Source organism: Papilio xuthus, unplaced genomic scaffold, assembly GCF_000836235.2.
Source record: "Papilio xuthus unplaced genomic scaffold, Pxut_1.1 DF825928.1, whole genome shotgun sequence".
NCBI lineage: Eukaryota > Metazoa > Arthropoda > Insecta > Lepidoptera > Papilionidae > Papilio > Papilio xuthus.
In genome coordinates, this window is record NW_013532721.1 from 5,226,935 (window position 1) to 5,281,138 (window position 54,204).

A 54,204-nucleotide genomic window follows, 5' to 3' on the forward strand; every position below is an offset into this window, starting at 1 on the left:
GAAGGATAGTAGGATGGTGCCATACAGTAAAAGAGGCACTGCTTATGTATGTTCTAGTGTCTAGATCTAGGACCTAGACTTAATTTAGACTACGCACTAACATTCGATGTGGTTATTATTATTGTGAAATGTAATATAATATGATTAGAAAGGTGAAGTAACCTCATATGTTTATGTAAGGCGGTCCAATAATTATTCAAATCCACTTTACATGTTTCTACTGTGGGTTCCCACTGCTAAAATACAGACATAAAAACATGTCATATATTTTATCTTTGAAAATTATGGATAACATTTTTGTACAAAAATCGGCAGTATTAATTCTGGGATGTAAAAAAATTTTTTTTGTTCACATGTTGGCATTTTTCGGAGTAATTAATTTACTTTTTACGGTTATATTTTTTTTAAAAATTAAGTAAATCGGTTTTTATTTATTATGTTGGTATCTGTTTGTTGAAAAATGTTGCCGCCTTACATAATAAATTTTTGAAATTAAAATATTGAATATTTGATAGTGTAACTTACGAAATGTGGAACCAAAAATATTATGATATTTTAGTAAGTCCTAGGGTGAAAGTCCCAGTTAATTCCCAAGTGAGATGTTTTGAATATTTATACCAAAATTGTTACTATATTTAAAATGTATCGATTAAATATTACTAATAATATTTATGACGAAGAGTTTAACAATTTAATTTAATTTTAATTATAAATGTAGTTTAAAAACGTCTATAAACAAATAGTTGTCAATAGTGTGGCAAATGTTGCCATCATGCTGAAATACGTTATTGCTTTTAATGTATCCGAACAAAAGGCAAAAAATTGTTTCATTTACCATTTTAAAAATAATTTGTTATAAATCTAATTTATAATTAAATGTAAATTGGAATTAAATATTTTTATTTACGGGTTTTACTTTTAAATAAGATTTAATGGATAAATTGTATTATTTTATTACATTTGTTAATATACAGTAATGCTTTTTTAAGTTAAACATGCTAGTAGTTTCTAATGTTTATAAAGAACGATGTGTTAGATTAAATAAAAACTGTGTCATGTAATTCCTTTTGATTTACCTTTTGTCTTTCAGTCTCTATAACCTAAAAGTGCTAAGTCTTATAAGAGACAATGAATTGATTCTACTAAAGCAAAAACTACAATATTAAAAATAACTGCATTCATGAAGAAAAAAGTAACTAATGTAAGTTTGTAATGACGGTTAAAAATTATAGTTTTTAATTGTCAAAAACATTTTGCTATTAAATTTAAAAAAATCATCAAAGTTTACGCGATGACTCATTTAATGTAATTTATTTTAAAAAACAAAATTTTATGTCGACTTGATCTTGAATCGAACCTACAACTGGCATTGAAACAGCAAAAGTCTTTACGCCTAATAATTCAAAAGATAGCGTCACAACAACATTTTTTTTAAATATTCCAGTGTAATGAAACAAATATTTATTTATTGTAATTAGGAAAATCAATAATTTCAAAATAAACCAAAAAAATTAGCGGCATCTAGCTTTGGAATTAGATGATTTTAACAAATAGCATTCGTCGACGCCAGCAGATGGCGTTCATAGCCGTTATAAGCCTCAAATACCTTGAAGACATCACAAATGTGTATAAAATATATGTAGGTATTCTCGCTACATATTAAAGTTAAAATAACCGCGCTCACTTTTAAGTAGAGTAACGAACCGAAACATTTAAGTATTACGTTACGGTACGTGAACAGATACTAGGTAGACTCGTGTAAAGAGCTAAAGTGCCGACCCTACTTTTCGCGTCGACGTGTGTCGATAACCCTGCGGTAGAGGCGGCGCGGCCTACCAGCACGCTTGCGCCTCACTCGCATCGTTCGCATCGGTAGTCTTATAGACGCGGACTTAGCCTGGCCGCATTCCGATGCCTTGAATACATCGACACTTTCATATTTTTACATTCGATCATACTTATTTAAAAACTAAATAAATGACATATCAATTTTTTATTAATGTTTGAGTTCATGATAATAACATTTTGATGGTAATATAGATAAGTAAAATGTTAATTGTAAATATCAGCAGTGGTCGCCTTTGTAGTGCACATTCCGTTACATAGATGGCAGCTCTGAAAATATTTGACATTCCTCGCATTCCGATCGTAGTGGGCTCGGCTCAAATGTCAAACGCGACTATTTCGTCAACAGAGTCGTGGCGCGATAGTTGGATTTTATAAAATAATAACAAATACTAAAACAGTGTACTTGTCAAACAATGGATTCTAGACGGTAGGAGTCAGTATATTATTTTGCGTCGGACGTTTTATTAGCCAGTGGTTGGAACACAACGACTGATTATATACATACCGCGATACGTTTCTTATTGATTTTCGTGTTCTTCGCCGGTTTTTGTAACTTTATGAAGTTTTTGTACTACGTTTAAGGTCTGAAGGAAATAGTTTTTACGTAAATAAGTTTTAATTGTGTTGTATGTTGTCACTCCACGGTGAAACATAAGGACATCGACTGTTTATTGTGATACGCCGTGAGAATCAAGCTTGGTGAGTACTTATCAACATTATACCTACTTGTTTTTATATTTTAAAATTCTCGTAACATTTTTTGAAATAGTAATTAAGTTAAATGCGCGTAACTACTATATTTTTAGTCTTAATGTTTACATTTCCTACGATTTTTATTATTTGTTTGGACCAAACAGAATATTTACAATGTCGAAAAAATATACCCGTCAGGATTTGCCGTCGCCTCTAATCTATTATAATAAATATCACCAACAAGTACGTTACTATAGCGTAACGTAAGTTCAAGTACCTACCGGTTCGATTTGCGAACGGAACGCGCAAAAAATTTGGCCGGTCGTGAAGCGAGGCATTCGGCGAGGCAGGGCGAGGAATCTCGCGAACATAATAGTGTGGAATGCAGCCGATACGCGGCCGCTCGGAGCGCACACACGCGCATCTGGCCTGGCCCCGGCCTCACTACACTGCGGTGATAACACGATAGCACTACGCCGCACGATTAGCCAATGTCACCGGGCACAATATCTCTCCACATTGATTGATTTTGTTCAAACTTTACTCCTAAAATATAACTTGACCACAGTAGCCTAAACACTAATGTAACGCAGGTAATTTGCTTAAGAATACCCTACCCTACTCGATAACCAAAACTGATTTCGCAATATGATCATTAAGCCATGAGTTTATTTAATACAAAATTTATTAAATTTACAAATTCAACTACCAACAATATATGACGTTCAGATCAATGATTAAATTGACATTTTTTATTTGTTTGGTAAATTAATTTAGCACGTGTTCGCATATACAGATAAACAAACAAAAATACCACAGATCTTGCTCACCTTATGATAATAATAATATTTCAAAAGGACACTTAGTACCAAGCACGTGGTAATTTAGCATTTAAAAATATTTAATTTGCGTTTAATTTCACATTTAGACTGTGTTTAACTATGTAATAGTGTTGTTACCCTTACCGTGGGTTTTTGACTACAAAATCTCCGTTTAAAACATTATCTCTGTCTTGTCAAAGATATTGACATGGATCACGATATGTTTTATACAGAGATATTAGTTATAAAAAACCACGTTTAATATTTATTTGTTTGTTAGGCACTAACAAAGAGAACCTTCAATATATGTGTTAAACGCAAGTTGAGACGACGTTATACGCGCTACGTATGGCCATCGGTATTGCAACTATTTCCTCTACATTTTTGTCCTCAATTCAAACAAGAAATATTATAATATCGTTGTACAGAGAAATAATTTCGCATATTACCTCTAATACCTTTAAATACGTCTTCTTGATACTTGTATCTTTCACACAGATCACGTGGGTTTGGTTTAATGATGAGTTTACGCTAGAATTATGAAAAACAATTACACGCAATCTAATTGGTCAAAGATATTTAAACAAAATTAATCAACATTCAGTTGTTTTGTTTTCAAAAAAAAATGTTTACCAAAACATTAATAGTAAATTGCCAATTACAAATTTGTACATACACAGTTATTTAACTAATAAGACGAAAATAATTAGGCAGTTTTAGAATTGTAACAAACAAAGGAATATTTCTCCTTTTACATTATTAGTAGAAATTACTAAAATAACTCTTAACACATTGAATTTGTATAAAATATTTTTTCAATACCGTTATCGTATTTTCAAAGTGCTGCGCTTATTTATAAAGATGTTTGTCGGTATTCGGGCGACCCTACAAAAGGAACATCTGCTTCGGTTTTTTCCGACCCCTCTAGCCACGTGCGCTAACGCAACGCAGGGGCGGCTAGCGTAACCCCAATGAGGGTCTTCTAACTATTACACTACAATCATTCAAATGTAAACCTTATTGTTAAACTACGAAGGCTTACTTTTAAATGTATAGTCGTTTAACCAAAATAGAATATTATTTTTAAAAGGAATGTCAAGGTTTCAGTAACACGTGATGCCGCATACGGGTTGGGAATTTTTCAGGTGAAAGAAATGATTATTTACCTTAAAACCATATAATCGGAGCGCTTATAGGGTTAGCCTTCTAGAATAAGTACTAAATCGTGTTAACATTTTGAATATAACATTTGAGTTACTTCGCTCCGCACTACAATGATCGGTTTACTGATACTATGTGTATAATATATATATATATGTGTATAATATTTTAATATTGCTAAAAATTTATAATTTTTACACATAACTTGTTATTCTTTTTGCTGAATTATATGTAAGTATAATAATATTGCGGTGGTAACAAAATATCAAAAGATAAGCCTGCACAAGTATCATCATCAGAATACGTCCACACTGAGCGGCCAGGAGCCTTCTCTAAGGTGACTATGCTATGGTCAACTCTGCGTGGATGGAAATTGAGAAAAATAATTGACTTAAATTAATCTAGACAAAGATATATCAATTATTTTGCAATATTACATTATAAATTGCATTGCAATTGCAAGTAATTATATGTTAACAGCAGTCTTTGATTTGAACGCGTGCCTAATTAATATGCCACATTCCACGCGCTTTCTAACGCAACTGACGTAATGTTTTCATACATCGATATGAAATATTATGTCATAGGTTATGACATGACTCTTATGACCTAAAGTCATATTAAAACAAGATATTTATGTTAAAAAAGTATATTTTTGTACTAAATATGTAGTTTACGATACATACAAACCCCAATATAAGTAATAGTGTGATAAGTAAATCGCAAGTTATTTTCAATATTTTCCAAAGCAAACGCAATCTTATTGAGTGTGATAAAGAAATTTAAAAATGATTGCACCATAAATATAAAATTTTCTTGTGACCATTAAAAAGAAATATATAATAATTTTATACGAAACAATATAAACTACGTAACACACCCGTCAAATAATAAAGTCGGGCGTAGGTATCAGCAAAGCCGGAATGATTCGTCGACCTCCGTTCCACAGACATACCGTACGGCTAGAGCGAGAAAAATTCTATTGTGGTTAATGTACCGAATTCCACGTTATTTAACATTGTAGTCATCCTATCGCTCATTCGTTTGTCTCGACCCTTTATAACTTCGCATTACATCTTTGTAACACTCGAGAAGGTTACTTATAGGTTCCGATACAGCTAAATTTTTTGAATATTTTTAGGCAATTTTTAACTAATTAATTTATAGAGACCAGAAGTTTTTTTGGTATCCTATCGATTTGTACAGAAGAGTACAGTCTATTTTATTAAAAACTAGCTGTCGCCTGCGACTTTGTACCCGCTTAAGAAAAAAAATAACTGAATTAGTTGCCTATGTGTTCCACCAGGCTATGTTCTACATCTATGCCAAATTTCAGCAAGATCCGTGCACCCTTTCTGGAGATACCTTCAAACAAACATCCATCCATCCATTCGCATTTAAAATTTTAGTAAGATTAATTGTTACACGTGCCAAGCCAGGTCAGGTCGCTAGTGTAATGTAGAAGCGTCATACAGCTTTGCATTCCTGGAATTGCCCGGCGATTACTCTACGAGTTTAGATTCATCGCCGAGATTTATATGTATTGAATTATGTCAATCACTCGAGGAATGTGCTTAATCGTGGCTTATTTAGATGTCATTTGTTAATCATATTATTGTCGAGCTTCGGTTATGTTGAAACAACGATTATTCCGTTCGCATTGAGTAGAAAATGCGATACGCCCTTGTTAATTACGACTTAATGTGTTTGTCTCCACATAACTCAGTGGATTATACAAATTTTATTATGATCATATTAAGTGTGCATACTTTCGTGATGTTGATGTTAACATTTTTTTTTAATTTGAAACTTTGTTATTGTTATTTTAAAACTAATTTCTTTTTTATTTTAATAGCTGTCCCTCGCTACACCGTTTAATTAAAAAAATTAGTAGCCTTAAGTGTTCTTCCAGACTATGTTTTATAATTCAAATTTAATCGTGATCCGTTCAGTCGATCTGGAGATACCTTTAAACAAACATTCATTCAAACATTGCCATTTATAGTAAGATATTGTCTACACTTTGATTAATACTACAGTTTTAACGCCGATTTTATATCTTACAAGTATGTACAGTAGAAACTAAAAGCCTAAATAACGTGGACAAAATTAAGAGTCCCAATCGAGAATGTAAAGTTTCAGATGATGATTCTAGCGAGTTACAGCGTATGATATGATAGGCGTAATATACTAATATATTGTATACTGTATTTCCATTTGTATATATTGGCCTCAATATCAGCCACAAATATACCTTAATAACATATACTTGGCGATATTTATTTTTAGTTATAATTCATAGCAATGGATTTATTTGACAAGTTTTTAGCGTTAGTGTCTTGTCAAAAATACATTTATGAGCAAAGATTATCGTCATTATACAAATTTTGGCAACAAACTTTAGCTCTGCTTAATTAAAATCGTATCGTTATTTTGATTACATTGGCTTATTTACTATAAGTTTTGCACTGCATTTATTGTAAGGGAACGTATCCATACTACGTGACCCGTTTAACGGGGGGGGGTCTCTAAAATACTACGGTCAGTCACAGGAGCGGGGGGGGCTCGAGTTTGTGTCACGTAGCCATTAGTTGTTCTTTTTCTTAGTACATAAATCACTAGTAATTTAAGTTTGCATGCAGTCTTAAAATATAGGTCAAGTAGTATGGGTATGTTCCCTAAGTTAAATGACAGTTGTCAAAATTTGCTTATTTTTTTGTAACAATGGGTTTCTGAGACCAAAATCGCCGTTAAAACATGATAAAGATAATGACATCGACGATGATATGTTTTATAGATATATTTTGGTATCTGAAAGCAACGGTCAATCCCGATTATGTTATCAACTTTAACCAATACAGCTTAGGACATTTTACATAGTTTTAGGATAAATTGAAACATTACTGCTATGTATTCATATTCAAATGTGTAGGGTAGTTTGACACCAGTTGCCTTGACACAATTCCGTTAATAAGAAATGTGCCAATTCGTAGTGTTAAATATATTTAGATCTGGAATAATAAAATCAAAACTGTCGTAACGCAGACCTGGTATTTAATTTGTGATATAATGTGCTGACTACGTAATATATTTGTAATTATTATAAGTTCTCATTACCACTGGTGGAGTAGACACAGATGAATTGGATATCTATAGAGTCAACATTCTGTTAGAACGGGCCGCGTACATTTTACAAAACTGACATTGTAATGTTTTTGACGTTATTAGAATGTAATATTATGATCGTTCTATGTTCACATAGGCTACAATATGTTGTGCTTTTTTTTCACGGGTCATCTGAATAGGTGTGATTTTGATATGTTAATATTTAAAAATCTTACTAATATTATAAATGCGAATATTTAGATGAATGTTTGTGAAAAGGTATCTCCGTTACTGCCTTAAGGATCTTGATGAAATTTGACACAAATGTAGAGCGTAGTCTGGAAGATCACATAGGCTTTTAAAGTTTGTTTCAAATTCCTTGCGGAGTCACGGGCGACAGCTAGTATTTGCATATTATTAACAAATTATGAAAACACAGTACATGTAATAGGGTTCGTAATTAGTAAAGAATATAAGATGTGTGTTTATTTACTGCTCGTGTTTGAAATTAAAATATTACAAGAGTGTAGGAGTGGATTAGAGCGAGCAGAGCTAAATAATTCAAGAAGTTATTTCTCGTCACACATTCTTTGAATTGTACATTTATTTTGTTTACATTTGAATGATATTACATAAAGTTTAATACATTTAATGACTTTCTTTCTTTGAATCGTGAAGTTTAAATGGCTCTTTTGTTTGAAGGTTTTATTGTAGTTAAATAAGAAAGTTTTATAACACATAAACATCCCGAGTTTGAAGGTCAATGCTTGCGTTAAAGAAATATTCAGAACGATTCTATGTTCTTTAAATCGTAGCTTGAACTTTATTTTTCGTTTTTTTTTAATATATTCAGTTTAAAATAAACCGATTTACAGATGGCAGCAGATTAACCATAGATTATCATGAGGGTAATTGAATAATTTTTGTGCTCCATTTCAAAGTAATTAAATTAATTTATGAATCTCACTGATTATTCCTTTCGGCATGTCTGTGTCGTGTCTAGTCGTTTATTATACATATGATTTCCGTGAGTGTGGCATTCGAGGCGTACGATCGCGCCAACGCAACGGCGACATTAAATACACGCGCCAAATATTTTTATGCGACCAGACATGGATTCCTTAGCCGAATTACACGTAAACAGAACTATACTTAGACCCAGTCTTATAGCAGACGTGATTTCATTGTTTTATTCTTAAAGAGTAACTGAGTTTGCATTGCTAAAATACTTGTATAGAAACATATTATAAAGAAATAAAGAACAGAAACAACAATATGACAAAACTCAAAGAGAAAACTTACGTTCGGATGAAAGTATGTCAAATGTGGATGAAGGAATTACAAAAGCGGTCCAATTAACGATGTTTTACGTAGGATTCTGATTCTAAATTCCATTGTCTATTACAGGGTTACCATGGAGAAGATAGAATCCGCGCTGGACGTGCTGTCGCGCGCAGCCACGATGGTGCAGCCTTGCCCTGCCTACCCCGCCAGTGATTCCGACAGCTTTGGTATGTAATGTACTATTAAAAACTGAGAATCCAAATCTCATCTAGATCCAATCCGTCAATATAGACTTAGTGGTAACATCCATCCAAACTTGCTCACTTTAACCTTAATGTTATCCGATATGAAGAGGCCTTGGAATTGTATTATCATATTCTCTTCATAATAAAGAAGCTTATAATTCGCTCTAATTCTTTGCCGTCAGCACAGCATATAGGTAACTAATATATAAGACGTGTTTCTATAATTGAATAATGAAAACTACCCTTGCCAATATCTGGCGCAATTTCATAAGTCGAATGAAAAACGGTCGATGCAAAGAAAGCGTCTTGCGGGGAATCAGTTTACGAGTATAATGCACAGGAAAGAATTCACATTATATAATGTAAATATAATTAGAAGATAGGGGCCCTAATGAATAATGAAAAGGTCTCGCGTGCGGATCCTACGGCATGCGTGAACTAAAATTTCTCGCGCCCCGCATGTAGTGATAACGAATTATAAATTTGCTTCATTTAACATCCCATATTAAAATCGATATGGCAATAAAATTGTAAAGACATACTTTGACTATATTATCGCTGAATACTAATAGTAGGCAATATAAGACACAAAAAATGTGACAAACTAAGCCAATGATATTGTCAAAAGAACTATAAGGTATGTAGTTAATTATACCATATATCATGATGTTTGAGAATTACAGACAGTTGGGAACGATAAAAAAGAACGCGGAATGTGCTACCACGTAACCCAATAAGATTAATAGCGGTCTTAACGCCTACCTACCAAGCTTTGTTGTTTTTTATATGTACGAGATATGATACAAGTTTGTCTCTACAATAATGTTTATTTATGAAGAGCTTTATTGTCTTATCGGTTTATTTGATTACTAGCTGTCGCCCGCGACTCTGTCTGCGGGGAATTAAAAAATGAGTAGCCTGTGTGTTGTTCCAGACTATGTTAAATATCTAAGCCAAATTTCAGCGAGATCCGTTCAGCTGAACATTCGCATTTATAATATTAATAAGATTATACGTAAAATAAAGGTGAAGTATAGTAGGTATAAGAAGTTTGGAAAATTTTAATGATAGTTAACACCTGCAGTATTGACTAAAAAGTTGCAGGTGCGTTCCAGAGAAGGGCATATAAAAATTTAACAAATAAAACACTTATCAGTTCTTTGAACTCGTATTTCGTTTGAGTAGACAGTGACAATGATTTATCTGTATTTACCTATTTATGATATGTTTTTAAGTCTGATTTCTTTACATATTTAACATATTATATCTTAACTTAATTTGGCCCAGATTTGTCTTGTTTTTGATAAGTTTATACATAAATAAATAACTTCAAAATTTAGAAAAACTAAACTAAGTTGTCTCACGATAATGCAAATCATGTCTTATTCGTCCCATTTTCCTATAATAGACCATTATTCTTCTGTTTACTTCTGTCCCATTAAGGTGAAATAAACCATCTTACGCATTGCATTTTCAAAAGCCAAGATTCATGTCAATAGGTATTGTTATGATTACGTCATAGTGCAAAAAGAATACGAGCATAGACGGTATTGATAATGGTAACGAATCGTCTAGGAATCCAGTTGTATAGGGAACACGGCTAATAGCGGGATGACGGCCTTGTGCGCCACGCCGTCGCGCATTCCACACCACAGCTGACATTGTTTAATGACCATCCGCATTTATACGAAACTAGGCCTATATCATTATATGTTTTATACCGTATACGTCGTAGATATGTTGCCGATTATGATCTAAATATGATTGTATAGATTTTTCATAAATGAAACAAAGGAGTGATATTCTTAATCTAAAATGTAGATGTTGTTTGGTATCTTGTATGTTGGACATCTCTGAATTTCTCCCTAACTACGTATTGCAGAACTAAGATGAAGTTAGGGGAGAGATTATTAGTACTTCGCTAGTGTTATCGATCTATTCATGCTGCAGCAGCTGTTCCGTGTTCCACTGGTAGTTCCTTTTGTTCAAACACCGCTAACAATAGTACTTGCATAATGAACTTAGGGTCCGTAACGTACAAAATTCGTGGTCAGTAAATTTTCAACAATGCGAAACAAATACAAGTCGCAGCGGCTTTAGCGGAGCGGTCGCAAGCTTCTGCCGAGTTAAATAACAATGGATGCCATTGTTGAATCGGACTGGTTTCGCGATAAGGCTTGACGATTGCAGCGCCCCCCCTCGCCCGCACCGGCCAACTCCTCGCTGGCGTTCGGTCATCGCGACGATTGTTATACACTTCGGTGTCTTTTTTCTGTCGTTTCAACTAACCAGTTTCGATAAATCGCGTTCTGGTCCCGGCCCACGTTAGGGTTTCGGATCGCATCGCAACGATCACATTAATAAGGCCGTTTCCCTTCTGCCGACTGACAATGGAGTTAAATCTCGTCGAGAAAGCAGAGCTTTCCGACAGCAGAAACGAAAGCATAGACGAGAAACGCGTCCCGCTCGCATTTCGCCGACCCACTATCTGTTATCCGGCCGCTTCATATACTTTGCGATTTTCCAACACTACGTTCGATAATTGAACTTAAACTTCCGCATACCATTACAATGATGCGATGAGGTACATACAAAAATACACAAAGTGTGTAAGGAAAAAATAATTTACAAGCGACGATACTTCGCTGGTGCATGACGATCGAAATCAAATCTAAACATAATTAAATGTATCGATTTGTATAATTATAGAAAGGCATGCATACATTATGGACATAATCAAAATACGATCACGCGACGTTTGTTGGTGATGTAGTCTTGCCGATTGGTTGTTTACAAACAATGGTCCGATCGCAAATAATTATGCAACACGATGACAAAACGCGCGCCGCATCGCAACTTACTTTCGATGGTCGGCGTGCGTGCACGTGCGCGTGCCCGAGCAACGCCTGCTGTCAAACGCCGAGCAGAGAAAGCGCTCAGGAATTTGGCCCGCCCGGCCCTGGCGCTGCAAACGTTACCGATGAGTACTGCGGCAAACGCCCGCGCATTACTCAATGGAAGCGTGCAATTTTCACTCTGTCATTAGTCAAAAGTTTTATTTTTAATAACTTCCTTAACAAATATTTCACCAGTCAGTTACATTTTTCCTGACTGTTACAGAAAAAAAAATTGAAACAATTTATTACTACTCAATAAACATCAATCCTCGCATGCTCAGTACATAGCTTTGTATAAATGTAACGCCTTAACGTAGCGTCGGATGTTGCGCCTCGAAATGGAATTTTATTGTGAATTGTGCACGGATGAAATTGGCGTGCGAGTCTATATCCGGAACGCTGAGGCGGCGTGTTACGGTTTCGAAAAGAATGCCGAATGTAGGTTGTGCTGCCGACTACAGTTACGAACGCTCCGAGGAATGCAATCATCGATCGCTATTGTTGTCAAAACATTGTTTTAACTACACCAATTCTATATTAAACTAGCTGTCTCACGCGACTCCGTCCGTGCGGGACTAGAAAATACATAGCCAATTCTCAGACCTACTGAATATGCATATAAAATCTCATAAAAATCAAGCCGTTTCGGAGGAGTATGGAAACTAACATTGTGACACGAATATAACATATTCAAACTGCCACAATCCGACCCCTACACTATAATTTTTAATTTTGGCTGTTTTAATCATCACGTAAAATGTTGTAAAGTTTTCTTTTAGTATTTTTAATATAAATGAGATTTATCAACGTTTACATATTTGTGTTGCGAATTATGACATGTAACCGTTGCATTGCAAAAGAAACCCCCGCGTCAATTTAGTCATTGAGAGCAGAATTTCTAATGGCAATGAATTCCATTTGGTTGGCACTAAAGCGAGTGTGCAAGTATTCGAGGTATTCGGGCCGTCTCAATCATGACTAGCGATCGTTTAATGTTTAAATGTATATGAAATCAGAATGTCGATATGTAGATAAAGAATTCTTCGCAATTACTCACTACACTTTAGTAGAATTGCATCAGTACTTATCGTTCTGGGAACATAAATACACCTACTATATTCTTATTATTTCTCCATCCTTTAGAATTTAATATGACAGATAATAATACTTAGTTTTTAAACGTATAAATGTCCGTTTGTTTACTTAAAGATGGCCTAACAAGATTATCTACAACGATGTTACCAAGCCTACTATACAAATGTGTAAGAGCCCGCACACTAGACTTTTAGTCGCCCCATAGTTAGATCTTGCGCTTAATCAGTATCGGTGTAATGTGGGGCGTTACATTATGATACCGATTAACCGCACGATCAAACTATCGGGCGAATAAAATTCTCTAGTGTGTGGGGAACTCTTATTTTAATCTGTTTGAAATATATTCAATATGTAAAAAGGGTCTGATGTTACTTTGTACACTTTCATTGTAACGCCACTTAACCAGTATCCTAAACTTTAATTGAGTCAGATAATATAGCCCATTATTTAACCAAGGTGTAGTAAAAATCTGAAGTTAGCTGACAAGAATAAACATCCTGTAAATTATTTAGTAATTTGATAATATTATTTTATTAGTGTATCTTTTTGTTTTCAAGGAATAAAGGTTCCTTAACAGTATTGCCTAAAACAAATGATTTCTTGCGAACAAAAAACTTGAGAGAAGGGATCACAAGTAAGCGACCTTCATGGTATAGCCTCACCAATTTATCTGTCCTTTAAATCTAACGGTCATAGCAACTGACGCCTCTCTCACGCCACTCCACGCCACGCCATTTGGGTTATTATGTAAATATTGTAATTTTAGCTACTGTATGCGCTTGCAACGAAAATTGTGATCATTTGAATGCAACTTTACATTTTTAAAAACTTGACGAAATGGCATTTTAGAAAATAATTACAAATTAGTTGCTACAATTTTGACAGATGCTTTAGTATTAATAATCCTGATGTACCTCCATCAACTAATTAATAGAATAGAAATAACGATAAAATTAAAAATATAAATTTATTTACGCTTAGCTTGTTTGCAATTTTAAATATCATAGGAAAGGAATGTTAACTACCTGTAGGTTTCAAATATTGAGCTGACCTCTGCGTGACGCTATAGCGTAGGAATCGGACGTTCGTGCTCTTTGTTAAATCATCACCAAGCGCCGACTCGCGCTTGAGCAATAACCAAATTCCTTATGCATCGAATTGCGCGTTGCCAATTTAATGCCATTTCAATTAAGACTTAAAATACCTTAATAATTTTCAACATTCTTTTTGCCAACCGCATTCTTTACTGGAATGAAAGATTACATAAAATATTTCACAAATATAGTAAACAATGTTATTTATACATACAAGTTTCTTTGAACCAAGGTAAAGGTATATTAGAAAAAAAAGCGAAATTCAATTCGGTTTTCGAGGTAAACCGCCCAAACATTCCGCTATCGTGACCTTAACGTTCCTAATTCAAGTCATTTGATCTTAATTATATATTTAAATACATATTTTGTTCCTTATCATTTAATTTCTTAACGTAAGTTAATTTGTTATTGTGTTTGGGAAATTAGATGGGTCGCAGAAATTGTATGTTTCAGGAGAAAATATTGTATGGTAGTATCACAAAATAATTATAAAATTGCATATAATTCGTTATTCTATCTCTCTATTCATCATCATCATCATCAGTTCACTCTACGTTCCACCGAGGGGCACGGAGCCTACCCTAAGTTAAGAGTGATTAGGCCATAGTCAAACACGCTATCCCAGTGCGGGTTGGTTGACTTCACACATATCTTTGAATTTCTTCTCAGATATGTGCAGGTTGCATCACGATGTTTTCCTTCACCGTAAGAACGTCGGATGTACACATGTAAATCGTAAATCGAAAAACACATCGGTACATGTCGGGATTCGAACCCAGGACCTGCAGATTGCAAGTCAAGTGGTTGACTCCTGAGCCACCGACGCTCTCTCTATTACAATCAATCAATACATCACACTACTAATTAAATATGCCGTAAATTGCTTTTAAGAATACCATTGCTTTTCATTAGTCGTTAGCGCCCGCATACGTTGTGCGAGAGATTTCCAGTTCACGCGGTCGCGTGTAAGAACCGTTTCCATTCGTTGTTAGGGCTATGGCCTTATGCGTTGGGCGATAGTATTAGGACGCCAACTGCATCTTCGCAAGACGCTTACTTTACGTAGACCGATCGCTTTTTAATAGTCGTAGTAGCCTCCATGCTTAAACAACTGAGTTATCGAATAAAGAAATTAATACCAAAGAGCTTTAAGCTTAAATGCAGCCAAAGATAATCTAAATGGGATCGCTTATTTAATTATAATCGAAACGGTTTAGCGAAGAGTTAGTAATTCGTTTATCTTATCAGGAGAAAGTCAATGTACCGAGAATGAATGTTGCAATTCCTTATTCATTTCGTTCAGATGAAGTATTCACTTTGTTTGAGATAATATTTACGATAAGGGCTATTGGAATATAGGAATACGATTTGATATTCATATTCAAATAGTTGCTTTTAACAGTAATTTTGTCTGCTATGTTAATTTGACTATTGTATAGATTTGTTACAAGTTTGTCGCGAGATTTTTTGCTGTTATTGACTTACTCCCTTCCCTATAACAATTCTGTCAACTCATTTAAGTTCAGACAATTTTGTAAATAATTTTTTTATTTTAAAATCAATATCAGTTTTAATAACAAATATAATTAATAAGTCGTCCTTCCTGCGTTCTGTAGCTAAAATATCTTTGGCATAACTCGAGTGACGTTGTGATATGAGATATCTTCAAAAGTTAGGGTTACTTGTCGCATACAACGGTGTCAGGGTTGCCGCGTACGACCGCGATGCTACATGGTGCTTTGTGATGCAACCATAAAGGTTGCTAATGCATTTTTGTGACCTACTATCATATAGGGAATATTTTCCTTTAAGCAAAGTATATGCTAAAATCTATGATTATTATTTTTTTACTTCGTAAAATCAAATTTTAGACATAGACCTTTTTTTTACAAAAAGTATTAAAAGTTTAGTATATTATAGACTTAAAAAACAATAACAAAAGATTTAAACTATCTAATATTATAAATACGAATGATTAGATAGATGGTTGGATAGATGTTTGTTTGAAGGTATCTCCAGAACGATTCAACGGATCACGATAAAATTTGGCATGGAAGTATAACAAAGTCTGGTAGAACACATAGACTACTAATTATTTTTTTAATCCCGCGCACAGGGTCGCGGGCGACAGCTAATGAACAAAACAAAAACAGAAAATTAAGTTTGTTTTGTAAGATAAATTCTCACGAAAGATAAAAAAAACAAACGTGCAATCATAATAATGACGTACGTTGTCGAAGCATCTGTCAGACGAAGACAAAGACATTTTGACACCTGTGTAAGTGTCAAAGACCTACAGAACCGAATCAGCAAATCTGATACGAGGCAAATGTCTTTTTACTTGCAAATTATTTTTGTTTATATCGTTTTATAAACACGTATTTAGTTTTCTTGTATTTTTAAAAATACTATATAGTTTGAAATTAAACTATTAGTAATTTTATTATTTTATGAATAGTTTTATTCTTAACAATTCGAAATTTAATTTAGCTCCCATATTTACACTTATTGTATTATTTTTCTGGTTTATAGATGTTTTAATTACCAAATATTAAACTATTTAATATAAGAATATGAAGCAAACGATCACCAGGACCACTCCTAAGTAAGACTATTCAGTACTGTATTATAAGAAGAAAAATCTTCATAGAAATACAGGCAATAAGGGGGGAGCTGTAATGTAATTTATGTTAATGTAATCCACTGTCTAGACCACTTTATCCTAGTACGTCTGGCAGGAGGCGGCACAATGCTTACGAGTACTAAGACATCGCCTATTGTATGAGCTTGTTATTTTTTACTATTGTGAATAAGCAAACTGGATTCATTATTCACTATGTCATTCGAATGTTTTGGACTACACAATGAAATGAAATAGAAATAAAAAGCAATGAACAACATTTTTTAGGTTATAAAGTTAAACGAAATAGGGCAAAGAATAGGTGAGAGGAGTGTCACACAACTTCTTGGCTTTACGGTTTTTGTTGTAACTGAAAATGTATGAATATTTGTGATAATCCTCATATTGTTGTCACCGACAAAATGTTATTAAAAATATTTCAGGACCGGCGTAAAGTACAATAAAATATCCTAGTAACCTTACTTCTTACTAATATTATAAATGCGAATGTTTAGATGGATGGATGTTTGTTTGAAGGTATCTCCAGAACGGCTGCATGGATCTCGCTGAAATTTACCATAGTTGTAGAACATAGCCTGAAAGAAGGTATAGGCGACTAATTGCGTTACTTTTTAGATTCCGCGCAGACGGGGTCGTGGGTGACAGCTAGTTTTGACATAATTAACGATAACGATACAATAGCGATTGGTGCAAATATTCGTACTAGACCCACAGATTGAAAGCAATACAGAATTAAATCATACGGTAGGGATCTCACGTTAATTTATGTATGACTTTGTATGATTGAGGTTATCTTGTACATGCCAGTGTCATACAAGACTTGAATAAATATGATTTTATATAGAGGTCACGCCAATAGACGGACATGATCGATAGAGATAATTGTAACTGTGGGTTTTCACTGTCGAATACACGTGTATACATTTTTTCATCTTCCTTTTGAAAATCGCAGATAGCTCTTGTGTTTTTTGCTCTTTATATATCTAAGAGGATATTGTAAATTTTATTTTACAGTTCATAGAATTATGTACAATTTATTTTACTAAATGATAATTGTGGGAGCTAATTTTATTTAAGAGTCTCACGAAAAACAAGTAAACAGTTTTATATTTTGAGAACCAACCAGTGTGATGAGAAAGTAATGTAAAATTAAATTTCATATTTTGTGACATTCCGTCCCGAATTGAAAGAGTGGTATTTTTTTAAGCAAGTTAATTGAAAATCAAGTCTTCTCTTTTTAAATTTATTGAAAAAAACAATCAGCCAGCAACAAAAACAATCATTAACAGAAACCAAGAACGGACCTTTATGACCCATTACTATAAAGGCCACGTTTAGTAGTTCAAGATCGGTAAAATGATCATATGATGAAGAATAACCTTTTACGTTGGAATAAGTTGCAACTTTTTAACTATACAGTATGAGTTAAAATTGCACAACAGAAGGCCACAAGTTCATAATCTCAAAATCATTATGGAGCATCATGTATACTGTTAAAGCTTAAGCCTTGTTCACACAAGGGCACCAAGGCAGAGTCGAAGACAATTCAGTACTGCCATTCTTTGTAAACACATAAACAGTCTTCTGTTACAGCCTCGGCCAGTGTATTAAATCCACTGCTCTGCGTCATCCTACTACCCTCGTGATTAAAGGCATTCCTTTTTAAGTTCATGGCGCGGTTGAGTGCAACGATACGCGTCCGTCATGCTCTGTCAAATGGTGTAAAAACTATAATGTAATTAGATAAATTGAAATTACCCATTTACTTGGTACTGTCTATCTTAATAAACGTAGTTCTATTCACAATTTACATAAAAAAATTGCTGTCTCTACCTAACTCACCAAATACCTGTGAGATTAAAAAACGTAGTCTTCTGTTAACAAGCACTCATTTTAAGAATTCGTTCATTGTAAGATAGTTAAATCTACATTATTCTTTGTTAATTTTTTCCTAAAAAGAGAATAAGGTAGGTATGTAGGTAGCTAGAAAACGATCATTGTTTTTTAATATAAAGCTTGTAGCATAGTAGTAATCACTATGTCAATAAGCCCTAATTTAAAATGACTATTTTTAAAAAGGTAACAGTTTTTTATAGTCGTAAATATGGTATTTAACATCGTAGTTTCACATTGATTACTTGCAATCCGATCTCCCTTTATCCCTTTTGATTATTGGTATAGTCTAGGAGGCGCAGCTGGCTCACATGTGGGCTTTCAAACGACGTACTCGATGTTTTGTTGTATTTGTAAATTACGAGGGGAAATCGTTACCGTTTATTTACTTTGGCTAATGTAATGTTTTAAAAATGTATATTGTTCTACCTTCATCTGCTTGAAATTTGATTTTTTTTGTTATTAAACTTTTTGAAGTAAAAAGTTCTTTACTGGTTGGAAACACAAAAAAAAATTAAAATTCCATTCCATTGTCGATTAGCTCCATCTGTTGCACGTTATAGGAAACAGTTCATCCAGAAATCACTGGCATGTAGATGGCGCCATGCATGGGTTATTGTGCGCTTAGAATTCAAAGATGACGTTATTGTAATTTATTTTTTCAATCATAATTTGAAGTAAGTCTAGTACAACATAACTAACACCATGTCACATTTTAAGAAATACAATCCGGGATATTCCCGACATCGACATTTTCGTAGTTTTTAATAAATATATTCTATCGCCCCCTATATAATCTGTTACTATGGAGACTCCAAAGCAGGGGTAGCCAACCTTTACGTAACAACTTTTTTTAACAACTAGTTTTAAAAATAAAATGTCATCAGTGACGTGCTCAAATATTGTGCCGTTAATGTCAAGCGTGCTACTGGTTAGCAGGTATAGACCTGCTCTAAAGTATAGATACTGTCGTGTTATGGTATATTTTCTATTGCTATTCGACATGTCAGTAAAGAACCATATAATTAAAAAAAATGTTTTAGACCAAATATTAATTTTGACTGTAACCAGACGTTAGCTTGTGTCGTGTTGCTGGTGTTGCGGGCAGGTGTTCGCGGAATGCGGAATGCTCACACTGCTCGCCGCTCGACGTTCGCTTCCCGCACTTTCGCTGCAAACATCCGTCGGTCCGCATCGCTGTTATGTAAACTGGATGCCCTCTATTCGAATCCACGTTTAGACCGAGTTATAAACTAGTTAAATATTCGGTAACATTTTGTTTTACATCTTACTAATATTAAAAATGCGAATGTTTGGATGTATGAATGTTTGTTTGAAGTTATCTCCGGAACGGCTCTACGGATCTCGCTGAAATTTGGCATAGATGTAGGATTTAGTCTGAAAGAATACATAGGTTACTTATTAAGTTTTTTTTAATTCCGCGCGGACGGTGTCACGGGCGACAGCTAGTTTTAGATAAAGCTTTCAATCGATTGTCATTTGATTTATAACAAAACGAGACAACATACATAAAATATTTTAGCCATTTATAGATGGTCGGAAGCTTTTAGAATTATAGGTCTGTGAGTAAGTCATTGTCAAATGCACCGACGATATTGCCAAGGTTTAAGAGATGCCTGGACGATATTTTGTACCGATTTTTGCGTGTTGTAACTTTTCTTTTGACTTTTAAGACTCTTGCGTTATGTTAAAATCTTGTAAAGTTTCATCTGACCTGATCCCTTAACCCTTCAAAAAGTCAAAGATTAAAAAGCAAATAAAATTAATAATACATTCCGAAAACTATTTGCGAACATCACTTTTGTTTTCAAAACGTAATCGATTTTGTAGCCTAATTTAAACGAATAAAAAATAACGAATAACTTCTGATGAAATGAAGTTCGTGTCGTTAATTCGATTCAAAAGGTTGCGTGTGCTCAGTTCGATACATTAATGTTATCTGGAGCTTCAGCCGTGAGCCCGCGGCCACGGACAGCTACTGCTACTGCCCGCACGCGAATGCCGATAATATAATGAATACAATTAATCGAAATTGTAATATAATCGATTTTAAATTTCGATTATACTACTGGCCAGCTATAATCTCGATCGCTGAAGGGCTTAATACAAAATTATTTGATCATTTCCGCACGGATGTTCACACCCGGGATAACGTTCGGATTTAAATAAATTATTTTTACGGAAACACGATTTTGAATATGGAATAATTTAATTCTGAGCACTTACAATTCATCGCAGTGTATATGATTAAATGAGCAAATTAAGAAAAAAACAATAAAACAGATAATTTTGTGTTAAGTTTTCTCCAATCCTTAAGTTGATAAGCCCCTGGTACTTCAATCGGCAATAACTTAATCTTTTCTCTAAAGTCGTGTTATCGTACTGATCCAATCAGCCACTTACACGTTAGGTAAATCAATTGTAAATTGATTCTTAATATTAATTCCAATTTTTTTCTATTACAAATAAGAAAGTTTGTAGGACTGCAGGGTTGTTACGTTGATATGCGTGCGGGTAAATATCTCTCAGAGCGACTGTGCGTTTGCTCCCCCGCGGCTACCCTACCGAATTACACACATCCTTTCTCACAACTTTACAATACCAGATGGAAAATACAATAGTACTTACGAACGAATCCAATAATCGATATTCTAGTACAAAAGCAATTGAAAACTTGGTCTATTTTCTATGTTCAAGCAATCGATCCATTAATGTACTCTCTTTCATAGAGTCTTTAAAATCTAGGTTTTATATTTATCGTTAATTGATAATGAGCTGAGCTTTTTTGCCAAACAGAATAATAGAAATTTATTTATATATACAAATAATACAAACAGAGGAACATACAGATGACAGGCGAAGACAGCATTCACTGGACAAGATTTATCGTAGAGGACAAGAAATGTAAATATGTTTTATATTTAGTAAAGCTGTTTCGAAATGGAAACTCATGGTTATTTCAGCAATATTTAATTGAAATGCAAATCTCAAAGCTGTAATACTTCTTTCATTTAATATTTAATCCAGACATAATTAAACTAGAGGCGCCAACGCTTGGATCTACCTGTCGGCGAGCCTTTGCCTTCCTTCTATTATACAACTTAAAAAAAACACTTAATGTCTATACGTAGCGGAGCGCGGTAACTTCTCACAGTTCCACTGCCCCTCCCTACCTTCCCTCCCCTCCCGCACCCCGCCTCGTAACTCCCAACCCAAATAAAACACAACCTTTCAAGGATACAACCACCGTAATTTAAAACACTAATCATTAACGAAATTCGCAAAAGAAATTAAACTTTAACACAAACCAATACGATACATTTTGCAGTACCGTCGTTCAAAACATGCAATTTAAATTGCTACAAAGTAATTAGAACTCTAATGTGTATAGAATAAAGATAAATTTGTATAAATGAAAGAGGAGGTTGCATTGGTGAAGAAAGGGAGAAGAGCGAAGAGGGTTCATTAATCCCCGCGCCCTGCGCTCACGCACTTTCATGAATGGACCGAACAGGTTGTTGTATCCCATATACAGGAGGTTAGATAAAACTTTAAAATTTTATTTATTTCATACAATAAGTATTTGAAGAATTTAATATGGACTCAAACCTCTGGTAAAGAGATCAAAGAAAGGGCAATTTGTCTTCCAAAATATTGTACAAGTCCTGACTGCTGAATAGAGGACGACGTCAAATAATTTAGGCTATTTAAGGTGTTCTTTAGTGTAGTACTTTACTATTTAAGGTGATAGTTGTTTTTTGAAAATAAACATTTAAGTTCGATGATCTTTGAACAATGATAATATTGAATGAATAATGTTAGGTGTGAATGGTCGACATAAAATTTAAATCATTGTGCCATCAGTCGCTTCATGCCGAGCCGGGGTCGCAGATCGCGCTCTTGTTACAATTCATCGGCACATTTAAAGTATTTGTCGCAAGGATTTGCATTTAAGTGCGAGTTCTAACAGTTCAAGCTTCCATTTAAATATATTTTACTATAGAGTACTTCTTATTTGTCTAATTCATAAAAATAGTTATAATTAAAGATTGTTTTAAAAATTTAGGTTTAAAAATTAAAATCCAAAGTATGTTTCACTGATAGCTTCTTTTTATAAGCGTTTATTTTTTCTTATACAACATATACAACATTTTGTTTTCAGAGTTTAGTTCAGTGTCACAGCTTGGTTTAGTTTGTATAGATCCTGTATCACCCTGTATAGTGCAGCGGCGAAGGAAGCGCCGCAACGTCCGGCCGCGTGGATGTAGCGTGATGCTCTTTTTCCTTTTCGGTTTATTTTTTGTTCATCTCATTTATTTATTCCAATGTAATCTCTTCCAGTTCGTTTTTTTATTCAGTCGGCCTTCAGTGTTACCTGTGTCAGGACGCCAATAGGTAGTCCATTGTCGTTTGCTAAAATAATATCACTAACTTTCTTTAAAAAGTTAACTTGAAATTTCGCGCGTTTTTAAAGTGCTCTTTTGAAAATGGAATGATTTAAATTATCGGTGATCAGTGTGCGACTTTGATGTTGTTTTGGTATGATGGAACTACCAGATTACTTGTTGTTCCTGACTCGCACTTCCCTGAGTTGTGCCCAAAGCTGGGCAATGGATTCCCCACAGTCGCCCAAGTTTAATGTGCCTATATGGCAGCCTTGGATACCGTCGCCTCAAAAAGGTATCAGTAGTGTTCATATTATTTTTTATATTGCAAAAGAAAATGTTTAAGCAAGCTTCCATTCGAATTCGCCAAAATAGCGAAGTGACCGTTGCCCATAGACATCTGCATCTGCAAACGCGCTTCCTACCTTTAATTGATAGAGAGGACACATAGAAAGTGGATATTTCCCCTTTCTATGCGTCACCTCCTCTGCCAAATAAAACCCCTTCGCATCCTATTCTTATAAGAAAATGGTGTGGAGGGGAAGAGGACTCAAATTTGGACTTCTCGCCTGTCTTCTGTGTGATTGTAGTATTTAACCGGTAGCTGGTCATTTGTGCAAAATATGTTATTGCCAGCTCTACTCGTACCACTGATAAACACTGTTATAGTTAAGCCATAAATTAACGCTTTACATTTCTATTATCTGACAAGTTTCACTAGTTTTAAAAATATGATGTTGTTTTTATTTTGCAATTATTATGGAAGTTAAAGTTTTTAGTATGACGGGAAAGGTAAACAATAAATAGTACTTGACGCGTACCGATGTTTGTAAAAATAAATAGTTGGTTTAACAGCTATTCGTAACTAAAAGCGAACTAATTCGTTAACAGCGAAACATCGTAATAGATTTGTGATTTAAGCTAAAAATTATATGAAAAGGTCTTTAACAAAATATACGTCTGGCATATTCAAGAAACTTTTTGCTCATTGGCATAAAGCGTTTTCATTTTTTCTTTACTATTTCTACTATAAAGCCCCCCAGTAATACTGTCCAGAATGGTAATAATGGTAGTATTGTGGTCAAGGTCTAGTTAGTGATAGCATTGTTGTCAAAAGTGGCAGATTTAATAATTAATTGTCATATTCCAGAGACTCCAAGCACAGCGTCCAGCGGGGAGTCGGAGGGCGACCGCACGCTGTCGCCGGAGACGCCGCGCGCGCAGTCAAAGGAGCTCACAGGCAAATGGAGGAGGGAACGTCGATCGACCCGCTTGCCTGATTATAGACCGAAGTAAGTTTACTTTTTAATTGTTTTGTCTGTTTGAAAATTTATGTTAAATAGTAAAAAAAAAAGAATAAATACTTAAACTCGTTACCCGATGAAAAAAAGGGGTGCGTTACTTTTAACATGATCTAATGTGATTCGATTTTTCTATTATTTTATTATTTCTATAACTCATAAACATAATTTTTTATTATCTAAGTTTATTTTATTTTAAATACAGGCATTTAAGTATTTTAATTTATCGATAACATATAATTTTCCAGGGAGAATTGCAAGATGGCGTTGCGTTCTCAGTCGTTTAACGAGCGACGCGCCGCGCCAGCCGTGGCCCGCGCGCAGCCGCACAGCGACGGCGAGCTGTCTGATGAAGTGGAGGATTCCTCCGCCATCAATTCGAAAGGTAAGAAATTAATATTTACTACTTTTACTTTTTTTTACTTAATAGAGCAATCAGTGTTTTCAACATCCGCAACTTGAAAGAATTTTAGCTATGTCACTTTAAAAAAAAAAGTAGAGTTTGCAATGATAGAGCATTATATTCTCGACATTCCAATATTAGGCACAGACACTCGCTGCATTTATTCGGCTTTCTTTAGTTACCTATAATGAGACGCAATTTTTTTTTCTATAATGCTTGTTTAATTTATAATCTGTGTATTTTAGATGGTAATTTATTAATAATATTGTGTAACATTTCCAGCTCCGCCGGAGTATCCGGGCAAGCATGAGGCGCCGATCGACATGCGGTTGAGGTCGCGTCCCGCGCCGCCGCCCTACGCACGACCCACTGTCATCAAGACCAACGACACGCCGCCCGGTAAGTACTCCACACTGACAATCTATCTGCCACACTCAGAATCAATTAATGATCACTTAAACTTTCGCTTAGTGTACATTACTAAACACTGGCTAACTTAGCTTGTGGTACAATGTTATTATAATACTTCTCTGCCTACCCGTAATCAAGTATTTTTTATGCAATAATGCGTCGTATTTATTACTTAATATGTTAAAGGTTTACATTAAATATGTACTTAAAAGATGTACAACTTAATTACTATATTTTATGCTTTGCTTGTGTTTCATAAATATAACATTGTATATTTTACTGTCGTCCATTACTTTGAAAGTAAACCCGCCTTATGGAATTTTAATATTTTTAGATGCCAAGCTATCGTTGTACAAGAGACAACTCGTTTTCAACCACGCCTCCGTATGCGCGGGATTTAAAAAAAAACTTAATTAGTAGCCTGTGTGTTCTTCTAGACCAGTGGTTCGCAAACTTATTTTGTCTACTGCCCACTTTGAGAATAAATATTTTTAGCGCCCCCATATTTTCACATATTTAAAAACCACTATAACTTCAAATTAAATTAATTTATTATTGTGACCTATATATGTATATTAACGGAGAATTCTAAACGAAACTTTTACTATAAACCGCAACTTGAGACCTGCAGCGCCCACAAGGGGGCGTTATCGCCCACTTTGGGAAAGACTGTTCTAGAATATGCATTCTATATTTATGGCAAATTTCAGCGAGATCCGTTGAAGCGTTCTGGAGATACAATTTAACAAACATCTATTCTTGCATACATCTAAACATTCTCATTTATAATATTAGTTAGGTTACTAAGGTTATAACTTACGTATTAGAATCTTCACTATACATTTCATTAATAGTTTTAATATTCCATCATAAATACAATAATATAATTTTAATGTCAATAATTCCAGGTTCAATGTCGATGTGCGATCCAGTCATAGACGAGCACTTCAGACGTTCTCTGGGCGACGACTACATGAATCTATTCAAGAAGAACACGGAACAAGTACAGCCCGGACCTAAACCTAACACAAAGGATAGAGCGAGCAGTCCAATACAATTCAAACCTGAAGAACCTAAATCTACTAAAATCATAGCAATGGAAGTTGATGATGCCAGTATGTCGGTGGATGATCATTTCGCGAAGGCATTAGGTGACACGTGGCGTCAGATACAAACATCAAGACAAAAGGAAGACAAGCCACAGTCCAGCAAAGTCGTCGACGATCACTTCAGCAAAGCATTAGGAGACACGTGGAAGAAAATACAGACATCGAAGCATCTAGAAGAAAAACCTAAAGACCAAAATAAGATAATCTCTAGGAGTGGGGTTGTGATATAATAAGTTGGGTCTGATAGAACTGGTCCAGTCTTGTCTTTCGCGTAATGCGAAGTCCGTCTTGTTTGAGGAATAAGTATTTATCGTTGGTCTTTGAATCCATGACAATTATGTTACCTTACGGTTATGGGATATTTTAGCGTGGGTTTCCGATTCAAAAGTTTGTTACTTTCTTGTCACAACAATATTCATAAGATATAGGATTTTTTTTAACTCTTCTTGTACTGTATGTGAAATTTGATTCACTATGTAATATTGAAAAAAATCATATTTCGTGTACATTTATGTATATTTGTTTTGCTGATAAGGTATAACCAATTTTTTTCTATTGTCTGTATGTCTGTTAGCAAGGCTCCATTTGTTCTGGTAATCTCCAGAACGAGTGGACTGATTTTGACCGAAAGATGCACATATTATAAGCTTTTTTTCTGCACTGATGAAGTCGCGGGCGACCGCTAGTTTATATTGTAAAGTTGTGTTTAATTGAAAGATATTCATTTGTATATAACCATTTTATCTTGTCGGGAATCCAGCGCGTTAAAATTATTTTTAATATTAATGATAAAAATTCGATGTAGTCAATTATTAGTCACCAGTTACACGATAAGTTATTACCTCAATTTTATGCGCTTTTGCACAATTCACTATTATTTAGGTAAATATATATTTAAGTAATCTGTAAATAATAGCCGGTATATTAAAATGTATGGGTTATTTAAGCGACTTGCTAGAATTAGAATAACATTTGAAAGATATAAATACATAGATACATTGACTGTGGGTTTCTGAGACTGAAATATCACCTTGAAACATATTTCCGTTTTGTCAAAGGGACAGGGATGACGATACGTTTTATACAGAGATTTTGGGCTCAAAAACCTACGGTAAGTTGTATACATGCTTTTGTGTTAAGGGATTTATTTAAAAAGAACAAAAGAATATTCTTTTTTTAATGTTTTTTTTTCTATTTAATTTCTTTATTTTCAATTAAGTTTTTCCTATTAAACATTTAACATGTTAAAAATAATCCATTCGGAAAGGCTTAAATATTTTTTATGGCAACATTTAATAACCAAAAACAAAAACGATGCTCCATATTTATTATTTTTATTCTAATAATAAATCTTTATTTCTTTTTTGTATTAAAATTCTTTTTACTTTAAAAATGTGATCAAAATTAATTATAATATTTTAAATTAGTGTTTTATTTAATTTAGTTATTATTTTGCTAATTAACGACTTGTCTATGTATTTAAATCTGCGTCATGACTAATTTATATTATTCCAGTCCAGCGACTGAAACCAGCGCATCATTGCAACGTGCGTTCTTGATTAACTGGACACACACTTGAATGACACATGGTGAATTTACATTTCTCCAATTGTAAACCAGAGCTGGATTAAGTCACTGGACTGGAATAATTTAAACTAGCCAACTCTAGTTGTATATTTATGTTTATTTCTCGTTGCAATGTTCCTTGTGTATAATGTTTATGTCCTAGTTTTTAGCTCATTTTGCTGTGAGTTTTCACCGTCGAAATACTTGTTTGAGAACATATTGTCATCCTTCTTACTCTTATTGAAAAGAACAGAGACAGATGTTCTGATACAAGTTTTACGACGGTGGAAATTCGCGGTTGAGGTTTGTAAATGTTTCGTATGAACTGTGTACAATAAATTACAATGCTATCATAACTCTTTCTTTTATTTTATTAAAGCTTATAATTTTATCACGAATTGATTGACTAATGTGGTACCTAATATCGACAAATGAGACGAAAAGAGCTGTTTTTCTGTATAAAAAAGATACGTATCCATATATACATACAAATCCAAATCATTACTTTATCTTTATTTCGTCATGTAAACACCAAAAACCACGACTAAAAATTGTAAACATTTTCAAGGGTCTGTAAAGTTGCACTCTTGTAGGAAACTTTCGTCTTATTAGTTGACTTGTCAGATCAAACCTCTTTGGTTCAATATTCTGGGATCATGAAATATTAAACAATTTTTTATAACATAATATATTTTATTAAATTTTCTTCTGATACATAATTAACACTAAGTAATTTACTTAGGAATCTATAAATAAAACAACAGTTGTCTTGAAATAATCACTTTAATGCCAGATATATACAACATTTATATTCACAATACATATTAACCGTGAGTTTCTACTGTTAACAAATATAAAATAATAAATAACACCAGTGGAAACCCAGTTAAGTTCGTTGCGATGACGTCAATACACGTTAGCCGTTGCAGACTGGAACTTTTCGTGTAGTTTCCGTCGCGCTGTCATTTCGCAGGACGTCCAAATTCGAGAACTGAATTCGAATGGTGCTAGAGACTTATCACACTCTATCCACACACCCGAATACAGTTGTCAAAACATGGACCGGTGAGTACGATGAAACTTCGATAAAAATAAATCTGAAATAAAAAAATATTTATTATTTTCATAAATATTTTAATAAATTAGGTGTACATAACTTTTTAGGTAGGATTTAAAAATAAATCTAAAACCCATTTAAATGGTCATAAAATCAAGCGAAAAACTTCTAGAAATAAAATAATTAAAAGTGTTAAATTAAAGGACAGTCAGGCGTAATATTTTATTACGTGCGTCAGAATTGTCATTAGCAATTAATAAGAGGTCCACGTGCCTCCGACGAACGATTGGTATCGGCTTGCGACGTGCCCCCAACGCTGAACGCTTCCATTATTTACGCTTACTTTCACACGAGGACAGAACAATAGGAAAGATTGTTTGAACTCTCTCTTATTGTCAAATCTCTGTTTTATCCCAGCTTTAAGTTCAATAGTAGTACTGCATTGTTTACTGCTCTGCCTTACTGTTCTATCCTCGTGTGAAACTAGCAGTACGCGTGCCCTGGCCCAACCTGTCCGGCGTATCGATCCAACACCCCATGCCAACCCCTACCTCGCATCCCGCTGCCACCCTAGGACCAAACCATCTCACCCTCCGCCTAACTGAATAATACAATAATAAATTCGATACGAAAAAAGTTTACGATAACGAAACTTTCTTGTTATTCGTTAACTTTATTTATTTGATAAATATTAGTTGATGCAATTATTATTAATTGCTTTAAGTTTATTTTTCGATTTGTGCGTAAACTTCGTAAAAACAAATTCAAACAATAAATATGCTTTATACTATACTAGCTGTCGCCCGCAACGGCGTCTGCGCGGAATTTAAAAAAAAATAGTAGCCTACATGTTTTTTCCAGACTATGTTCTACATCTATGCCAAATTTCAGCCGGATCCGTTCAGCCGTTGTGGAGATACTTTCAAACAAACATCCATCCATCCGAACATTCACATATATAATTTAGTATGATTACTTGATAGCACACGCAAGTTGTCATATCATGTGACTATGTTCATTTAACATACTAGGCATTTCAAAGCTTGTAAAAGAAAAAAGTAAACTAGACACGGCGGCGAAAGACCATCACATAAAAATTTAACAGATAAAACTCAGGAGTACAATATTATCTCTATGTTAAGCCTGTATTTATTCTTTCTTACCTTTCTATGCAAGCAACAAATGCTTATTTTACTTTTCAAATACTATCAAATCTTTTTAAGACTTCGTATAAAGAAAATTTGATACTAATTGTTTTAGAACACAGTCATATACTCCTTTAGGCGTCATTTTTTTTTATCTTAGTTATACGCGTTATAACCAAGTAGGTAGAAATAACGACAAGTTCATTAAAAATGTATACTTCAATCAGGAGCCGTTTGACTGTTGTACAGTTTTAAAGCAAAATAAAAAGGGCTGGGGAATTTACTCGTGCGAGATAAAATAATTTGAAATATAAAAGCCCTTTTCGTTTACGGTTTTTCTGTAGTCACTTTTATGAATGTTATTCGTTGTTATTTCATATTTTTTTACATTGAGTTAACAAAATAACAGAGATTTATTACATATTCGATTCCGAAACGAAAATTCGGTACAAATCTAATCGATTTAAAAATCGAATAATTTCATAATTCATAGATCATTAAATATTCATTTAAATAATTTTCGGATCGATTTTTTAATCGGGTTGAATTTAATATTGTTTTCAGCCCAAAGAAAACGTATGAATATAAAGCGTAATATCGTATGCTTGTAAAGGAATACGGTTGTCAACGGAGAACCGTAGAGCGTCCCGTGCAAACGTAACCCTACTCATAGCCACTCGATGTGGGTATTCGACTAGAAGCGCCATAATTCTCAATATAGTGACGTCTTCTTATTCGCAGCTCCTACGAGTTCATTTTATTTAAAAGGAAAATGAACGCGGGGGACTTCGGGTGACGAGTGCAGAGTTAATATTTAAAACGTAACTTTCACTTTTATGTGAAAAACGTTGGATGCTACAGACTTTTTATTTTAGAAAATTCTATTTAAAAAGATTATTTTTATTTAATTTTATCTACCCAATTAAATCTATAAAGTTCGTTTAATTAATCCATAATTACAAATGCTAGAATATTCTAGAAATGCGTAAAAATATTTGGTCGTAGTTATAAAAACTGAATCGCATTCGATGAAAAAATGCGTCTATAATATACATGTATTTCCGAGATATTTACAATCATATTCCGTTTCACTGACGCCAAACATAGACAAAAATATTAAGAGGGATTTCATTGTCTTCGAAAAAGATATAACGTGTTTTGGACAGGTGTATCTGCAATAGAAGCCGACGTTAACTGACCTAAACGAATATAACTGTCACCTAAAGGAAGATAAGCGACAGGGAACCTTATCTTCATTTGTCGGACATAGGTTCACATTTAGCACGATCCACAATTTATTAACCACTAAAAGACATTTAAGTACAGAATTAGTTAAGAATAGATTAAAATAGGGTCTTGACAGACAGACAGACGGACAATAAAGTGAGTGAGTCCTATAAGTGTTCCGTATTTTTCCTTTAGAGATACGGAACCTTAAAAATACGTTAATAAAAGACAAAAAAAAATACTAAAATCCTTGATATAATAATACAATTCAAATAGTAAAACTAACTGGATTTATGTAAATCCTAGATTTTATTTGTTCGCCTACCATAATCGGATTGTCTCATGAACTGCAGGACCTTTGAACTACAATAAAACCATTTTATTTGTCCATATAAAGGCAAATATCATCTGACAAATGATTTTATCTGTACGCTGTAGCTTTTTTACGCTTTTACCTAAAAGTTTACTTTACTCTTTTTAACCTATAGCTTCTTTATAAATTCACCGATTAGTGATTTGCTTAACTTGTGTGCTTACTACCAAAATCCTTTTTAAAAGAGCTGTAGCTTGAAGCGAAATTGAAAGAGTAAATTTACTACGTAATATCTACTAATTAACACTGCTAAAAGAGAAATTATAGAGATCTCTTAAAAGACCCGACTTACCCAATTAAAACAATACCTTGGTAATATATCAAGTTTTAACTAAAACGTTACTTGACGCTCTCAATACTAAATTACAGTTTTCTACTCTCTATTAGAAATTAGAAGTATGAATTAGTTTTCAAAAATGTATTGTTACAATTGTATCGAGATATATCACATCCGTGTAATTAGTAGTCTTTTTAACATGATTTTTCTCAAGGAATTATAAGATAATCAACTGTTAAAGTAACCTAACCTAACATTCGTTTAATTTGAGGTTAGTTATTCGAATAATAAATCGTTTTTATAATGTGAAATAGAAGAATCAAAATTAGCTTTAATACATTATGATTTTATATATGTTTGTAAATTCATAATATAATTAATATTAAACTAAAAACCATTTGTACTCGGAATGAGATATGAACTTATATTTGCTTAGGTAGATAGAATTCACATTCGTAGTCAACACAAAGAACAATAACGTATGAAAGTTATTAAACAAACTAACTGGCACTAACTACATATTACACGAGTTCTGTTTTCGTTTCTATTATGTTTCTTTACTCCTATAAAACATACATTTATACGTTATTCAAATTATGAACACGAAACAAAATAAAGATTTTCTATTCTGCCAGTAATGATTGTAAAACAATTGTGTATTTATGAAGACTAAAAGCAACTATTTAAACACACCACTACTCACGAATACATAAATCCTTTCGTTATGACCACTAACGTAATAAGCTTAACACATCGTGTTATCACTTGGTGGGTTCCACAGTTGTCACAAGACTGATGCTGCTAATCCCAGCGTAGATATTTAAAGTGAGGAGTTGTCACGCGCGAGGGAGCCGTGACAATTGTCTAGGTGCATCCTGTTGGTACACACCACATCTCCACAAAGGGTGTAAGGGGATACTTCCTCTAACAATGCTTCTATACAGTTCTAGCGACCGCTGCCCGCATAAAAGATCCTTAATGAACGCTCTTTCTAACTGTACAGAACACGATACGGTTGATGCAACTATAAATTACTTTTTAAACTTTCTATAGTTTTATTTTAAACAGAAATAGTGTTAAAAATTATACTCAAATAAAGAATTGCAAGGTAGAAGTTGACCTGCTCTCTTAGTTCTGCAGACTCTTTATATCACAACGGTTTCACAATTGTTAATTTAACATTAACATTAGCAATTAACTATTCCGTATGATTAAGATTGCAGACAAGATCGTAATGTTACCGATCTTACTTCTTCTATTGCTGGTAGCTTGGTACATAATAAATGGTAAATAACTGATAGTGAATCGTTATTCATTTCATAATCCATAACTACGTACATACTCTTGTTCGAATGTAACATTTCAACACGATATCTGGACGGCCTTACGAAACAACCAGTGTGTTATGTTACCTTAAACTAACCACCCTGTCACACGATTCTGACGCATCCTATCCCGTTGCAATGCGAAATGAAACCGCGCAGAATCGTGTTTCTCTACCATTTGAAATGGAAAATGTTGCCTTTAATACTACGGTGTAAAATGCTGCAGTAAATTTCTGTGATTACAGTTACTGCCGTACCCAGAGTCACTTAAACCTACACTAAGAGACTAATTTAATTTGAAATTCAATAACAAACATACAGAACATATTATGCTTTATATTCGTTAACTAATTGAAGATAAATATTACTTTCTCTGCAAGTCAAATAACATCTCTAAATGTTTGTGCTCGTTTGTTGAAAACATGTTTATCCAGACTCAGCAGACTTTCAACGTTCTCTTGAACAAAAACAATTCAGGGTTCATGTTTAATACATTTAACCTAATTCACTCCAACAAGATTACCATAATGAGAATTTTGTACGTAAAAATTGCATATAATATGGTAAACTGAAGACCAAACTAAAAGATTACAGCTATCTTTTTGATTTTAGATTTCTGAAACTTGTCCAAGTAACCGTTGGTTTCTGAGACCAAATACTCCGTATAAAACATATCGTCTTCCAAATATCTTTGACAAAACAGTTATAACAATATGTCTCAGAAACCCACGGTAAGTATTACGGAGGATAATTTTGATTCTTAATCGATACAATGTTAAATATTATTGCATTTGTGTAAGAATGGAAATATACATGATCGGACAAACACGAATTACAAGAATTGGAACAATACCAAATTATAAGAGATGTTATGAACTTTTGAATTGTGAAAATTTATATAAATAGCGTAGAATATGACGTTCGTCGACTAAATGACATTCGTTTCGTCGGAGTTTTTCTGGTAAATAGTCGCCAGAAGTTTCACAAGTCGCCAAATAGCTATTAAATGAAGTGCCGACGTAGTCAGTGAAAGAAGGAAAAGTTCGTGTCAGCGAGTTGTTTGCGAATCAATACACTGTTTTCCCCCTGTTTATGTTACGTCTTAATATTGGTCAATTATTGCAAAATACTATAAAAACACGTATCAATCATATAAATTTTTATTTAACGTATTATCAGAAAAATATTTCAAATACTAATTAGTATTAGGTGATTTATCTACAGAAACTAATCTTAACTTTATTAATTAAGTTTGGCGAGACTTAATCAATGAAACAATGGGCAATCATTCGTAAGTAGAGTCCGGCTGACAACATCCCCAGTTTCAAACCTTTCTAACGTCGATAAGCAAACAAATCTTGTCGGAGACAAAGAAACGGGGATAATGTGGTCCTCAGTAAACATCCTTTATCTACGTCCGCTATTCTCTCAAAAGCAATTGTAAGTCAATAATAGAAGATGGACGAATTTAATTGTTATGCTTCTTTTGTTTCAACAACTTCGTAAAAAATGTTAAGACAAATTCCAAAATGTTATTCAGCGAATAAGACTTTCAATAAAAAAAACCCAAAGCAGAAAAAAGCATACTCACTACTTGCATGTAATAACAATACTGTGTCATGTGTTGCGTAAACGTATTGCGCATTTTCATAAGTGTTTTATTGAAATTATTAACGACAACGTATTCAGTCCGAGGACGATTTATTGCGGCAATTACAAATGATCGAATCAATTACACGAGATTGCTTTTAGTATATTTGTTTATTTCAAATTCTAACATGAACTACTATTATAATTGTTTTGTTATTAAGCCAATAGTTCACTGTAGGATTTCTTTTACATCGTATAGGTCTCTTATTAAAATAATTTTTGGTTTTAATCCCACTAATATTATAAATGCAAATGTTTGGATGGATGTTTGTTTAAATGTATTTACGAAACGGCTGCATGAATCTCGCTGAAATTTGGCATAGATATGGAATATAGTTTAGAAGAATAAATAGGATACTCATTATTATTTTTTTAATTCCGTGGGGACGGATTTGCGGGCGACAGCTAGTTTATCATATTTCGTTAAGTTCTTGAATTTTCCTCGAATATATACATGTTTAAGAAATTTAATAGATTTTGTTCATACTTTTAGATAAGTATAAAATATTTATTCTTACTCGTAAAATAATTTTGGATTGTAAAGTAATTAGGCTTGCTTGTGTAGCAAAGACGTGATGCCATTTGGTAAAGACAAGAAGTAAGATAAAGTCCCTTATCAATGTTCATTCTCGACATTCTCCTTGCTAATGACTTATTGAACTAAGCTTAACAATAATTAGAACTAAATTATCTTATCAACGTTCTAAATATATAAACAATTTGTTCGGCTTAAAATAACTAAAGTTTTGGTAATGAAGTTAACATACTATAAATAAAACAAGATTTAGACCATATCAGATTAAGGTCCGAATTTTGCCGCATTTATCTGTTTAGTGTGCGTGCCTGAGGTCTAATTTTCGTCCTATTTCTATTCCCACCCTTTTCTTATAAGATGCATAGAAGTGGATGTATAGAAAGAGGATATCTCCTTTCTGTGCGTCCCCTCCTCTATCGATTAAGGGTAGACAACGCATCTGCTAATGCGGATACATATCTATGGGCAACAGTCGCTTCACTATTTAGAAATTCAAGTGGTCATTCGTTTACCACCTTTTTAAAAATCCTTGTAAATATGCCTATAAAAATTTACGATATGTAAAGGTATGACGTGGTGAAACGGAAAAAAAATTATTAGAGAAGGGAGCAAATGAGCAGCGGGAACACCGTGGTGTTCATCGCCGCCCATGGTCATCTGCAATACAGGGACTACAGATGCGTTGCGGATCTTTAACGTATGGAGATGACAGCCAAAAATAAGTGGAAATATTTGGCGCTAAGTTGTCTCATTCTGTTTTTAAGATGCAATTGGAATAAAGACGCATGTTGTTAGTGTTATTGTTTTACGTTGATTTAATTCCTATTCATATTGAAATACTGTTTGCGCAAACATAAAAGAAAAAGGCCATTTTCTCTAAGTGCTCGAGACTTATAGGGCTTTTCAATAAATGGTAAGAAAATTGAGTGGCGCGCTATAAAGAAATGTTTATTTCGCTCTAAGGTAAAGTAATATTATTTATTTAATTACACATTTCTCCTTATTTAATTTCTCCATAAAGTAGAATCTTCCGCTCTAAATACTGAGTGAGGCGCTTAAACACGTTAAACGCCATAGTAGAAATAAAAAAAATCATTAAAAAAAACTTTTTGCTGGTAACTGTGCGTGATGTCGAATCTTCAAAATACATCTAGTTTAGGGTTCAATCAGAAGCTGGGATGCATAGATATTATAAAAAAAAACTTCATAAAGTCACAGGTGACCTACGGGCCGCTTAAATGCAGGCAGGGATCCAGTCACCGGTGACCGGTGTTTGGAGTGGCGTTTAACGTGTTAACAAACATTGCCACGTAGTTCTTGTTTATATTTTTAATGTACCTTAGCGTGTTTTCGTATTATCTTTATTGATTATAACTGACGGTTTTCACTGCAATAAAACTTTTATAAAACATTCCTTAGATTAAAATTAATATTATTAAACTAGCTGTCGCCCACGACTCCGTCCGCGCGGTATTAAATAAAAACATAACTGGTAGCCTATGTGCTCTTCCAGGTTATGTTCTATATGTATGCCAAATTTCATCAAGATACGTTCAACAGTTCGTCCAAACACTCGCATTTATAATGTTAATAATATGGTAATGATTGCTTTTGTTCAGTTCTTTCAACGGTTATAAATGTTTTAATAATTCTTTTTTCTCTAAATAAATCACAGTTGTATGAGAAGAACAAAATAAAACAAATGACAATAGCGTACATACGAGCTCGACGCACTGAAATATCTTTACGTTCTTTCGTCGAAATGAGTTTAGTTTCCCTCGCACCGCCGCGCCATGCCGCCTTATAGAAACAATAAGGTTTATCTGTAGGCTGTTGACAGAGGCTCCGGGCTTCGGGTGTGTCGCTCGACGTGATAAAGGAAAATAACGCTTCAACTAAACGCATGTATTTTTATAACAACATTTATTTTAAGCTAGAGTCACCTACTATAATCGGAAAGTATTTCTATTGTTCTATGTTTTTCCAGTAACTTTTCAGAATAATTTTGCACCTCAATAATAACCTCAGAGACGACCGCCTGACCTCTATAGATTTAGAAGAATGAATAGCTTCTGCATTCCATTTTCAACAGATAACTAAGGATTCACTTCCTCACATTACTAGGTAAATTCTATACATGTTATTTTTTTTTTCAAGATACTGGCAGTTAAGAATAAATGTTTCAAAGTCTTATTTGATTTCTTCTCTACTTGACCCTAATGTTGCCGACAGATACGGAACTTTTTACACTTTTTTATTCTTAATTGTTATTTTTGAATTTAGAACTGTATATGTTTTTTCTTCCTTTTTCTTTATTTTTAAAACCATCAGTTGTTGTAAATATATTCTTGTAACAGTGCGTGCTTTTCTCCTTATTTTTAATAATTCTATTTAATATTTTCATTTTATCTTTTTATTATATAACATAATATTCCAAAATTCATCTTAATCCTAACGCTCTTCCATCCTTACATATTCGGTCGTCTTTACCTAATAATAGAGATTTTCCAATCCGCACGTGTATAGCTTTACATTTTACTATGTATTTGTTATCGCAAATAGAAATCATATTATTCAGAGCACGCATCTGTATGTATTCACAAGACGCGTCTTGATGTGCCTTGACAAAAGCCGCGGGCTCACAATGCGCCCGCTCCAATTTGAGTTGTATCTCAAAAGCCGGTTTACAAATTCAATAGGGAAACTTGTTACGTAGAATTGACGTTGTCGGGAACATAACTACGCGAGTGTACGCTACACGTGTATGATTCGACACAAGACAACTTCTATTGTTTTTATAAACCGACTTTGTTTCACACGAAGTACGGCGTCACGTTTGTTATTTATTTAAAAATATTTCTCATAACTGACATTTCGGAATCGATCTGTACAAAAAGGTTCTATTGCCTTTCCCTATTCAGGTAAAGAAAAGCTATGACATAGGTAAAAATATTAATTATCCTGCGAATGTTTAGATGAATGGATGTTTGTTTGAAGGTATCTCCAGAACAGCTTAAAGGATCTCGATGAAATTTTGAATACATATAGATCATAGTCTAAAAGAACCCATGATCTACTTAACTGTGTTTGTCTTTGACTCCGCGCAGACGAAGTCGAGGGCGACAACTAGTAAAAAATAAAGATAAAATCAGTAACAAAGTATAAAATGCAAGAATTTATTAAATATTCCCATAAAAGAATAAGCAAGAGTTCATAAATGTAAAAGGGAAACGGTACACAAACAATTGTCGCCAGTTACGAGTAATGGTTGTTGAGTACTGAGGGCTCTTTGATGACGTCACAAAGTGCAGCCGTACACGAGCAATGAACAAACGTGCTGCCTTTATTATGCTCGCTTTCTAACAAGTGCTTTAATTGCAATTAAGTCAACTTAAACGACATTTAATAATAGAACTCCGCGTTGCATATGTAAATATTTTTGTACCAATTATAAGCACCTAGTTTGAACTTCTTTTACAACACAGCCTTCATACTTTTGATCTAGTTATGATACTTACGCAATATGAAAAGTAGTTGTTTCTGTTTCCTACAGATTAAGACACGGTCCTTGTGTTTATCACTAATCGTAGTGTTTTTTAAATGTAGTAGACTAATAAATAAGCAAAGCCTATGTTGTGAATATTGCTACGTTAAACGTAACAAAAAAAAGAATTATAGATCAACAACATTTATCCTTATTACGTCCTGAGTATCATTACAATAAGGCTTAATGTTGGGGCTAGGAAAGGTTAATCGTTCAGAACAGTTCAATAGTAGGTCTAACTTATATTATGTAATGTACATAAAAAACATACTGTCGTACATATGCAAATTTTTAAGCATTTTAAATAGATAATATTTTTTGGTTTGAATAGCAAACGATTAGAAAAAGCATAAATAAATCATCCTGTAATTAAAGTTGAAGAATTATTTAGATGACATAAAATAAATTAAACTAATTCTTTACGACGGGAATTAGTAGAAAATTTCTAAAAAAAAATCTTCTAAACGACATGTGAAAACTCCTAATAAAAAGTTCTAACAATTGAAATATTCAAACAATCAAATTAAACAAAAACTCTACATTTTTATCATGAATATAAAATTCCATTAAAACAGGAATGATGCAAAAGGAAAATTAAAACAATTTAACGCGAATGAACGCCGCGGACCAATTAAAATAATAACACGAAATGTTTTCCATCTGTACTCCAATAAAATTCATCGCTACATGGTGTTTGTCAAGCGCTAGTAACAATGAATCAATAAAATTAACACTGAACAAGGCTTTACAAATATTATTATCGTGTAATAATAGGCATGGTATTACATATGCATGAAAAACGTGCAACGGACTTTTGCCACTATTTTGTTTATATTTCGACATACAAATTATTGTATAAATAATTTGGTCGATGGTTTTCTGGCTTGATGACATAACAACATTCAAGCTTTACCAAAATTAATATCCCATGTGTTTTAGTTAGTAATAAATTAGTTGTAAAAACAAATGATAATATTAAAAAAAAAGTATGCTGTACACATTGATTGTAGAACGTCGGTAGCGCTGTTGTTAAGCGCTTGAACGGGCCGGACCATATTCTAGGCATTCATTGATTTCCAAATTCCATATGTACACTTATCTAACGTTCTTACAGTGAAAGAAAACATTGTGTTACAACCCGCTCATATCAGTAAAGACATTCTAAAGATATGCGTGAAGTCAACCAACCCGCACTTGGACATGGTGGTTGACTAAGGCCTAGTCACGCCTAACAAATGATAGGCTCCTAGTACCTCTGTGGAGTCCTATAGTGAGCTGATGATGATGATTACACATTAAAGAGGTTTATACAAAAAGGTTACTATAAAAGTTACGACAATTACTTTGATACGAACATCGTACAAACTGCTCGTTAAATTGCCTGAAATGTAAAGCTGTGAGGCACACGTCAGGAAAATTTACCTCTGTAAAGCCGTAAAGGAAGGTTACCTCGCACGGTTCGTTGCTCCTAACAGTGTTTCGGGCAGACCCAAGCACGTATCCCTTTCGCTCGGCAGTCAACGTATTAAAGTCAGTGAAATGTGTTTTGTAGCACATTTGTAAATCCTCGTACACTAACAAACTACATGTTATGTACATATATTTAAGTGTTGAATAGAATTAAAAGGATAAAGAAAAATAAAAAAAATTCCATAAATAACATCTCTTTATCTTACTAATATTATAAATGCGAATGTTTGGATGGATGAATGTATCTCCAAAGCGGTTGAACGGGTCCTGCTGATATTTGGCATCGATGTAGAACATAGTCTGGAAGAACACATAGGCTATTAAGGTTTTTTTATTTACGCACGGACAGAGTTCGGATGAAAGCTATATGTAGTAAAACAGATAATGTACATCCGTATATAATACCTAAATATCACGTGTGGCGATACTAAACGGATACGATTTTATTGCTCACAATTTAACTAATGCATTCTTGTTTTCCTCTTCTAATTGCCAATTGTTCTGCGCCTAAACGAATCAATCTCATGGATTTGTATGTATTAAGTACTAGCGTTCGCCCGCGACTCCGTCCGTGTGGAATTGAAAACAGCATAATCAGTAGCCTACGTGTTCCTCCAGACTATGTTCTCTATGTATGCCACATATCATCGAGATCTGTCCAGCCGTTCTGGAGATACCATCTATCCATTTAAATATTTTTATCTATAACATTAGTAAGATAATGTCCAGCATTGGTAAGAAAAATGTCCAATTTTCCAATCATAAATTAATTTGCGTTAAATTGATAAGTTACATATTAGAGCGCAAGAACCACACAGTAATTATGGCGCGTTGGTGACGTCATTAAAAGGTGCATCCATTGTGGCTTCGAACGAGATAATGAATAAACAAACTGCATTCGCCGAGCTCATTGTTTACAAAGACTTTTATTTTAATTAAACCAAATTAACACTCAAACATGTTTGTCGCTTGTCTTTTTATTGTTTTAATAATTATTTACTCTGCAAATGGAGTTAAAAACATGACGTTTCACACCAAAACTGTATATATATTGTTAGGAAGAAAATCCTAAAATTGGCAGTGTATTGACCCAACACTAGCCATACTAAAATGTCAAATTTTGACCCTCACTATTCATTCTGACACTGGACTTTGTAACGAAATCACGTCATTCGCGCCATATTATTCTAACTACTAATGTCTAAAAATAAGTACGTAAGAATAATAATCTTACTAATATTTTAATGCCAAAGTTTAGATGGATGGATGTTTGTAGAAGGTATCTCCAAAACGGCTGCATGGATCTCGCCGAAATATCACAGCTGTAAAAATGGTCGTGAAAAACGTATAGGCTACTAATTAAGTTTTTTTTATTTCAGCGCAGACGGAATCGTGGGCGACAGCTAGTTTCAAAAAGGTTACTTGAATAGTTTAAAACTTTAAGTAGAACAGTAAAGTTCCACATTAAATAAGTTGCGTTGTCTAGACACATTTAAAGTCAGCTCTAGCAGACATACGAGTCATTATAGTCAAATTACGACCCTAGACGACTCGTCTTCACTTTTAAGACATAATATGTAGCTAGATTTAATACAAAACAAAGCAATCTAAATTGCTTTGATTAGACGTGCTAAAGTTTATGCGAACTGGTCTGTAGCCAACATAACAAAGACATAAAATATACTTTTATTTTTCTAACAATGAAATTACTTACAACAAAATATTTTACGATTCTGTATTTGAATGAGTTAGAGCTGCCATAGATGAACCTTAATATCCGATTAAACAGATAAAACGGCCAGCTTTAATTTTTAACGGTGACTGTATACTACGGTACATGTATGGCGTACAGCAGATCAACGACGATAGCTAGTAGCTGTCTGTACCGACTGGCTGAATTTGTCCGTATATGGCAGCCTTTATTCTTTATTTTTGGTGAGAACCGCTCTGTAATATGTATAATATTCAATTTCATTTTCGTTTTATAACTTAGTATTTTCCAATAAACTAAATTAACATTGAACAAAAAATACGTTTATGTATTTCTTTTGTTTTATTATCGGGAATAATTTGTTCTGTAATACAATTTCTTTTTGCTTGCCTTGCTTTGCTTAAAACAAAGTAATTGTTTTATGTTTACAATATTTATTACACGTCACTTAAAGCGGTTAACCGTAGGTTTCTGCTACCAACATATCTGTATTAAAACATGTCGTCATCCCTATTTTTTCTTTGACAGCACAGAGACCACAATATGTTTTAAACGTAGATTTAGAACTTAGAAAACCACGGTAAGTAATACTATGTATCTTAGAATCGATAAAAATTCTATTGAATTGAATTTAATTGGGAATCTAATTTAAATGATGTATCATGAGCCGTCTTTGCTGGTCGTAATCGATGGTGGTTGACATTAAGAATCAATACAAGATATATTCGAAAATAGACGAAGAACAAACTTGTCACCAAAGGCTATGTTCACACATTTTCAAGATATAAAAGCGCGTCATAACGCCGGTTGTTAAATTACATAAGCAAGTAAAAATAATGCGCTACTTCAACTGCAATTTCTCACTTTATTCTCAACAGTAAAGCTGCGTTTTAAGCCTTATAACAGAAATGGTTGAGCGCTCACTTAGAACTTTCCATTGGCCTCTGGAGGACGTTAAAATTATTTTATAGCAAGTCTCCTCTTCTAGTCGCGTTTGGCGGACTTAATATTTCTCCAAGTCATATCCGCTGTAGAGGTGCTACGGGAAATAGTGTTCGAAACGTTAAAATATTTACTTCTCTGCACTGCTCACGAATACAAATATTTATCATCTGTGTACATACACAGGTGCATTTTTGCAGCCAATAAATTAAATAAATGTCTTCGTCCGTGTAAACGCAATGTGTATTTGATAAAATTTAGGCAACTAAGTGTTTTTTTCTTAAAGGTTAAATATTTTAAGTACAGTAGTAAAGAGACATAGATAATTGTGACTATTACTTTTAAACAAAAATGATATTATTAATAGATAGATATGAAATCCGTTTATAAATATGTATATGCATTACATAATGTCGTAAAGTAATAAAACTAAGAAATTGCTAATATTGGCTATAGACCGACAAGGATATCTGACCCGGTGAACATGTCAAACTAAATATGACAGTTCACTAGCGCCCTCTGCTAATGTTAAAAAAGTGTCACAAAGTCCTTTTTGTATGCAGCTGTCATGTCATGTTATTCTTTTATGTTATTTTCTATGTAGGTTTTACATATTTTCTGACAGAACTAACCGCGACAGCAGCGCCTCTCTCATCGTGCTACATATCCTTATTGGAATATAACAAATAACGTATATTATTCAGTGTTAAGTTTACATACAAAAACATATTCGTCGTATACTACATCTAAACAAAACAATATAAAGGGTGAGCGATAATAAACGGCGATTTATAATATTCATTATTCATCTCACGGTGAGACGATAGTCACAGTACACGTCGCCTCGACGGGGCCTATAACTGTGACGTTATCAAAAGAACTTAATTTAACAAACATACTGTGAAAGAGCTTGTTGGCTAGTGTGTTATTATGCAACGTTATAATTTAAATACGACTATGATGAATAAATTACCATTTATCAAAATTCATACCCTCCATACTATGAGTAATACTTGATTTATGATTAAAATTCTTATATATTCGTCCATATATATATATCCGGTTAATAGAAGCTAGAAGCAATAAACTTTGAGCGACGAATAACGCGTAAATCCTATAAAGCTTTTAGAACATAAAAGGAAAGCCTTCACGGCCCTCGTAATTTTAATGGATTTTTTGAAGATCTTTGATGCGTCAAATGTCGTCGAATAATTGCTATCTGAGCTTAAACGGCTCATGGAATAATCTCAATAGATATATTTTAATTATTAGAATATAATAAAACACTATCGTCAATAGCCTAATGGTTAAGGGTACGGATTTCCGATCACGAGGTCGGGGGTTCGAATCCCGCCATTTGACTATTGTCGTAAACCATATCCTAGCACAAGCCTAGAGCTTAGTTGGTATGGTTAAAGAAATATTAGTAAATTTACAAAAAAATCTGCTAATATTTTATTTAAAAAAAAACTATGTAATCTATTATATATATAAAAATAAAATCAATTGCTGTTCGTTAGTCTCGCTAAAACTGCAAGAACTGCTGAACGGATTTATCTTATCTTGGTCTTGAAATATTCGTGGGGGTCTATGGAAAGTTTAAAAGGTGAGAAAAATTTGAATAATTGCCAGGAACTAATTATGTTTTTATTTAATTTTGCGCGGACGGAGTCGCGGGCGACGGCTAATGTGTACTAACTACAAGGAGCTTTTCTTTAACGTACGATGATAAATAAAATTAACAGAGAAGTTATTTAAAGAAAGTTTAAGTGATGTAATATGGTTTTGAATATCAACATTAATTAATTATTAAAACCAAGAAGATCAACTTTAGATTAAGGATCCAATTCATAATTAATATTGATAACAAAAGAACTAACTAGATTTCATATTATTTCTGTCATCAGCACTAAGAGGTCACCCCAATTATTTTCTGAAACAAAACAATGTACGAGTATTTTGTTTTGCTTCAGAAAATAATTGTAATTATTCTGAAACAAAATAACGTAACATAGAATTTTGGTTAGACAGATTATTAATTAAGTTTTAGCAAGAGAACTTAAACAATAGATAACATTTTGATGTAACTTCAAAACTTTTCCTTGTAGTTTGATCTATATCAAGATTCCTTTGTATCGAACTCGCGGCCGGTTGACGAAGTATTAACGGAAGTTTTTCATTGAGATAGCGACGATAAAAATCCGACCCTTTTCCCGACACCAAATAACTATAGATGTACACAGCGTATACGAGAGAGAGAGAGAGAGAGAGAGAAAGAGAGAGAGAGAGAGCAATGAACTCAATAATAAAATAGTTTAAGTATAAAAATTAACGCTACTGAGGAAACATATATTGTATGGTTAACAAAAAAAATTACTGTTACGATTCTTACTACAAACTACCTTTTTCTTGAAAGCACCCATGTCATAACTGTATGAAGCCACCAGTAACTTGTTGAAATCCTTTGCTGTATGCAAAATTAACGATGATAAATCATTTAGTTAGATCGCTCGATACTTTAAAGAATGACTGGCCGTCGCCCGCGACTCCGTCCGCTCGTAATTTCAAAAATACTTAATTATTACTCTATGTATTCTACGGGGTTTGTTCTATATCTATGTCAAATTACAACGAGATCTATGCAACGTTTCTGGAGATACCTTATAAAAAACATCCAGCCAAACATTGTCATTTATAATATTAGTATGTTGGTAAAAAGTAAAATGGAATCCAGTCGTATTTCTAAAGTACCAAACCCAAAATGAGAAACGTTCCAAGATCATTGACTCTACATCGGTCGACTCTATTGCCAATCTGACCGTAATATAAAGACGTTTTGATATACATTGTTTACTTTTAATTGTAAATTAAACAATACAATATATTTATAAATATTACCTAAGGAGTTTGTTGGTTTTCTAATTTTCTTCGTTGAAAGTAAATAGTATAAAAATATCTTATTAACTTCTAAAGAAAAATAACATTCAATTTTGCATTTCATTAAAATAATTTTATAAGAAAACGTTTCTACGGTCGCTTTGTAGTGGCTACGAAATTGCTACGAAGATGCTTTGTGCCCGATTTATAATATGAAATCAGCTACGGTTGCTTTTATAAAAAAATACCTGTATTTAAAACTTAATTAACTGTTGTACACAGATATACGACATAGTCGTCGAGTCGAAAATATCTTACTAATATTATAAATGCGAATGTTTGTATAGATGGATGTTTATTTGAAAACATCTCGAGAACGCCTCCTATGGGGATATCGCTGAAATTTGGCATAGATGTAGAACATAGTCTGGAAAAACACATAGGTTATTTTTTTTTTCATTCCGCTCAGACGGAATCGCGGTCGACAAAGCTATAATTTATAAGTCTACAAAACCACTATAATAAAATGTAACATGGACACAAAGTTTCGGATTTCTTCATAAATTAACGTTGAGTAATAACAAGCGGGATATTCACGACCCGATATCAAAATGATGTATTCATGTTCTAGCTATAATTTACTCTTAGACATAAAAACAACCTTCTTGGATATTTTGCCGCCCTCGCAAATTATTTTTAGATTCAGTCAAGTCCAGTATGTGGGTGTAATATGAAACATGAAACCTAGACATAAATAGGCTCAATAACAAATTTAATTAAAGTTATTTTAGGTGAAATATATACCAGTACTCTCGTTACCAACTCGGAAAACAATACAGAAAAATAAAGAAAAAAAGATTTTTTTTTATTGTGTTTTTTGGAAATTATATTTAAGTACGAATTACTAATTAAATGATGAAATATGAATTATATTTTTCGATCTTACCGATAGAAAAAGTTAAGTTTATGTTTAAGTTGATTATCGATAAAACACGAATAAAATGACATTTTCTAAAAATTATTCCTAGGTAGATCGATTCATCGCCCCCGAAACCCCCTTTATACTAAATTTTATGAAAATTGTTGGAGCCGATTCCGAGATTCCAATTATATATATATCGCTATGATGATATACAATACAATAGTTATTGGTAATGTTTCAATTACAGGTCAAAGAGCGATTTACATTAAAAAAAAAATCAATGAAAAAATTCTTCGTACGAATACAGAGCCCTCTCGACAAGCACTGATTTCAATCTATTTTTGAATAATGTGAGGCTGGGTGCCGCTGTGATATGTGATAAAGTATTATACAAGTGTAATGGAAATTTTGCTCGCTAAATAAGGCCAGAGCAACCTTATAAGTTGACACCAAAGGCGTAAAACCTAATCATTACGTATATGTTAGCCACTTCTAATACCAACGGTCATCGGATAGCTTATAAAATAACAAGGTTAAATATTATAAATAAAAATATGTAATAGTTTTCATAAATATACATTTGAAATTAATATATTTACGTTTCATAACAGCGCACGTTCTGAAAATGGTAGAGTTAATCGAATGATGTAAAAATTGCCACTTTAACCCGCTAAATTTAGCTAGCGTACTATTTTGGCACACTTTTAAATACTGGAAATTTGGACTATAAAGGCTCACGATACTACTAAATATAAAATTTAAGTTAATCAAAAACAAAATTTTTCGTGGTAAGCTGGCACATAATTAGAAAACTTAACAAAAAAAGAACTTCCAACGTCTGAACTAATTCATGGCAAAGACAGCAATGCGGCGCGGAGTCGAGCCTGGCACGGAGCTTGCATTGAGCCATTTACCTATATTAAAATTAATTTAGCTGAATAGTAGCGAACTGCAAGCCTACCCGACGCCCGGCGCCCGTCTTGCAACTGGGTCAATGACAGGCACGCCAAGAATAGAACTGTCGCTTAAGGGTTGGATGAGCCCCATTGTTATCCACTGCTGGAACTGTAGATGTTATCGTTTATTTAAGGGCATTCAGACGATGTCACTTGATGACAGACGCCTTGTTAGTGCAAGATAATTAATTGTATTGTTGCTGTTATGTTACTGACATAATTATTTCGATGAGAATAGTATCAAGGATTGTGTCTGAGAAAGCTCTACAATGCAGCCAAAATGCAGTTTACTAAAGTACCTGCTGGTATTATAGAATACAATCGCATAGACAAAAAAGCCAATCACATAAGCTTAATGTTTTGTGAATCTTTTATAAAAACAAATGTGATGTATATAAATGCAATTCTAAGTAGACGGGAAGTAAATTCGTAATAAAGGAAACGATATCGGCGAGCACATTCAGTCGGAATTCCTCCGGGGACGAGACCCAGTTACGTTTATTATCTCAAGATAAGTATATTTATTAAACGAGCTCGGCCGCTGTAACGGCTACGGCAATATTTATTTCAATGGCACCGCAATTGTACGTAGCGACGTAATATACCCTTTAAACAGCTTTTACTTGGTGTAAATACAATTTAATTCAGAAGTAATTTCGTATTTTCCTCTCTTAATTTACTTGAATAGAAATTTAATTTAATACGAGATATTTGCGGTTACCAATCTGATGAAACATATTTAACTTTCTTTTAAAATAAAGCAACAAAGGAACAAAAGATCATGTCGAATATTCATTGTCTAGAAACATAACCTAAATATCATAAAAATGATAACTTATTTCGATGTCTGTACAATACACCTTTCTCTTTTCCTCCTTTTGATTTTTTGATAATCTCGATTTTTCATCTCAAGTCGGAAAATATGGAAATTCTTTAGAATAAAAAGAGACTATTATATTTTATGCGTTATATCTAAATAAGAGATAAACAATGTGTACAATAGAAAAAAATCTAAATGCGAACGAAAAAAAAAGAAACGTATTATCATTGATGCGCCGGAGAGAATGGAGACAAGAACAATTACCTGCCATTGCTTGCGATACCGCGCGTAATTTCTCTTTGTTATCAGCAAGAGTACCTTTATGAGAATTTAACTGAAAGGGGTCAAAGAACTGAATAAAACCTAAAGGTATCCATTATGAGATACAACACAAAAAATAATAAAACACAAAATGTACTCTGAGTTTTATTTACTATACAATCTTACTGTGAATAGAAATTTTTAGAAGGTATCATAAAAATGTTATTACTTAAAAACTAAAACATTCTCTTCTCTATCCTATACAATGGCACTTAATACATATGGTATTAAAAATTAATTGTTATTTTTTTTTAATATTACATTTTTGTGTAAATTTACTAATATTTCTTTTTAACCATTCCAAATAAGCTCTAAGCTTGTGCTAGGCTATGGTTTACGACGATAGTCGAATGGCGGGATTCGAACCCTCGACCTCGTGATTGGAAATCCGTACCCTTAATCATAAGGCTATTGACGCTTCTAATTGATATCTTTAGTTAAAATATAACCTGATGTTACATTGGTAAAAAGAAAATAAGTTACAGATGCGTGCGACCATTCTAAGACAGTGAAGAGAAACATAGAAAGGATATTTTATTTTTCATAGAAATTTTATTCTTTATATTACGTTTTACTTGGTTAGGATTTTTTCTTTTACTTAATATTCATGCGGAGCGGGTAACTAGGCGTGGCGGGTGGCGGGCGGCGGCGGGACAAAGCGTTGCTACACAATAAGTACGTTTTATCGAGCGACAAGGACGCTCCCAAGGAAAAGGTCAGATTTCATTTCATTATCAAGAAGTATATACAGCTAGTGTCTACTTTATTATTCATTTAGTTATAATTTATGAGCATGTATTATTAAAAAAGGAATCATAGCCAAGAATCTGTATAAGACAGCAATGATTCTAATTTTCGTTTTACCTATATTTTTGGCAAAGTCAATGCTGCTCATAGGAAACTGTGACAAGCTAGAGTTGCAGACGCGTTGTCCTACTTTTAATGATCAAAAGAGATGATGTAGAGAAAAAGTCCACCTCTGAAAGCTGATCTCCGTAAATCCATTATCCCTGTTTAAAGGTTTTGTTTATCTGTTAAAGTTTTCTTTTCTTAATTCACGTTTATATTCCACTGAATATTATTTAAAAATGCATAATATTTTGTTTCATTTTTGTTTTCATTGTTCGTGTGCCTCTATTTTGAGTATCTACAATAATAATTTCTTCTATTGTTTGGAAGCACTAATTATCTGGAGGTCTTACAAATATATTTTAAGGTGTACTAAATATTATGTTTAAAAAAGTAGCATGATATTAAATAAGTACGTTTTTCCACAATATTATTTACTAAAAAATGGTGTTTTTGTTAATGGATAATCGGCAACGAAAGTGCATTATTTTCTTTATTAAAATTAAGCAAGTGTAATGCATGTCTTTAGTCGTTGTACTTCGCACTATTAACATTATGATATATATGAAGGGCCATCACTTTAAGAGACCCCGCACATTAGAGAATTTTACTCAATTTAATCGGTTTAATGTGCACACCTCTATACATGCTCATACTGATTAAGCACATTATCAAACTATCGGGCGACTAAAAGTCTCTAGTGTGCGGAGGCTCTTAGTTTGAATGCTGTTTGATCATACGTCAACAGAGGATTTAAAGCTTAAGCAACCTTCTGTACGTGAATAACACAACAAAGGGGAATTTGCTTCTTAAATAAAAAGATGGCGTCCTATATTTCATTGTAAATATAACAATAATAGTTCATTGGTATTCGTATCACATGTTAAAAAGAATTCTTTTCTTATAAAAGTAATTTGGAATATTCTTAGATCTTGTACAAGTTTTATGTCAACATAAAATAAAATGGCATCGAGCTAAGAACATTCGAACAAGAAATAATGAAACTTTTGCTATTTCTACTCGGACTGTTAATAGACCGTACGCCTAACTTTACAAGATAAGAAAGTTAATAGTCTCGAGAACTACTGAAGTCGGATCGTGGTACATACTTGTGTCTGGAGAGGAATACTTAAAATAGAATCTCAAGTTTCATTAATCTATATCTAACTATTACTACCGTTAAACCCCTTTATAATATGGCATACATTAAAAGAAAATCAGCGAATAAACTAAGGAAATAGACGATATTACATTTTTATCCAGTGTCAAATATTTATAGTATTGTTTCAGTTTGTGAGAGGCTTCCAATAATACTCTGCTGTAATTTATATTGAAGAATTTTCGTGAGCAGATACAATTCACTAACTTTATAATGTAAAATATATATCAAGAGATGTGTCGCAAAGCTGATATGTATCGATCAATCGAGCGCCCCAACGCTACCTACCGCGAGTAACTCGAATTTATGTGACTCCCTATAACTATAACGTATGGATCACGAACAAGATGTTGCTACGCTGATCCCGTGAGCTACTATTTCGTACTTTCGTTCTGCAATCAATTAACAGCCTCAATGTTAGGTTAGCTAGAAATTATAAGTGACTGGGGTGAGGCAGCAACCCGAAGTAGGCTTTGGCCTCCAACAAAAGTCTACACTTACCTAGCCAACCCAGGTATCGCTGGACGAATGAGATGGATAAGAGATCTTCAGGAGCTATATCTGCTAGAATTGGGACAGCGCGTAATCGGTGATTATGCGTTAGTTACTTGTCTTCGCGATTGTACAATTACAATAAAATTGTGAAAAGTTTGAATAAAATAGAAATTGTAAAAGTGTACCACAAAGTTTTTATGTCGAGGTTGAGATTCGTAACAAAATGAAGTATTATTGTCACAAATTTTGGCTTTTTTTAAAATATAATGTTAACGTTCCGTTAGACTAAAAAAGTTCATTTCACCTTGCACGCTAAAATTATAATCTGGGTCGTTGTGGTTGATTACCGGAAAATGGCTCCGACGTGATTGAAAGGTTTTTTAATTTTTATCCTAAATAATGTTCTATCCTTATTCGAGTTATATTACTAATATTATATATGCGAATGTTTGGATAAATGGTTGGATGGACGGATGGATGTAACAGTGTTTAAAACTTAATTAACTGTTATACATAGATATACGACATAGTCGCCGAGTCGAAAACATCATACTAATATAAATGCGAATGTTTGGATAGATGGATGTTTATTTGAAGGTATCTCCAGAACGGCTAAACGGATCACGATGAGGTACATATAAAACATAACCTGGAAAAACACGTAGGCTATTATTTTTTTTATTTCCGCGCGGAGAGTCGCAGACGACAGCTAGTTATCCTATAAAGACTTCAGAAGTCGTTAATATTACTAATGCATTTGTTTTAACCAATACAATCTACATTATTACAACTTTCGTTCCCAATTCATGAATACTGCTAAATTCTATTTCATGTATTTCGGTACTGTCAAAATTTTAATTAGACTTACAAATGAATGACAGGTTTGCGGGTACCCAATTTGCGAAGTCATATCTTTGAGTTGTAGACGCTGATTAGGGATTAGAAAATAGGATTCCAGTCATGACGTTACAAAGTTCAACTGAAATTAATTAAAATTAATTATTTTAGGGATGCCGTTAAAGATTTGAGCAAATTCTTGTAAAAACAATTATAAAACGTACCATATAAATAGGTTTTAGTTATTAACACTGTAAAGTATTATCTGAAAATCGGATTGTCATTGGATTAGGCTCTTGGGACACATAACCCAACATAGTAGATCGTTAGCGGGGAGCATAGCTTTCATCATTAGTAGGATTAGTAATCTAATAAAATAATATACACTTTTAAACCAACATTCATATCTACAAACTGAAATAAGATCAACATCTAATGAGTTTTTTTTTCCTCGCTGCTGTAAAATATAATAGCTGTTTTGATTTTATGTCTATTTGTTTACCTCTATCTACTAAAATATATAACCAAATGTATATCGTGCAACTATTACCTTGAACATGTCATTGCCTGTTAATTAATGTATAGATATTTATTGATCTATAAATATTCCATCTTTGATGTAACCTGGTCTTTCATACATCAACCGACCGCTGAAAGCCGTGATGATAGACTATAAAATATAAAATCGCTATAAAATTTTAAAAGAAGCTCGCAATTGACTGTAAATCCTTTGATATTAACTGCCGATTAATATTTTCAACGTCTTCGTTGCGAACGGGGTGTAAATGACCGCTATAACATGTGAAACACGCCCACTCTTTATCGACTTCCATTGTTAGTACACTTTAAAACTTCTTTTGACGTTAAAAGAGTCCTTATGTAGTAAAAAATAAGGTTTATATTTGAATATAATGTTAATATCGGTTAACACACGACCCAATAAGGCCATTCGCACACAAGGCGACGTAAATATTTTAACCTAATATTGTACTTTTGTGTCGCGAGTATCGCATAGCGTAATCTTACTTATACTATAAACTGTAATTAAATATATTACAAACTGAACGGATCTCGATGAATTTTGGCATACTCTGGAAGAAATCATAGGCTACTAATTGTGTTTTTATTAAATTTGGCACGGTCAGTGTCGCGGGCGACAGCTAGTGAATCGTAAACAAGAGTTGTCTATTTAGTCAGTATAGGCAGGCTGACTAACGCGCATATTTACAAAATGACAACTACATATATAGATTTGCTCCGCCATCTTGAAAATCGCAATGACTTTTCTCACGACAAGCTTGACAGTTAGCGAGCGACTGCCTTTGGTTATGACAGTAATATCAACGACATGTGTCTGACGTACGTTTCTATGACATTGTATTGCGTAAAACGGTATAGACTAAAAACGCCAGTGTAACGCCAATTTACATCGCTTTGTGTACAAAGGGACTAAAACAACAAGCGAGACCAGAATAATATGTAATGTGTAGTTTAATGCTTTATAATATTTAATATTATTTCTACGTATAAAATGGTAACACTTTTATACTACGCAATATGTCTGATAGTCATGTAATGTTTTTTTTAAATTAAAAACGGATCGTTTATTCTTGGTACTTGGTGACGTAATCGATCACGAATACAGTGAGATATTTTTCCCATTCCCGATGAAAATATATTGCTGTCCTTGTCTATCTCAATAGGGTTAACAACATGCTGATAAGCATCATTGAATATTG

General features: G+C 33.5%; 1 protein-coding gene across 2 annotated transcripts; it reads left to right on the plus strand.

Moving 5' to 3' along the window:
• Window positions 1-2,161: 2,161 nt before the first annotated feature.
• Tgi (Tondu-domain-containing Growth Inhibitor) lies at window positions 2,162-27,261 on the plus strand. 2 transcript variants are annotated; one of them, XM_013322789.1, is made up of 6 exons: window positions 2,162-2,547; window positions 9,036-9,139; window positions 24,334-24,475; window positions 24,733-24,869; window positions 25,170-25,286; window positions 26,207-27,261. In XM_013322789.1, the coding sequence occupies exons 2-6, from the start codon at window positions 9,043-9,045 to the stop codon at window positions 26,635-26,637; spliced, it is 924 nt and encodes a 307-aa protein (XP_013178243.1). In that variant the 5' UTR covers window positions 2,162-2,547; window positions 9,036-9,042; the 3' UTR covers window positions 26,638-27,261. The 2 variants fall into 2 exon arrangements, with proteins under 2 accessions (XP_013178243.1, XP_013178244.1); XM_013322790.1 differs by lacking the exons at window positions 2,162-2,547; window positions 9,036-9,139 and adding an exon at window positions 23,186-23,478.
• Window positions 27,262-54,204: the final 26,943 nt, after the last annotated feature.

Coding starts and splice junctions, on each gene's coding strand:
- Tgi (XM_013322790.1), top strand. CDS start 23,340: ATGATGGAACTACCAGATTACTTGTTGTTCCTGACTCGCACTTCCCTG. Junction 24,870..25,169: donor CTCCGCCATCAATTCGAAAG/GTAAGAAATTAA, acceptor TAACATTTCCAG/CTCCGCCGGAGTATCCGGGC. Junction 25,287..26,206: donor GACCAACGACACGCCGCCCG/GTAAGTACTCCA, acceptor CAATAATTCCAG/GTTCAATGTCGATGTGCGAT.